The following is a 67,982-nucleotide window of genomic DNA, read 5'->3' as shown; positions in this document are numbered from 1 at the left end:
CACTGCACTTAATTCTGCCCAGATCAATACCTAATATGATACCGAATAAATAAAAGGCGCTCACAGCGGCCAGGGGACAGGGTTATTAAGCAGCTGGAGCTCTCACGGTGCATATCAATGCACCTGTCATTGTGGTTTGTAACAAAATTTATGACTGCGACCACGGCAGCAGTAAACGCTTCAGTAAGGAATGAAAAGAAAAACACTTCCCAAGGCCCGACACTTTTCAGAAGTGGAAAGCAGGCTCCGCGTAGGAGGCAGCGCAGCAAAAGAATTCCCTACTCCGCACTTTCCCCGTTCACACACCCTGCGTGCAAGCTGCGGGATTATATAAAGTGGCCGGCGCCCCGGCCTTGGCTAGCAGCTGTGCTCGGCGGCCCGAGTTGGAGAGAGAGGATCGCAAGCCCCATCCGAGGACCACAGACCTGCTGCCTGCCTGGTGCCTGGTCTCGGACTCTAGGAAGCTCCTTGGCTGCGCAGAGAGACCTGCTAGGTGTTCGGCTCGCCCTCCCGAGGCGGCCACGGGAAGGCCCCGGGGGAGAGGGAGGCTTGGGCTGGGAGGGAGGAGACAGCACCGGGTTGTGGCTAGCGTTGCTCTGGTGATAAGTAGCGGAGCGCTACCGTCAGTCGGTGCCACTCGTGAACGCCAGAACTGGGAGGCGATAGAGCGCTGCTTGTATCAGTTTCTCTTAAAATTCCCGGTCTAAACTCCACTCCCTACTTTGCCTAAGCCGGGACGGAAAGATGGCACTCCTTGCCCTCATGGCTTTGCTACTTCAGGTTTGGAAAAGCAGTCCTCAGCGGGTTTGCTGAGAAGAGAATTGGCTGCCCACATTCTCCTGACCCCTCAGCCTGAGCTCAGTCTTCTGCCCTCTGGGAAGCCCAGGACGCCCATTCTAAATCACTCCTGTTTAGCCCGAATAACTCAGTACTGTAACAAACTCTGCATTTAAGACAGCGGACGCAACCTATTAAAGGGCCATAAATTTGAAGGCCGCTGATGGGTTCTCATGTAACAGGCAGTGGCTCACACCGAGGTGATCCACTTCAAAGCCGTCCTTTGTCTCATGTTTTGATGTATGAATCTTGGGATGACTACCTTAAGTTGACGGGGAGAGGGCATGGAAAGGTAGTGAAATTTATTCATTTGTGCGTTTATTTATTTTTTTAAAAAAATCACTCCCACTCACCACAGTTTGGTATGTGTGTATTTTCTTGAATTTTATCTCTAACTCTTTTTTTTTTTTTTTTTTTTGTAGGCTCTTCGGTTTTCTTTGATATTCTGTGGAAGCAGAAGCAGATCTGGAACAAAACGGAAAACTCAGTACCAGCTGGTTCTGTCTTGCAGACATACCAGGAGAGCCTTTACCCCCTGTAAGGGTGTCACAATCAATGTGACTATTGTCTATGGTGGCTGCAGCCATTCCAGACGCTTTGGCCCCAGCAGAACGAAGACCCAGTCGAATCCAGGGGAGCTGGAGGGCAAAATCCTTGGCTGGATGGGGGAGGGGAAAGAGAACCTAGCCGGGAGGGAAAGACTAAGCGGGGTGAGCCAAGTGGGTCAGCCTGCTCAGAGAACACAGTGAATGAAGGGGGCGGGGGGAGCCTACAGGTTAGAGAAACGGGGAAGAAGGGGAGATATGCAGGCACACAGGGGTGGATGTTACCCTCAGGGCCCGAGTGAAGCGAAGCTAGGCGCTAGCTATATCCTGTTTTGCACATTATGTATCTGGCTCAGGTAGCTCTCCTGGGTGTGTCAGAGAATACCCACACCATTCTGGGCCTGAGCTGCTCACTTCTGTGTCGGGGACTAGGCTATAAACCACCTAAGAAATTAACAGCCTCCCCTACCTCCACCCCAAAACTACCAAGCCAAACCGTTCACCACTGCGGCTGCTCGGCAAGCGCTGGCCGCCCTCCCCCGCCCCCACCCCGGGTCAGGTGAAAGGAGGGAGACAGGAGATGCCGGCTCCTCTTGCCTCTGCCCTGTGCAATTTGTCGACTCAGTAGTTTGCAAACACTAAACTGAGGCCCCGGGAAAACCCACACACAAAGCGTTCTGGGCGCTTCTAAGGACTAGAGAGGATCGCCGTAAGCCTTTGAAGCGACCTTTGGCTCGTGCAGCAATAACTCACCCCTTAATGAACACCCAACGGAAGCGCCTCAGAGAGATCCCAGCCCAGTAGGACTCCTAACTTCGGGCCCCCGCCCCCCAACTTCAGCTTCTCAGACGACGTGTGTTGGGGGCCATGTAATTTGCCTGCTTTCAGCACCCCAACCTTCTTGGCTGGACCCCGAGGGTGGCGCAGCGGAGGTGCAGGGGTTATCAGGGTGCGCAAAGCCTTGGCCGCAGTCCACAGCCCACTTTATATAGTACAACCGCGTGGGCACACATTAACCCTCGCAGCTTGATTAATTTTACTTATTTTTTGGAAAGGGCTTCTTTAGAAGTAAGATGCCCTCCTGAGAAGATGACTCTCGCAACCCTATGGCATCTAGTTAAATTTTGTTTTCCAGGCTCTGAGGAACCCGGTAAGTTCACGCCTGGGCTTTTTCTATGGTGAGTGGTGCGCTCCGTGCACTGGACAACGGAGAGGCTTGGGAAGGGGAAAGGGGAAAGGATCCCAAGTTAGTTAGTTGAGTGACAAGCAAAACACCCTTTCTCCCAGATCTTTCTTCTGCTTCTCCTCTCTTCCCCTCCTTCAAGGCGTGCAGCCCTAGCCTAATTTGGGCATTTTGGGTGCCCCCAAATCGTTCGCTCTGCCTGAGTTCTAAGACCCTTTTCACAGCCTGAAACGTCAGAAGCAGAAGGGAGTTCTGTGGGCTAGCTGTCCGGGGAAGAGAAACTGGCTCCAGACAACCCGACCCCCATACCCCACCCACCAGCAGCACCCAGGGAAAACTTCCCGGACAGGGCCAAAGTGGAGCCTTGGTGGGGATTATTGAAAATTTCGGGGAAGTTATGAGTGCTCCATGGGGCCAAATGAAATGCTGCTCGCTGTAATTGGATTCAGCTGACTAAGTTGGCAGGCTCGCAGCTCCAAGGCAATGAGTAAAGAAAAATGTCCACCGACTTCAAATACTGATGGAGCTCAGTGTGGCTGACTGATAGATGAACTTTTCCTGCTCCTCATACTGGTCAGGACCTTGAAACTCAGTCTCTCTCCCACTGGGGCCTGTCCCAACTTAAATTTAGAGAGTGCTCCTCGATTTGAGGTCCCCCCCCTCGCCGCCTGCATGGTAGTCCAATATGATCTGGCCCACTCCTTCTCAGAGAGCGCCATACTCTTGCCTTGGTTGAGGGAAAAGTCCTGGGATATTTATCGTCTACACTTCTAGCCTGAAGCCATGAGGAACAAGTCAACAAAAGGATATGAGGAACGCAGGAACCAATATGATTTACCTTTCACCACTTACGGGTATTTGGGCAGAAGAACCTAGAAACATTAAACCTATTCTTCATCATTGTAGCAGTCAAAGTCTATGCTGATGAGAAACTGTGGAGAACCCTCTGGGGGGGTCTTTATAATTTGGGGGACATTTTAATTCCTATGGGGAAAAATAGGAAGCCAGCGGCAAGAGGTAAAGGCTAAGTGTAGGGGGTGGCTCCCAGAACAATGCGGGGAGCTGGCTGGCCACACAGTTTATTTTAAATACGTATAAATCAACCCGCCTGCACCTAGCCCAGCAGCCCAAGACACAGAATTAATATGACGTTCCATCTTTGGCAGTGACAATGGTTTTTTTTTTAAGTTTCTTTTTATTTATTCCATTTTCAGCCCGTTCTCATAACTACACATTTACCCTCAAAATACTAACTCCAGGCCCTAGTCTGTTCACCAAACCCACTTCTCAAACTGCTACACCCCCTCCCCAATGCTGCCGGCCACCCTGGTAAGGTAGTGTCCTCTTAACCTTTTGGTAGGCGGGGAATGTCCCCATAAAAGCGCACCTCGTTACGATTAATCACCGTCCTCGATGTATATGTAGAAGTGTATCTAGGTCTGCGGGCTGCCTCACCAATTGGCAATAATCAAGATCACAGATTACTCAAAATAAATCATATTTAGTATACGGCTCAGGGCAGCAAGCAGCCCTGTGCCCAAAGATTTCCATTTTGTCATGCAATTGCTTACCTGGGATCCCAATTTATCATAAACCTGGTGTCTTCGGTCTCAGAGTGGGCGCCAGTGGGGGGCAGAGCGAGCCTTCCCCCTTTGTCTGCAGACAACAGTGTCCCAACCCTGGTCTTGCGCGCTTGCAGACTCGGCCATATACCCGAGCAAACGGAATTCCCGGTAGAACGGAACTAGGCTGAGGTTCAACTACCAATAAACGCTGGAGGAACGAGTTCGCAGTCCCCAAGCTGGCTTCGCCTGCGCTGCTCGCTGGTCGGTTCACCCGCCCGCCGGTCCTCTCCGAGGCCCAGAACGGTGGCCAATGGCTCCCCCACCCACTCCTGGGTTCCTGCCCAGCCCTCCCAGGCCCCCCAGAGCTCGGGGTTTGTTTTGCTTTCGGAACGTGGTCCTTTCTGAATTTGGAGAGAGCCCCGGAAACCCCCCTCATAGTCGGGAAATACAGACGCTGCCTTCAAATGCGAGCATATTTGTTCACGTGACCCCGAGGGAAGATTGTACTGATTGAGGCTGAAACTTTCACGCCATCCAGCCCAAGAGCGCAGCCAGGCCTGGGGGCTGGGAGGAGGGGCGCAGAAAGCTTGGGACCGAGGTGCCTACCCCCGGAACAGACACTGGTGGGTGAGAAGGAGGAAAAGGCTCCATCCTTGCAGCGTGGAGTCAGCGCAGCCACAGCCTGGCCCACTGCAGTGGATGGAGGCTTCAGAGTCTCTCCGGGCAAAGACCTCTGACCCCGGCCCAGCCTTCCGCCAGACCTACCAGTGGATTGGACATTGTAATGGTTGCCTCTTAAAAGCCTTTCTGGAAAGGACTGTGGGACAGAAGCCCGGTGCTTCCCTAGCTCCTAGGCGCCCTATATTCCATATTTACATGCACCTAAACAAGATGCCATCTAGGCTGATACCTTGCTTTCCCCCTACACCCCGCCAGGCACTTAAGTTGTGTCACAGCACCCGCTTCTACCTTAAGTTGGGACCTACGGGTTCTCAACTCTGGCCTGTCACCCTGCCATCACTCCCACTCCTTGGGGGTGCTGGCTGGGGTTCGCAGGCTCAGCAAGCAAGTTGCCACTCCTGAGCCAGAAAAAAAAAATAGCCCAGCAGCAGTACACAACCCGGAGTGACCCTCCTTTCTTGGTACCCTGAGCACTCCACCCAAGCCCTTCTGGGTCCCAAGCGAGCCATTTAGGCGAGGAATCCCTGCCCACCTAGACCTGTGTGATTCCAGATCTGCTGGGGCCAAAGGGATGTTGCCGGCTTAGCAACAGCCAAGCAGCAGCTTCCCGCTTCCTGCGGTACCGCCAAGAAGTCAAGGGGGAACTTACTGAATCGCCTTACCTGGGATAAGGAGATTTCTATTTTAGAATTACTGTGTCAGAACAGGATATCACCACTCTGCAAGTGGCTAGACAGTATTTGCATAGGTATTCGGGCGTGTGGAAAGAAGAGTTAAGCGAATCTAGGCCAAGGCTCACTCCTAGGTTGTAGCGAGATCCTGCCTACCTCCGTCAGGCCATCCTCACCCTAGAATCTCATACTATGGGAGAATATGAATTTGGCTTTGTGCGTTTCTTAGCGGCTCTGCCGGGCAACTGATGCCCTGCTATGGTTTGTATGGGCCTCCTAAGAGAGAAAGTGTCTCAACGCCATAAATGAGCACGGGGGTGGGGGTGGGGGTGGAAGAAAAAGTGGTGCTGAATCCCCAAACTAGAGAAGCCGGCTGGTCCCAAAGACCGAGCTCTCAAACTTGACAGGGGACTCCTTTCTTTTGTTCACCTGTCCCAGCTAGACTCAGGCCCACTTAGGGTGCCAGTCTCAACAGACCATAGGCTGCCCCCACTCCACCCCCACGCAGAGGACGCTGACCGCCAAGTCTCCGGGCTTGTTGGGCTGAGCTCGCGGCCCCCGCGGCAAGTGTTAATCCCCAGCCAAAGAGGGGGGCTGCTTTGCGGGAATTTGTCTCCAGGAAAGGATCTAAGCCTTCTTCAATCGGAGCATATGTTCATAGAGCAATAAACCGGAAAGATTTACAGTCCTCGCCCGGCCCCCAGCAGCCTCACACCCTTTCAGGAATTACTTACGATGATTTATCACACCAACCCGGGCAATTGTCACACTGATAAAATAGCCTGGGCCTATGGCCGCCAAGCTGGGCCTTGGGAGGCTCTTGGCGGCCTAGACTCTAGCGAAGCTGAGGAGCCTTTTTGTGGGTTCCCTTCTGAGCCTACAGGGGGATGTTTGAGTGGATTGAAGTGGGTGGGGTGAGACGAAAGACGATTCTCATTGAGAAAAAAGCAAACAGAGAAAGCACCCGGAATCTGCGCGCAGGAGTCACTCGCTAAGCACATAAACATTTGTCATCTTTGAATAATTGAATTAATGTGTTATTGTTTGAATGTATAATTCATAACGGGGAAAACTTTGTTGCTGTACTGACGGAGAAATATACACACACCAAAAATTAAAACACACACACACACACACACACACACACACACACCGCTGCCGCCACACACAGCCAGTTCCCAGCTTGCTGAAATCCTCCTCAAAGTCAATGGAGGCATAGCACAACTGTTAGGAAGACGGAGCCTTCGGAAAAGACTGTCCATTGAGGCTCCCGGGACAGAGCTTGCAGCTCAAGGAAGAGAAGAGAGAAGATTTGTTGCTTGTCCCCACCCCAGGCCACGGGTATCTGGGCTGGAGTAGGAACGAAGCAAAGCCGAATTTAGGACCTCAAATCTTCTTGGAGTGAGGATTAAAAGAGGCTGAAACAGAAGCGAGAGACACTGTCACTTTTGTAGTTCGCTGCAGCCTCCCCTTTCTCTGAGGCTTCCCTGGGTTAACTCCGACTTGGGAGGTGGAGGACTTCTTTTCCTTTTGTTAGATATTCAAAAAACAAAACAAAACAAAACATTACAAATACAAAACTAAAAAGGAAGCAAGGAGAAACTGCTCGCTGGGGGGATGGGGATGAGAAGCTGAGCTTGGGGTGAGGAAGGCGGAGAGCAAGAGAGGTAGCTTGGAATCATTATCTGTTGGTTAAAACCTGCCTGGGGTAAAATTTCAACTCGATTTTATAGCCTTCTATTATGACGCAAAGAAAAATTTACGAGCCTCCCTTGAAAAGAGGGCCGGGGCCTTTTCTCGCTGGTTTAAGAATAGGCAGCAGATGCGGTGACAGCGACCATTGTTCCCGGTAGACACAGGCGACCGGGCAACCTCGGTCCGCGTGCGCCAGGAGTGTCCCTAGCCCGGCGGGATTTTTTTTTCTCCCAAACTCTTGTAGTCTGGAGAGCAGCCTGCGGCACCCTCACCCCCTCGCAAATCCCTCACATCTTTATCTACACCAGCCTCTATTCCTTTCTCTCCCACCCCCCCCTCTCTCTCTCTCACACACACACACACACACACACACCAACCACACTCGGCCGTCCGTAGTAATTTTTCATAAGTGCAAAGCTTCGCTGAACCAAAGGTCACCATCCAAGCCACTAACAACTTCTGGCCGACTCGCGGTTCCAAACCAGGGAAGCAAAAGCAACTATTTGTCAGCGGCTCTGACAGCTAAGTTCATTAAGGGTTGAAATCTGATGAAATAAAAGTCGCCCAAATATTTACCTGCGGGCTGCGCTCGGCGCCCGCCGCGGGGCCGGGTCTGCAGGCCTGGGGGGGCCCCCTTGGCGGGCCGTGTTCTCGGGATCCCTGCACTTTCCAAGTCGGAGAGAGCCCTTTGCGTGGCAGATTAATGACGACTCCGTGTTTCTTAAGGGACGTGCTGAATTAATTATTTCGCCAATCACGTGGTCGCGACTTGTAGAAATCTATTCTTATCATCTTCCTCGCACTTTGAAAATTCTCCGGGTTATGAGCGGCCCTCCCCTAGCTGCCGCGGAGCCCCTAGCCGCCCAGCCCGGCGTGGGGGGCAGGGAGGGCTCCCCAACATGGCGCCGTCTGCCGAGGGTCCGATATACCGTACTGTACTCAGCGGGCTTAGCTATGGACTCACTTCCTCCTCATCCCTGCCCCTGATTCAATACACACAGTGGTATTGATGTATTGGTGGGCACAGGAGGAGCCATTAACCAGAAGACGGGCAGAGGACAATCATAAAATGTGTCTGAATATTTAAACTTCTGTCTGCGCACTTATAAATACACATGTCCACGCATGTGGGGCTAGCCCTTCCATATATTAAGGACATATGTCCTATTTTATGCATTCCGCTCATTTCCTGTCACCACTAAGGCACCCCTATCTATTTTGGAACTCCTGTCTTGGCCTCCTCTTCAAAGCTGAGGCCAAGTTGTGGGAAAGCCCTCATGATAAAAATAGTGCCTGGTACTTTTTATAGTAGAGAGTGTTTATTGTTGTCTGCGGGGGCAAGAGGGATGCAGGGAAGGAGGGGGCAGGTGTTGGAAATCCCAGAGGGGATTAGTAGCCACAGAAAAGTAGGAACCCAAGATGGGAAGCCAGTCAGGTCAGCTTGGAGCAATGAGCAGCAGACAGCCTCAGATGGGCCCAGAAAACGTACTCTCACCTGGCCTCTGGAGAGTGGGAAGGGTTCTTATACAACAAAACTTCCTCTGAAGGGGGTCTAAGGACTGTCCAGGACAGAAAGCCAATTTGGAGCCCCCCTTCCCAGTGGCCCAAACAGTTGCTTCTCTTTCTTTCAACAAATAATGCCCTCCACCTTTCAACCTGGACTTCCGGTGCTCAAAAAATACAGTAGCCAAATTGAAGGCTGGAGGGGCAGTGTAGCTTGCTAAACCTTGAGTGACTTAACTTTCACACCACAGGCACCAAATAAATTGCTGTCTAATTTATTGCAGAAAACAATAAGATAAATTGTTTATAATAAATGTTAGCTTTTAGAAAACGAAGAGTCTCTAACAAGGCAGCAAACAGGAGGGAGATTTTGCTACACCTTTTATTATTTCAAATATAGATCAATGGATTACATCAAAACTACAGGCAACAATTAGTATAAATAATATTTTAATCAGTGGCAGCAAAGCATGGTCAGTTCTTTTTTAAAAAGCATCTTTTATGAGCAGACTCCAAGGGTCTGACTGACAATGCCATCTCACAACAAAAGGCTGTCATGGACAAAGTGAGATGGGGTGCACTGTCCTCAGCAAACATTGCACTCCTCAGCCCCAGTCACGACCCCAACACAGGTTCTGAAATACTCAAACAAATGCTTCTGGCTCATATTTGAGGAGAACAAACTGGAAATAAATAACAGCAAATGGGCACTCCACATCTTGCCTTCTCTAGAGCACGTTTCCAGATGGAGACTCATTTCCTTCCTTGTCCTGAGTGACTAGGGTGGGGGTGGGGAGGGGGGGTTGCCTCTTTCCTGGTCCACTCCGTGGAGCCCAAATGGGTACCAGGGTCCAAGTGGGACTTCAGGACTAGGTAACTGCTCTCTGGGTCATGTAAGCATCATTAGCATTTCAAAAGGCAACACCTCCCAGCTAAGGGGAAGAGCTGAAATTTATAAACAAAGAAGTTGCTTCTCCCCCCCCCCCCTTTAAGTTAGTTTCCAAACTAGTGGGGCTGTGTTTGAGGAGCTGGGGTTTTCTTCAGGAAAGCACACTCTTGCTTTTGGTTTTCCTTTGGGGCAGGAGGAAGGGAGGGACGTATTTGGTCTGAAGCTGGATGAATAACCAGAACTTCTGAGGAGAGAGGAAATCTATATAATAAGCTCCATAGTGGCTATACAGTTCAGTGTTGTGAAAATATGTGCCCCCCCTCCTCATGGTTCAATGTATGTTCAATTGGCTTTGAGGAAAGAATCTTAATAACTTTCCAACTGGCCTTTTTTCAACTGCTATATCCAAAGACTGTCTCCATGTTACAGGGAGAGGGGGGAAAAGAGAGAGAGAGAGAGAGAGAGAGAGAGAGAGAGAGAGAGAGAGAGAGAGAGAGAAGGGTAGTTAGAGTCCAAAAGGTTAAGGGTTTAGAGGTCAGTCCTCCGGGCTGAAATACAGCTAATCGAACAGAAAATTTGGCCTCTGGATGAACCTGATTCTGTAATTTAGCCGAACTTCAGTAAAATACCTTTTCAGCTTCTCAACGTGAGGGTGTCAGAAGGAAAAAAAAAAAGACGTCTTGACTATGTATGAACTCTGTGCTTTTTGTCACCGAAACAATGATGCAAATAATGCAGGAATATCCATCTTTAATATCCCGGCGTGGTGATATTCAAGTCTTGCCATGTGCAAGTCTGAGAGCCAGGCTCACCCCAAGGAGGAACAAAGAGCTTTCCCCAGGGTCTAATACAAAAGACCAAGGCTTGGAAGACACTTCTGAGAAGCAGAATCTCAGCCTAGAGACCGCAGAGAAGGCCTGCCCTCAGCTCTCAGGAGACACAGAAGCAAAGAGCAGGCCTTTTCCTCCTCCACCTTGGTCTACTTTAAAAACAACCACTGAAACTTTCTAAAGTGTTCTGAAATACTGAGAGAAATAACACCATATGGACCTCAGAGTTAAAATTTAAGTTTACCCCTCCTCTATTTCTTATGGGGGGGGGAGTGGTGGGGGGAGGGGTAATTGCAGTCAGTGGTTTCTGTCTGGAGTCCAAGCTTTAGGCTTCCAGCTTCCACCAAAGGCTTGTTTCATTTGTCTGTACAAACTCTGTCATTACCTTTGGCGCTTACCCTCCTTATGCTTAAGGGTTGGCATTTTAAGAAAATGAGATTTGAACTCTTCCCAGACAAGAAAGAAAAATAAATAAATAAATAAAACATTTCTTGTTGTTTGAGGTTGTTTTTAAGTCACTATCTTCAAGGTAAAGAAGTGGGCCTGAAAACTTTTAGATTTTTCCAATTTTATGCTTCTAATTAATGTCTTGAGAAACATTGAAAAACACTTGAAGGGAAATCCCTTTAAGATAAACTCTTACGGACCTCCAGATTCTATAGTTTCTTTTCAAAAATAAGACTTCCTGGCCTACTCACTTTGTCTCTGCTGCATAGCACCCACCCGGGGTTGGCCATACAGACACCGAGTCCTGGAAAATGCTGCTATGTGGGGTACTTGGAGCATTTGGAATCCAGTTGGAATAGAAATCTCAGACATTATTTGATGACCCAGGGCGTATAGGTTTTGTTTTCTTTCCCCAGAGGAAAATATTGGGCCATTTGTTTCTTTTTTCTCCCCCCCCCCTCTCTCTTTCTTTCAACCACCCGGAACTGCTTGTGAACACAGTGCTGAAGCAAGCACATGTGGAAACACATTTTCAAAAACTCAGTTTTCCTGAATCCTTGGCTTTCCTCTTGAAGGGTTAAGGGCCTCCTATACATATTTCCAGGGGCAGGGGGAGGGGGGTAGAAGGGAGGAGCTCAAAATCCAGCATAGGGCCAGAAATGAGTGCGCAGATTTCTGATTCAGTCCCTAAAGCTTAATCCTTTTTTACCATCCTACGGTTTTTGGCAAGCAGGTGTCAGTTATTTAGTGTTGTCCATTCCCCCAACAAATAAATATTTAAGCAAATATAATCTAAACATAAAATAACCCGTCTCCACCTTCTTCTTAGATTTATTTCATTGGGCATGGGCCACTGGGAGCTAGACATTTCTTTTTATCACAGCAGAAATTCTATAAATAATCCAGAAAGTTCTGATTCTGGCTCAGCTCTCCTGCCAGCACTGAAAGCTCCTAGCACTGGGTGCTGCTGGCCTTCTGCCTCAACTTCCCCAAGTTACTAAGCCACACAGCTCCCTGGGGGGGGGGGTGTTGCAGAATGCCCTGGTTCATACCCTGGGATAAAGCCTCCAACTTCATTTGCAAATTCAAAATCCAACAGCAGAGATTTTCATGAGTTTAATGACTCGCCAAGGTTTTATATTCTCAGTAGCTCCTGCCATATGATAATATACTTAAAAGAAGCCCGCCCACCCTCCCACCCCATCCCCACTTTAGGGAGGGGGCTGCCCTCGGGCAGGATGGTAACCTAGTCCGAGGCCCACCTGCACGTCTCAGGTCCACCCCCACAGTACCTTAGAGCCCAGTGAGGTGACAGCAGGCCCCGCCTGCACCCGCAGCTTCGCCTCAACCTGGAGTGCAGGGAAGGACCGGCCCAGGGTCCCCACTTCTATAAGGTCGTCAGGTCCGTGTGGTGGTCCTTGGTCATTGGCTGCAAATGCTGGCTGGAGGCAGCTGAAGAGGAGCAGGAAGATGAGGAAGATGAAGAAGACCTGCCCTTGGTGTTGGGCAGTTTGTGGTCTTTTTTCCACTTCATCCTCCTGTTCTGGAACCAGATCTTGATCTGGCGCTCAGACAGACACAGGGTGTGAGCGATTTCAATCCGTCGGCGCCTGGTCAGATACCTGTTAAAATGAAATTCCTTTTCCAGTTCTAGGACTTGCTGTCTGGTGTAGGCCGTTCGGGAACGCTTGGGCTCCCCGCCAGTATAGTTGGGGTTCACTGTGAGACAAAACAGACAGGACAGCCAGGTCAGAGCCCGGCCACTAGTTAGGCCCCTGGCTTGCATCTGCCCTCACTTCCTGGCGCGCCCCGCAGCCCTCAGCCCTTCCCAGTGCTCCAAGCTCGCCTGCTTCCTCATTCCCGCCCCCTCCCTAAGCATACACTCACTCCCACCCAACACCTTCCACGCACCCACTCCCCACGCTCACAGGTCCTCAGAGGTGCTCCCTTCTTCCTGGCCCACCGAGAGCTTGGGATCTCCAACATTTTGGAAATGCCCTTCTCGCGCTCTGCGTTCCCTCTGGTGTGGAAATTGAGTCCTCCCCCCACCCCACCCCCATCCCCACCCCCTTTTGCGCCCACAGCCAAGCAGCCAGCCACATGGTCCCGGCCTGCTCCCTCAGCTATAAAAATTTATGGAGAGAGTAATTGCAGCGCCCAAGAAAGCTTTACAAGCCCCCCACCTACTCACACCTCCTGGGGGGGGGCCCAGACCAAAAGATGCAAATAGGGGTGGGGGAGGACTGAGAGGTCGTTGCACCCGCTTCTTACCCGAATTCACATGCACCTTCTTCATCCAGGGGTAGACCACAGCGGGCTGCTTGAGTGCTGTCCCGGGGGGCGGCTGCTTGGGGCCGGTGGGCTGGCTGCAGGCCCGAGCGCCAGGCAGGGGCGCAGGCGGGGGCGCTGGACAAGGCTCTCCCGGGGCACCGTAATGACTTCCTGGGCCGCTTGGCTCCTGTCCGTGACCCCGCGCAGGCAGCGCTGAGCCAGGCCCGGGCCCACCGCCTCCGAAGGGTTGCTCACCGAAGTCGGGCCGTGGGTAGAGCCCCGAGGGCTGGAAGTCGGCGCCCTGCGCGCCGTTGCCGTAGTAGTCGGCTCCCTGTTCGCCTAGGTAGCCACCCTGCAAATATTCCTCGCACGGAGGAAACTTGGGGTCCACGTACTTAGAGTTCACCATATACGAACTCATGGCCATTAATTTCAGAAGGTAGAAAATACTAATTTTTCTCGTGTTGTCTTTTTTTCTCCTTCCATTGGGCCCTCCTACTTGCTGTCAACTGAATAAAGTTGGGCGGCCATGTGACCAGGCCAGCCAATAGGAAGGGAGTGAGTTTATCACCGGGTTGGTGAGCATCTCATAATTTTCACAAATTTAACTAAATAACATACGTGTAATCAAGTGACTTGCCATGCCACATTTGAGAGTCCCTGACAGATGTTAATATAATTCGGATTCTACCCCTAGCATCCCCGTTTCCAGAAAGTAATCTCAGCTTTTGTCTCCCACTGACTTTGCTAACCTCCCATGCCCCCCTCACTCATTATCGCCTGAAGCAGCCCCCAAATTGGGCACAGGAAGAGTGAATTCTGCTATTTGGGGTGCAAAATAAGGAAGAATGAGTGTGGGCAATGTGGCCTCTGAGTTGGCTAGAGTGTCCTAGGCGGGCAGCCTGCCTGGCCGACTGGCGGGAGTCCTGGACTCTGACATACAAAGACCTGTCACGGCTTTGTCTTCATCAGGGTCACCCAAAAGTTACCAGAATCTGGTGGACCTGAATTGAGTTAGGCAATGAGTAACCACTATGCTCTTCTGCCAATGTCCAGGCTGGAGTGTTTCTAGTTGAAGTTGGATCTTGCTGACATGGTAGGAGGCCCTTACAGTTCTGGGTCCGATAGCTGAGGGTTGGGTCAGGTTGGGATGGTGGTGAGGGGACCTTAACCTTGCCTGAATGTACCCCAACTGTCTTCAACGGCCTTCTTTCCAGTTAGTTTTCTTCCCACACAAAGGTCTTAAAGCCAGGTGAGCCCCATTTTGGGTACCTTTGTATCTCATGCTCCTGCAGGGCAGGGCTGCTGCTGGAGGTGACTGGTCTTTCACCTCACTTCCCAGTACCCTAAATTCCTGGACCTTTGGCCTTCCGCTTAAGCAACCATTTATGCACCTACTGGAACCTCTATTGATAAAGGTAGCAGTTTCTCCAGGAAAAGGCTGCACAATGTCACCAGGCAGAGTCGATCATCCTGGAGTCCAAGGTAATGAAAAAGAAAGAAAGAGGTGGCTGGCCGGCTCGGCACCCACTACCCTCAGTCTCTGGCCATGTCGGAGACACGTGAAGTTTTTGCATCGACCATATATTCCCCTAGAATCGAATCTGTGACTATGTGGGTACCACACAAATTCGGTTCTACAGGGTATATATAGACAACGTTACAACCTCGGGTCCTACACAGAGCAGACACTCAGATAGCTGCCAGATCTGATTCTTTCAGAACAGCCGCCAGGAGCTCCCCAAGATCCGCCTTTCAGAGAAGGTTCAGGTGGGCTCCTGACAATTTGCAGCAATGAATCCTCCTTATTCTCTTGCCAGGATCAGGGCTACTGAGCAGCTGAGCAACCAGCACCTTCTTCTTTAAAAAAGAAAAGAAAAGAAGAGGATTTTTCCCCACCTCAGAGATAACAGGCTCTGTTGCCCCCTCTTAAAATCCAAATCTCCCGCCCCCTTAGGAAGTGGTATTTCCCAACAAGAAACGAAGGCCTTCAGCGGTGGGAAGGGGGTTTTGAAAAAAGCAGAAGCGATATTCTCCACCACTTCCTGAGCCAGGTTAGTGGCCACGGCTAGTCCTCCCGGAATTCGAGCGTTTACCTTCCTGGGCCCTCAGCCCCGCTGGACTTTCGGATCCTGCTGCCGCTGCCGCTGCTGCTGCTGCTTCTGCAGGGAGGCACTGTTTGCGGCCACCAAGCCGCCCTGGGCTGAGACTGTCTGCTAATGGTGAAGGGCAGGGCGAGGGGTCATTCGAAATCATTTACAAACATATCACAAAGTTTCATTATTTTTGCTTTGCCGACAGCAGCACAGAAGAGTACAAAAGTTCACGAATTTCGCCCGCCCCAGCGCTTCTACTGTCCTGGGCTTGCCCCTCAATCCAGGGTACCACGAGCCCAGATGCACTCTGGGGCTGGGCGGATTTCAGGGACAGAGGGATGCCCTGGTCTGAGCCAAGCTTTTGGATGCCTGGGAACCGACTGAAAAGGTCCACATTTCTAAGTATTGCTTGGATCCCTTCCTCTATAACTCAAAAATCACTTTCAAGCCCCACACCTTGGTTTTGGTGGGGTGGGGCAGGGAGAGTCCTCTCACCAAATCTGGCATAATTGGGTGCCCACTTTTACTCTGCACTGTGCTTTCTCACCTCCCTCCTTCCACCTTTCACTTCCTTCCGCTACTTTGACAATTTTGCAGGCATTTCCCGGGTGCCAATTCTAAAAAGGTTTAGAATCTGTTTGTTTAAAGACTCTCCCCAGTTTTCCCTTTCATCCACAGGAGACCCACGGGACAGGCCTGACTGGGGACACTGGGCCTAGGCTTTATCCAGACAAATTGGGGGACTCTGAAGAGTTGAGTGGGGACCAAGATGAGCACACACATTTTCATATTTGTTAGACATTGTGACCTGCATTTCACCTTATTGCTCGACTTGTTCAGACAGGTCAAAGCCAACAAGTTATTGATGAACAAAAGTGTTAAATATTCACCTCCCGTTCAACTGCCCATACAAATGCTTTTGATCTCCCCGGCTTTTTGTGCTTCGTGCAGCTACAAGGCGCCAGATTCGGGTTTGCAAGCAAGCAGCCTCAGCAGAGATAAGCACCCATAGCCAAGGGTGTCAGGAAAGGAGGGCAAGAGAATGTTGTTGTTGTTGTTGTTGTTTTTTTCCATCATGGAGTCCAGAGCCAGGTTCGCACGTGCAGGGCCTGCTTTCATAGAGCGAACTATATAACCCAGGAAGATCTCCACTTCTCCTGTGAGATCAGCCTCACCAGGGGCATAGCAAAAGAAAAAAAAATCTGGCCCTGAGCCCAGCCTCAGCTTTCTCTGACCATGAAGAAAAGATATCTCACAAGACAGGGAGGATGCCTGGTCCCTGTGGTCTTTGCCAATCTACTCTTCCATTAAAATTAAACCACCTGGGGTTCGCAGTGAGTGACAAGGCCCTGCTATTTTCTTGCCTCCCCCTCTATAACTGCCATCCTCATGAGCAAGTCTTCCTGAAGATGTCATCATCAGCGTTCTCAGGTTCAAACTTCAGAGCCAGAGAACTGGAGCCCCTGCCCCTGAGCCACTCAATTCCATTGGACTCTTGGAGCAGAAATTCTTCAACCGCAGCTAAGGAGCAGAGGTGAAAGAGGGAGAAAGTGCTCTTCCTATTCAACCGCTACCCCAAATCTAGGACTCACACCAGTGGAGCTGGGACCCCAAAAGGGAGTCCACAGAAGTGGGTCAATTCAACACACCCAACACCATCAAGGGTTGTATGTTTGTTTCTGTTTGTAATACATCTATTTTTAAATTAACACACACAAAGAGAGAGAGAGAGAGAGAGAGAGAGAGGGAGAGAGGGAGGGAGAGAGAGAGAGAGAGAGAGAGAGAGAGAGAGAGAGAGAGAGAGAGAGAATGAGAGAGGGAGGGAGGGAGGGAGGGAGAGGAAGCTGAGTTAGGCTGGACTGCAGAGATGAACTCCGTTGCCTTGGCGTTTACTGTGTCAATTCTAGCAGTAGTGGGTGCTTGCCTCCTGTAGTTCGTTGATGCGATGGGTTGCTAATTAGTTGCAAGTCCGCTGCACCTGTATGAGCCTAGGGAGCTTGGAAAAGGCCTGTAAGGTCCTGGGAGGTCCAGGAAGGCAAGTGGCAGCTCCAGCAATGTGTTTACTTGTGCGGGTGACAGTGAACTAGGCCCCAGAAATGCTTCCTAAAGGTCAACCTGGAGCCTCCACTCCCCCACCCTCAAACGAGCGCAGGCCGTTCTGGCCTGGGGAGGCAGCACCACTCCGTCACCCTCCCATCCCGGCTCTCACGGACCTTCCCCCACCACCTCCCAGCATTAGCACTGCCCTTTCATTACTCCAAAGGGAAGGTACTTACTGAAGTTCTCCCTGGTTCTCCCCCGCGCTCCGAAACCTGTTGCAGTGAAAACGGGGTCACTCAAATTCCACAGGGTAATAAAGCATAAATAGATGGCATGCAGAAAAGTAACAAGGCCCCGACTTTCCCCTAATACTAGAGCTCCTTGCTTTGGGGAGACCGCCTTCGGGAACTGTGCAAAGTTCTCCCGCATCCTCAAAGGCAGAGCTGAGGAGTCTGAGAGTCCGTCCTGGCCACCTCCCCCACTTCACGCACCCTTGGGCGGAAACCCTACTGGTTATAAGGCCTGACTCTGGCGGGGGCCCCCGAGGCAGGCTTTCTCCAGTGGGGAAATGGGAAGTCAGAAAAAAATAGGCCTTTGTCCATTTCCTTCTGCTGCAGGCGGGTGGGTGCAGGTCCACTGGTGAGCCTGCAGACATCCTATCTGTCCGGACCCCAATTCCCTGTCCGCTCCCTCCGGGCAACAGTTTCAGTTCTCCTTTTCCAGTTTCAGGTTGATTTCCAATTCCCCTCCAAGCCTCCAAACCTGCCTCCTCATCTAAGAAGGACCAAGCACAGCTGGGACAACGCTTTTCCACATCCCCAGTTCAGAGCAGGGTCATTTCCTTCCAAGGGGAAAAAATGAGATTCCAAAGTGTAACTGGAAAGGAAAATCGATGCGTTTACAGGAAAATGATCTAGATCCTAAAGAAATGGTCTAGAATATGATCTAATTCTATGGGGTTGACACTCATCTTTTAACATTCCTCAGGAGAACCTACACACTGATCATACAGAACAGCGGTATCCTACACCCCCCCCCATGCCCCACCCCGGGCGTTGATGTCCATCTTCAAGTTTTTAGTTCTCTAGGAACAGAAGAGAAAAAAAATCCGCTTTGAGCATCTCAGAGGTGACTCATCTCCACAGCATCCTCACTTCCTCCCCGCCCCCACCCAACTCTGATTGCTTTCTTCTACTTTTGAAGCCACTGCCCCTCTGCTGGGTGGAGAATGGTGTAGGTCCTACTTTGCCGGTAGAAGCCCTCAATTCCCGGTTTTCCATGTATACAAAGAAAGGGGGAACCGTCAGAGTCCCATTCTACCTATTAACCGAGGTTCAAGCTAAAATTATAATTAACTTCGATAGGCTTTCCCCAGGAAGAGAAGGCTAGGCTCAGAAGCACCCCCACCCCACCCCCAAACTCTAGAGTTACTGCGGAAAAAGTAATAAGTGACTTACTGTTTTTCTTTTCTAGTGGGTAGGGTAGCTGGGAGTAGAGCCGTTGGTCTCCTCCTGAGCCCGGTGCTGGCTGGAGCCTCTCACTTTCCTATCGCTGCTCCAGGAACCGAGCATCTGCACTTGTATGCTCTTAACCTAATTTATGGTGGGAATTATATTTTGGCTTGTCAACTCTCAAGCCATAAAACAAAGTTTATTGGAATCACGTGCTTGTAAACGGCCACTCAGGTCCCTTCTCTGCAGAACCATAAATAACCTTTGGCTTTAAACTTTTATTCACTAAATAAAGGTTCACTGCAACTGTTCCCTTGGATTTAAATAGTTCCAAATATCCAGAATGCAGAGAGAGGTCATATTCATATCAATACCCTAGGCTTTTCAACTTGCATCTTTTCAGAGAAGACTGTTTAAATTGGGGGATAGTGCTATTTGGAAAAGGCTGGTTGGTGGGCATGTCTTATGACTCTGGCTGCATTCGCTGTGAGTACCATCAACTCCTTTATTTCAATCATTTTTTAGCATTCGGTGTGGTAAATAAGAAAAGTCAAAGGCCACTTCTTACTTGCTTATCAAAAAAGTTGAAAATTATTTGAGATTTTGCTAGAGTTTCAATAGAGAAAGAGTGGTTAGGGGAGAGGCCGGGTGGCCTTGGGGTGGGGAGGCAGCTGGAATTAACACTTAGTTTCCTCTGTATTGTTGTGGATGGGGCTTGGTTAAAAACTTGAAGATAGCCACATGCCTAGAGGTTTTTTTTATAATTTGCTTAGATCTGAAAGGGAAGCCTTTGCAAGTGACCAAACTGCTTAAAATAGCAAAACGTTTGGTGAAGTGAGAAAGTGCAGAATAGCCCCCATCGGACTCTGGCAAGTAAAGCTCTAAAGAAGGTTATAAAACAATAAAACAGCCCTGGTGTGAAGGGGCCAGGGTGTGAGGAAGCACAGGAGGCTCTTAAAGGACCTGAGCCCAGGAAGTCATATGTGCACAGTCCCACTGTGTGCTCAAACCATTTCACGCAGGGCTCAGGAGTCCCTGAAGGCCCACAGCTGAGTGGGCTCTCAGTGGCTCCTCCCCACTGCTGCCCCCTTCACAGGGAAAGACTAAGAAAGAAAGACGTGTAGGGTTATCTCTGTCTATGCTGTGGCCATCTCTGTTTGTGGCAAGTAGGAGAGACAGGAGTGGTGATGGCAGAAATTCCTCTACAGCTCCCAAGAAGAGGCATAAACAAGAGGAGAATTGGCCCCCAGTACCCTTCAGTGTCACCAAAAAGGTGCCACAAACCACATGAAAATGAGTTTTGTTTTTCTTGCTCTGATAAAATAATGGATGTGCTGCATAGATTTGTAAAGCATACACATATGATTTATAAATCAAATGCAGTTATAACATTTCTTATCAGAAAGCCACACAGTCCAGAAGAGAGATTCTTTGTATAAAGATCTCTTTGCATGCTAATTTCCAGCCATTATATGTGCATTTGCAAACCCACTTCCTGATTTGACTCTCATTAGCCAGAAAACAGGAGGTTGTTAGTCCAGACACTAGGACAACCATTTCTCTCCCCACCCCACCCCCATTTTTTTTTTTAAATCACATTAACCATGTAAGGAGACTTTGCTTTGTTTTACAACCAGCCACATATCCTTAAAGTGGAGACAACCCATTAAAAACTGGTTTTTGGTAGCAGTGGATGAGCAGCTTTGAAATGAATCCTTATTAAGACCGTGGAGGAGACAAATAACACTGTGGCAGTTGAGGAAAGCTCTCATTTGTAGCTTAAGATGACTCGAAGAGCAGTTGGTTTTCCAGGCCATCACGATGAGCCTTTTGTAAGGAGGTGAAAACAAGCCTCAAGAAGTGGCATGTCAAAGTGCTTGGTGTCTAGTTGGGGACCAGTAGATACTTTTTGGGTGAAAGGTGATGAAAAATGGCGTCTGAGACACACTTACAAGACACAGTCTTCTCTGCATACCTAACAGAGTAACAGGAAATGGGGCCATGTGTAAGAAAATGGAAGGAGGGGAGGAATACTTGAGGCAGACATCTTTGTTTTCTGATCTTAGAGCTGCCAGGCAAAAGGATGAAGGAGCAATTGTTTATCTCCTTCCCTTGTTATCCACCCCACTTCCAGTGTCCTAGGTTTTATGAATGAAAGAGAAAATGGGGATCTGGCAGAGAAAACATGAACATCAGTGGGGAAAGCACAGGTCTTCTGTGTGTTTCAGGCTCCCCGGAGCTTTTCCACCCCACCCCCTGTAATTAGAATCCCTTAGTAGAGACTTGGGAAGGCCCAAATTGTGAGCCCCAGCCCACATCCTGTCCTCCAAGGACTGTCCTCTTTGGTAGTAGTTGCAAGCAAACAAGGAAGAGGGAAAAGGGGGTGGCCCTCCTTTTAAAATCTGTGTGGAAGCCAGGTGGTAGTGGTGCACACCTTTAATCCCAGCACTTGGGAGGCAGAGGCAGGTGGATCTCTGTGAGTCAGAAGCCAGTCTGGTCTACAGAGTGAGTTCTAGGACAGCCAGGGCTACACAGACAATCCCTGTCTCGAAAAACAAAACAACAAGAAAACCCCAAGCAACAAACAAACAAAAAACCAACCAACCAACAACAACCAAAAACAAAACAAAACCAAAAAATAAAAACAAAAACACCCAAAACTCTACGGAATTAGTTTGCTAGTAAACCAGGAACCTGGGTATTGCCACTTCTCATGTAAACTAGAAGAAGCTAATCCTGAGAATTTCAGTAGGTTTCTATGATGTAGAGTCTCCTATAAGACTTCCCCAACCCAGATGCCAGAGCTGCTCCCAGGAAGAAGAAAGAGAGGAGGTCCCAGAAGACAGCATCAGCTATTTCAAGAACAATGCAGGTCACCCTTCAGCACACCCTAAAGGAAATCATGCTAATGTTGGTTCAATAAGAGGCTTGTTACCTAGAGAAGATGTTGAGCTATCAAACAGATGTTGGCACAACAAGTTGGGACAGAGGGGCAAAGCTTTGGGTGAATCCCTGACCAGAAACACAGGGTACAAAAAGCCTGCTCAGAACTGGTGCTTTAGGACACAGGCTCGGGTTAGAGGCAGAGAAAAACAGAACAGGGATTCCCAAGCAAGTGGGAAATGTGATCTTGACCACCTGGCCCTGTGCTACCCGAGTTGTTCTTGCCTCCACAATGGAGTGACTTATTAGTTTCGAGTCCTCTGAGAAGAAAAGAGGATGCTAAAGGAAAGGGCGCTCAGTAGAAGAAGATAAGAACCTCTCATCCTGTAAAAGGACCTTGAAGGCAGGATGTCTGACTTGGGGTCAGAGGCTAAAAGAGGCTTTAGTGGTTCCAAGAAAGGTATTTAAGTGCTAGAGAGCTAGGCTAGGCGGCTGGGAATTGGATGGCTTGTAGAGTTGCTCCCTTAGGCTACAGGCAAAACCTTCCAGGGCAGCCCCGCTGGAGGCAGAAGGTGGTCTGTCTCAGACTCTTTAGCTTGGGAAAGGGTGGTGGGGAAAGTCTGTAAGCAAGAGTCATGGAAGCCAGAGATGAAAGAGGTGGGGACCTAGTCTCAGGGAGCGCACGCACCTGTGGGTTATAGCCTGAATCGGGTGTTTATGGAAGTTCTTCATAAAAGAGAGGCGTTTCAGGGCTGGAAAAGTGGCTCAGTGCTTAAGAGCACTGTCTGCTCTTCCAAAGGCCCCGGGTTCAACTCCCAGCACCCACAGGGCAGCTAACAACTGTCTGTAACTCCAGTTCCAAGGGATCTGACACTAATGCACATAAAAAAAATGTATTAACTCAGAGAGGGGGGGGGCATTTCAGCCAGGCACAGTAGCACACACCTACAATCAGTGTGGGGCATTGGGACACAATGATTGAGAGTTTGTAACAAGTCTGAGCTTCCTAACAGGATCCTGTCTCCAGATTTTTGTTGGTTCGTTTTTCTGTTTGTTTCAAAGAAATGGGAAGGCCTTTGAAAACTTGAAGGATAAGTCCTTCCTAAAACACACCTTGCTATTACTCTGGCCCAAGTTGGGTCTCGGGTTTAGCTGTAGGTGCAGGTAGGTTAATCTAGGGGGAGGGTCCTGGCTCTTTTGCCTTCCTACTCCATTCTGTTAGTTTCCATTCCAGGAGCCTAGGTTGTCCTAGAGAACGGCCCATCTGGATAGGTATGACTGCCAGGAGAACAGAGTGGTGCTGGGATGGCCTGGAGGAGCTGACCCTGAGCTCAGGAGAGGCTGTAAGCCTTCCTGCGCAGCTCAAAATGTGCCAGCGGAGTGTGAGGGCACCTACCAAGGAGCTGACAGTTCTTCCCTTCTGGGTGGCACCCTGATGTGTGTAGGTCCTGGACTCTGAGGCCAAAGAGGCCATTGCTGTTGGGACCTGACCAATATTTATTTTATTCTACTGTTGTGTTGTGTTGAGACAGGGACTTGCTAAGTAGTCTAGGCTGGGTTTGAACTCCATATGAAGCCCGAACTGACCTCAAACTCAAATGTTGATTCTCCTGCCTCAGCTTCATGCATCATCATTTCCAATTCAGGTTTCTTTTATCCTCTATAGAATTTAAGGATTTAGTGAGCAAACCAGTTAGTCCCTTCTGCCAGTGAAAGCCACGGTCTTACTTATAAGAAAGCAGGGCCAATGATATTAAGGATCAAATGTTAAATGTTTATGTGCCAAATCACCATTTTAAGCACTTAGCTAGTAAGTATAGCCAACATAGCTAGTCTGTGCTCAATATGACAGTAACATGAAAGTAAAAATATCAAGACCCGTGTAGTGGGCTCAAGCCTGTTATCATGGTCCCCAAGAGAGTGGAACAGAAAGACTGCCTTAAGTCCAACGCCAGTCTAGTAACATAATAATAACTTGTCTTTTAAAAAAGGCAAAAACCCTTATCATTCCTACTTTTTGTTGTTGTTGTTTGTTTGTTTGTTTGTTTGTTTTGGGTTTATTTGGTTGTTTTGGGGTTTTTTTGTTTTGTTTTGTTTTTTTGGCTTTTTTTTTTTTTGGTTTTTCGAGACAGGGTTTCTCTGTGTAGCCTTGGCAGTCCTAGACTCACTTTGTAGACCAGGCTGGCCTCAAACTCACAGCGATCAGCGATCTGCCTGCTTCTGCCTCCTGAGTGCTGGGATTAAAGGCGTGCGCCTCCACATCAGGCTTATTCCTATTTTCAAAGAGGAAACACACTTAGATATTTTGTCTTGCTTGCCTAATGTCACAGAGCAACTAAGTGGTAGAGTATGGATTTGAATCCAATTAATCCTGAACTTAGCTTAGAATCAACCATCTTTGAACTCTCCAAGTCCAACATGAGGAATGCATAGACCCTGTAATTTCAACCATAAAATGGAAGAAATTACTCACCAATAGTGCACACATAACTTAAAACCAAAACAGACAGTCATGATTGTAGCTCCATGGGCTCTGGGCATGCCCAGTGTAGACATAGAGGAGAGACTCAGCATCAGGAGAACAAAACAGCTAAGCAGGAGCAATCCTTGACCTATGCCTCTCAAACCTAGGGACACATCCCTGTTGCCTTGGGGAGGGTGTTTTCAAGGTGCCTGGATACTGAGTCTTGACATTGGAATTCAGTGTGCTTGGGATGGAACCTAGAAACCTCATTTATCCAGACCTCTAGGCTCGGGCCTTTCTGGAGAACTGCCCTTGAGTAGTGAAGGGGGAGACCTTGCTAGGGGACAAGAGTACGGCTGAGAGAGTTGACGCACACAGCGGTGGTGGGGCAGCGATGTTGAGGACAGTCTTAGTTGTGCACATCAGCATGATTCTCAAGCTGTGGGATTTCCCCAGACTTGCATTGAGAGAGTGAAAAGGGTGTCCCAGGGCCCAGGCCCTGTTCTAAATAAGCGGAAGGGAGTCAGTTGTCTTGCCAGAAAGGGGTTCCACCCATTCTGTGCCTTCCCAAGTTGCCTATTCAGGGTACTAGGAATTTGGGGCAAGTGAAAGGCAGGAACTGGGGCTGTTCAGGGGTCTTGTGGTTTAAGAGCAGCTTGTACCACCACAAGATCCTGGTTGCCAGCTCCTAGAGGAGAGAGTGCACCCCTCACGCCCCCTCTGGGTAGGCGAGGGGAACAAAGTGGCCTTTCACCCCAGAATCAGTCTTCAGGCTCCGAGGACCTCGGAGCTGCCTCTGCTGCAGGCAGCCTGCAGATAAAGCGACCACCACCCGCCTTGTGTGAGCTGAGGTGGAGGGCGGGGTAGAGGAAGGCGTGGCCCTTGTGTCCTCCCCTTCCCCTCCCGCCCAGGGCATCTGCGGCATCAGCCAAGCCAGCAAGACGCTTGTCCTACAGCGCCTCCTCCTGGACAAAGCTCCAACCAGCCGAATAGGGACACCACCAGCCCTGGAAAGCCAAGACCAGGCACTTCCTTTCTGGGGTTGGGGGTGGTGTGGGGCGGGGGTGGGGGGTGGGGGGGGGCGGGGATCAGAAGTTGGTCCTGCCGCATCCACTGCAGAGGCAAAAGGCAGAGGCAAAAGGAGTCCAAAAGTCCTTGAGGCTAGCTCTCATAGCCCCACCTCTGGCTCAGACAACAAGCTTGTGACCCAGAAGTGTGCATCTCTTATTGATTAGGGGAGACAGGAAAATCCTCCAGTCTGCCTATTTATTTATTTATTTACTTGATTGCTTTCTGCTGGGCCTGAGTATTAGGCCGTGATGTGCTGGCGTAACGAGATCCGGGAAGAACGGCTGGCCCAAAGTTTGGCAGTTTGAACGGGTGCCAGGAAGAAAGGCCTTTCTCAGAGCAAGCAGCACCAGCCTGAAAAAAAAAATCTGCTTTTCTCAGAGAGTTTCTGTTTCTCTCCCTCCTTCCCTGCCTCCTTTTCTGTCTCTTTCTGTGTCTCTGTCTCTGTCTCTCTCTCTCTCTTTCTCTCTCTGGAAAAGAAAAAAAATTTACTACTAGCTTATATTTGCAACCTGTTTCCAACGTACAAACACACTGGGGTGGGGACGTCTAGATTGAAATTAATGTTGTCAAGAGTAAAGTTTTTGGCTATCTTTAGATGAAAGGCTGGAAGAAAAGATGAGCTGCAAATCCTCAGGGAGGGGTAAGAGATCTTGTTATCGCCCCCTCCCCCCATCTTTACAGTGCTGCTTTAATCTCTGGGCTGGGCTATTTCACTGCACATGCGCTGGACTTGCGCAGCCCCGCACTGCGGAGGTTCTCAGCAATGCCCGCCTCAAACACGGTGGCCTGGGCTCCACTACGCTACTACTCCAGCGCCTGGCTGTAGAGGAACTTGAAAATCCTATCTAAAAGAGGCAAGAAATGTAGTTTTCTTTTTCGGGAAAATCTGAATTAACGCCTCAACCAATCTTTCTAGTTTCTTAGTCTGGTTCTGTCAAATCAACAAAATCTCCATGTTGCTCATGAACACTCCTAAGTGCTGTCTTTCAGATCAGAATTTTCACATCTGGGGTACAGCTTCCCCTGGGTCGTCTACTAGTGGGGAAAGGGAAACATCACCCTGCGTTCAGAGAGCTTTCTTTCTTTCTTTTGTTTTTGTTTTTGTTTTTGCAAAACTACCAAGTCTAGGGGATACTTTCCTTTGAAACAATGGTATCTATTTTTATCATTTGCGAAAAAGTGCACCTAAATTGGAATTAAATCGGAATTCCGAGAGTTCTTGGTTGCCTCTCCACGGCTTCCTGTGCCCCCACATACCCTCACTGGGCCGCCGCACTGCGACAAGGCCGTAAATACCTCTAACAGCTGCCTGCCAGCCCAGGGTGAAATACTGTCTTTGTTCCAGTTTCCCCTGCCTCTCAGGCTCAGAAAACAGAATTCTGGCAAAATATACGTATTTGTAGAAAAATATGGAAGGAAAACGACGGTTGGTTTTTAACCCCTTTTCTTGGCTACATTTGTAATAGTGAACCTTGGTCTTTAATCCTGGCTTTCCCAGAGACTGCACCCTGAGCCCATGTCCACACCAGAAGACACCAAGGCCAGGACACTGGCTCCCAAGTCTATAAATAGAAGTTTACACCTGGGAGTTGTGCCCACAAACTTCCGAGCTTGTAGGCTCTGAATATTTTAAAATTTCGTTTCTTTTTCACTCTGTTTTCTTTCCATTTTTAATTTTAATTTTTTTTTTTTTGGTTAGGCTCACAGAGACAATGAAGGCAGTTATGGCAGTGCCAGTCTCTTAGCCTTTCCTTGCAGAGAAAATGTGTTGACTTGTCAAATATTTATTTCTCAAGATGCAACCAACCACTTCTTTCCAATAAGCTACCATGAAGCTTACAAAGACTCCCTGGGTCTCCATCTCTGTGCTTCCTCCATGTCATCAGAACCATTTCAGTCACTGTGGCAGGCTGGGCCAACCAAACCCAAGAAGAAGCTGCTGAAAGCCCAAACCTACCTTAGCCACCAGAACATCAAGTCCACTCCCAGCCCCACCCAGCCCCACCCAGCCTTAGCCCCACACAGCTTCAACAACCTCATGGGGACTGCTTTCCAGGAGAGACAGCTTCCGCACACCAATGATCTCAGTGTCATCCTTGGGTAAAGGGGGACTGCTTAGGAGATACAGAAACTCCAAATTAAAAAAAAAATCCCACTCCAGAGTCATCGAGCACTCAGATTTACCGACCCAGTTCAATTCGATTCTGCAGACATCAACTAGCCCTCCATTTTGAAACGAGAATGCATCCTTAATTACTAAAAATACTTTTAAAAACAACAATAGCAAACATACCACCTTTTGTTCACAAATATTTGTATACCCAACACTGTTATACTGCAATATTTGGGCAAACAATAAGGATTTGCGGGTAGGCACTTTGGGGACTACAGCCCCCACCACCATGTGCTGATCTTATGCGCAATGCGGCAGACTGTCTACGGTTCCAATGCTCCCCTTATGTGTTCCTGAAGGAACAGGAAATAGGGATTGCAAAATGCATTGTTAAACATCATCCAAAATGTTGGCGATGTGTGTGTGAAAACATTATGTTATGGAAAGTTTTTTTTTCTTTTTTTCTTTTCCTGTGTGTTTTGGTTCAGTAGTTTCAAAATAGGGGAAATATTGCTGTGTGGCTTTTTTTTTCCTAAGTAGGAAAAAAAATACTACAACGCCTTTGTAAAGCAAAATTATCTACTCTTTCACTACTCTGACAAATGAGAAACACACGAGATGTTTGAACATAGAAATGCCTTACATTTCTCAAATATCTATTGGGTTTACCCTAAAACCTGCTCCAGATTTACTGACATCACTTCCCATGACAAACATCCATTTTGTGACATAAAATAGTCCAAATTTACCTGACACATTATCGAATGTACGAGGAACCTAGCGTGGGTTATTACCAATTCCCCGCCCCCCAAGAATTAGAGAAACGTTGTAAAATAACCAAAATACTTCATACACTTCGTACACAAGGCCCAATAAACTATAAACCCTAAAAATTGGCCTCACTCATGAAACACATCCTGAGTACCAGAATCCGCCCCACCCCCCACCCACGTCCCAACCCTCGGAAAAACACCTGTTAACCTAAGGTAACCTTGGCCACCGAAGCTCAGCATTCTATACTATAGGAAAGCTTTATTGACTCCCCCACCCCCAACCAAGCAGAGATTTTCAGGAGCCTTCCAGGCTTCCCAAGGCAGATTCAGGAGTGGGGGAAGGGGGCTCCGGAATCGCGAGTTCCCAAGTCAAGGGATCTCTAGAGGCAAACCTTGGAGTCCCCTATGCACTTCTGAGCCCAACAAGACCTCACCTAGAGTCCCAAGGGACGTACATTAGGGATGGGGACCAGGGAGCAATCCCCAGGTTCTTAGGTAACGTAGGGAGCCGGGAAGGTGGCACCCATTGCCCGAGGCTCTGTCGCAGGCAGCTTAGGCTCAAGGAGGGCGGCTCTTACCCGGAGGGTGCCGAGCTTCAGGCGGGCGGCCCGGGCGGCGACTGGAATCCATCCGGCGCTGCCCGGCTGCTCCCACTCTCCGTGGCAGGTTTGGGCTCATGTTGATGGAGGGACCGGGTGGGAAGCGCACGGCCGGGGTCGCCTCGGGGAAGCAGGCGGTCGGCTCCCCGTAGGAGTGTGAGTCTGGCTGGGGGCTCGACGCCTCGGGCTCCTTCCGGGCTCCCTGCTGGCTCGGAGGCCGCCGAGCTAGCGACCTGGGGCGAGCTGCCGTGAAGTCACGGCGGGAGCCCAGGCCGCTGCGGACCCGCAATTCCGCAGCCGGCGACTGGAGCCCACCTCTGCAGAGACAAAGGTTAGGAAAAGAGGGGGTGAGGCTCTGGGAAAGCAGAATGCGGGGGCAAATTCGCCTGGGAAATCAGGAAAAGGGCCGTGAAGGCGAGCGGCGCCTGCACATGACCAGCCGCAGCCAATGACGACCGCAAATAGGTCATAAAAAGGTCTATTACCAAGTTGTAAATTTTCTTCAAACAAAAAGGAATTTACTGCAATTCCTTGCGGATTTTGCACATACAGCTCGCGAGCGCCATGTTTTTCCTCTCCTCTTTCTCTCATCACTCTCCTCTCTCCCTCTCTCCCCTTACTACCCCTCCTTTCTTTCTTTCTTTCTTTCTTTCTTTCTTTCTTTCTTTCTTTCTTCTTTCCTTTCCCCTTGTAGTCCCTTTTCCTCTCTCTCTGTTCTCTGTTCTCTCTCTCTCTCTCTCTCTCTCTCTCTCTCTCTCTCTCTCTCCTCCTCCTCCTCCTCCTCTTCTCTCCCTCCTGCCTCCTCTCTCTCTCTCATACACACACACCTTTTCTAGGAATTACTGGGCATTTTTGTTTTGTTTGGCTCAAAACCTCTGTACAATTGGCCGCCATGTGGGAGGAAAATGTGCGCAGGCGGTGTTCTGGAGATGTCATCCCCACAGCGCCTCCCCCAGTCCCACGTCTCCCCCCACGCTTGTCACTTAAGCTTCTCTCCTCCTCTCCCTCACAAAAACACTTGTCCAGAAGGAAAACCAGGCGCTCTCAGTTTTTATCAGGACAGCCATATCCAAATATCTTGCTCGGGAAACTGAGCTGCACAGGCCAAGAGAGCACACTCTCATCTCTCTCTTGGCTCCAGCCGAAATTGGGGTCCCTCCCTTCTCCTTCGGGTTTCTGTGGTGAGAAAGCAAGCACCCATCCCAAAGCCATAAATAGTTTTAGATACCTGTCTCCTTCTTCTAAATACCAGCTTGAGTAACCACGGTTGTTTGGTTGGTTGGTTGGTTGTTTATCTCTCACCACAAGAACAGGCACCCCCTCACCACCACCAAATCCCTCACTTTAGGTCTTAAGATAAATTCTTGCTTCTTGTGGAATTCAATTTTGATCCCCTGAGCTCTTCGTTCGACCATCCCAGCCCCTGCCCCCGACATTTGACCATTGAAATCTGCTCAGTGCAGCAGCTCTGGAGAGGAAAAGAACAATATAGGGATTTTTTTCTCCCTTTCAAAGGTTGGAGTCCTGTCTCCTTTGCATTGTCAGTCAGTGGAACTTCTCTGTCGAGCTCCTCTTGAACGTCAGCGTCCTGGCTGGCCTCCAGCATTCCCTCATGAACACTGCCAGGCAGTTTTCAGTGCCCGCCTGAAAGGGGTCATTACCCTGCCCTGCTCAGTCTTTTCAGAGCATTCTAGCAAGATGCTTCTAAGAATCTCCATTAAACGTTTAAGTTCTTTGCCAGAAACATCTTTACACCCTGTAAGTGAATAGTGGAAATAAGCTTATTTAAGTAGGAAATATAAAGCATCCTTCTGTACAGGCTATTTGTATCCCAAGAGAAATTCTGGTGACCTTGGATAATTTTAATTAAAGAGCTTCTGCCACCATCTGTCAACAAAATTCTTACTGCTTGAAAAGGCCAGTGGGTCCTAATTTTGCTATTCCATTAAAATGTTTTTCTCTCTTCCCCTTTCCACCTCTAGATATCCAAGGATTCAGCAAACGCCAAAAATAAGGAGGACAGACGCTGGATGTGAATTCTTATGTAGTGAATTAACGATGTTATTGCACAAGTAAATGGGCAAGCTGCTGTTCATTGCCTGGCTCAGAACATTTTACAGTGTTCTACACACAGGGAACTGGGTAAAGAGATTGTTCACCTGTAAAGCATTCTGCAAACTAATCTCAATCTGCCTCTGTGTCATCTCCCTTAACCCAGATAAAAGCAGAGATTGCCACCTGCCTTTTCAGCTTGGGGAATGAGGGCTGAAGAGAGACTGCACAGAAGAAGCAGCCATGTTGCACTGCTTGTCTGCTGTGCAGAGGCAAGCAGTGTGCTGTGGAACGCAAAATGGTATCCTTGAGCTGACTTCTCTCTAACAAGGAGTAAGAACCACACCCTCTTTTTGTGTTTCTGGCTCCTGCATTGTCTAGTCACTCAGATGGCTTTTCTTTTTTAGCCGGTGTTAACATGGAGGGTGGGGGTGTCTTGATTTTTCTCTAGTCATTTACAGACCTAAGTCTATTTTTAGGACAGAAAGCTCCACTTGGGTTTGCAAAAAGGTTCTCTGAAGATTTATGTAAATGTATGCATAGAAAAGAAAAGTTTGCTTCTTGATGCAATGCTTCACTGTTTACAAATCTGCAGCAATCAGAAAAGCATCCTGTGTGGTATCCTACTGAGATACAATCATGGGGGGGAGGGGGCATCTAACCACAGTGAAGGCGGGGAAGAGAGGGATGGGGCAGGATCTTTACTTGGAGACCTATATTCTTCCATAGCTGCAGAAGGAAATATCCATTTCTACATTTACTACTAACACTTCATGCTTAAATCTGCGTGTGTGCAAATGTATGATCTCAAAACATGCTATTGCAATATTCTATACACGAGCAAGGATTTACCAGTTTAGGGGCCAGTGTGAGCAAAGGTGCATGTCCAGAGCAGTATCCATTGCAGAATGTCAAAGACACCACGGCACATTTACCTGTTTTTAATCCTTGATTCTTATTCCCACTCGTGCACTTAACAGGTACTTTTCCTAATCGAATCTCCCCAAATACCATAGTTTGAAGAGTGATGTTTGGGGAAGCATTCTTGAGTTGGAGATAGCAATTTTTAAATTTATTTTAATTTTTAAATTTATTTTATTTTATGTGTATAAGTGTTTTTGCTAGCATGTACAATAGATTCGCTGGAGTTGGAGTTATGGGTGGTTGTGAGCCGCCACGTGGGTGCTGAGAATCAAACCCTGGTCTTCTGCAAGAGCAGCAAGTGTTCTTATCTGCTGGGTCATCTTTCCGGCCCCAGAGATAGCAAATTTTAAAGAGATCCTTAAGTCACAAGCAGTTGGAGTTCAGCCAGCTCTGGTCTTCAGGTAGTTTATGCCTAAGGCTGCTTCTCAACTAGGCTGTCTGCCTGAGGCATCCCTGCTCTCTTCCAGACAGTAAAGGAAGTCGTTGGTTGAGGCAATACACAAGGGCAAAAGCCCCCAAATCCAGCGCAGGCCTTTGCAGCTGTCTCCTCTGTACAAATGTTTAAGCCTTGGCCACTCCTGACTTAAGTTGTCTTTCCGGGCTTAGGTTAACAAATGCCACAGCGCCAGCCTCGTCCCTGGGTGGATAGAGAGCCAGGTGGTGACTTGCCTCTAACCCAGCCACTTCCATTCTTACTGCTATCACACAAGATGGCAGACAAACGGCCCACCAACCCGGCAGTGAACCTGGCCCAAAGCTAAAGACTCTTCTTATTGATGTAATAGAAACCATTCTGGAAATTAACAATAAAAGTAAATGTGGCTAGAGAAAGCAGCCGGTTCTCAGGTCCATTTTTTTTCCCATGAGAAATGATGCTTTACTTGAATTTCTTCTCCCCTTCCCTTTTTCTCCCCCTCCCCCATATAAAAGGGCAGCTGCAGGAGTAGCCCCACATGGGAAGTGGATATCCTGTTAATAATAGACGCCAAACCCTGCCTTCCACAAGGACTCTATGGAGTTAAGCTGTGGTACAGCCTAGGCTCCAGGCCATCAGGCCTAGGATGACTTGACTTGGATCCTTTTGAAGTTCAAAGCTGTCACAGTATCATGCCAGAATTATTTAATGAAAGAAGTGTGTATAGTCAACCCACTCTAGGAGGAGGCCCCCAGACCATCATTTGCTGCTGCTGCTGCTGCTGCTGCTGCTGCTGCTTGGGAAATATATAACCCACACCCGCTTATCAAATAGAAGGTTTGAGCAAGTCACTGCCTTCATGGGAGCCCTGGTCACTGTTTGTGACTGGGCAGTATGGTGGTTTCGGCGCTCAAAAATATTAGCTCTGCTATATGAGGAGGTACATTTCTTTATTAAGGAGCTATGCTCTGGAGCAGTTGTTTGCACTCGGAGTTTCTGCGTTTACACTCGGGGCTCCTGCACAACAGCATAGGATGGACGTACCAGCCAACATCTGAGATGAACACAGCAAGCTGCCTTAAAAGGAGCATGCAAGAGTGCTAAGATAATACAATAAATATGGCACCTACTTGCAAAAGCAGAAACACAGAGCATAGAGATGTAGAAATGCCAGGTGATTACAAGCGAGGGTTCAAAATGAAAGCAAGGCCACTTGCCAGAGTGAATAATTAGTGAAAATATTGCAATTAGTTTTCAAGTATTAATTACCTAGATTATTCAATTGCCATAATTTGTATGGACTACAAAAACACTAAAATCGACACTTAGTCGATTTTGACATTACCCTTAAAGTCCTGTCACTGGCACGGCACTCTCCCAAGTTTAAGCAAGCAGAGGACCTGGACAGTACATTGCACTTTTCAGCTAATGTGCTTTTCCAATATTTAGCCCAGACTCTTCCCTGACAGACATTTACGAAAAGCTAAAAGGAACCTGGAAGTAAACCAGAAGACACCTGAACCATCGTTATAAAAGCAGAAAGAAACAATATAAATAATTCATTTATCAAATAATAAAGTAAATATTCTGCAGGCATAATTTTAAAAATATTAATAGATTTCTTTTAATTTACTAATTTACTCACCATAAAGATTTAAAATGTTCAAGTGCACTTGTCTGATTAATAAAGCATTTTATAGTCAATCATTTAGTGCTGATCATTAGGAAGTTTACGTTGTTGAGGCAAATCACCAGCTCAGACGTTAAAAATTACCATTATAAAAATATAGCTACAAGGTCGGTATCAAATTACCCTTCTATAGGACAGCTCAAGGACTGGCACGATGCAATACTACAAACTTTTTTTTTAACACCCAAATCCCTTTCAAAGCGCAGAAACCTCAAGAGCAGTGACATTAAGGTAGCTTGAAACACAGGCAAAGTTCTTTCCCAAAAAAAGAAGAGGGGGGAGAAAAGGTGGCGTTCACCAGCATACACTGATCATTAGTCCTAACAGTCTGTGGTACAAATTTAAAGGTAGAAGTTAATTTGCGGGGCCTTCGGCTCCGTCTTCCTGCGGCTCTGGCGCTTCCTTTTTGGGTTCTCCGTCCTTCGCCTCTGGCCTGGACGCGGGAAACTTGTCTCTGTTGTTTTCTTTTTTCCATTTCATTCTCCTGTTCTGGAACCAGATTTTTACCTGTCTCTCCGTGAGCGCCAGGGTATGGGAGACCTCGATTCTTCTCTTCCTGGTCAGATAAGGGTTAAAAAGGAATTCCTTTTCCAATTCTAGGGTTTGGAAGCGACTGTAGGTTTGTCTTCCTCTTCGTCTACCTGGAGCTGCTGATTAAAAAAAACAACAACAAAAAAAAAGGAGGGGAAGGAAAATCAACGTTGTTTTTTGTTTTTAATGGTTGATGTCTCTGAATGCGGCTGGAGAGAGGTGAAATACACAGTGGTCTTTAATTCTGATACAGATATAGGGTGTGCAGGCAAGAGAAGCAGTGACAAGGTCTTCACAATTATTCTGTGCCTGTCATTTTATATATATTTTTAAAGTCTGTATTAATGTACGTACAAGAGCCACAGTGGCTACACAAGACGGAAACGGAGGGGGACAGGGAAAGGACAGGGGAGTTTTAAAGCTAGAACGTGAGATGAAAGCAGATTTCTCCCTTTCTCCCCTCCTTAAAAAAAAAAAAAAAGCGCATCCCAACCTTGTGGTCTCATCCAGGGAAACATTTGAGAAGGAGACGAGCTCTGATTTAAGTGGTCTGGGTCCTCGCCAATATTACCACTGGACGATTTACAGTCAGGATATTGTACCAGCTCGGCCTCTTGCTGGGTCGTAAAAATCGGCTGTCTCTGTAAGTTATCGTATCCGTAAAACTTCGCGGGCTCCCCGTGACAGGCAATCCCGCCGCAGGGGGGAGGCGGCGGCGGCGGAGGCGGAGGGTGCGGAGGAGGAGGTGGGGCGGCCTGGTAGGCAGCGACCGGGCTGCCGGCGCCGGCGTGGTAGTAGTCCTGGCCGGGGCCCGGGCCGCCCCCTCCGCCGCACCCGGGCGGCGGCGACGGGTGCGGGTGCGCGTGCGCCTGCGGGGTCGCGTGCGGGAAACCGGCGGCGCTGTTGCCATAGAGCTGCAGGGCGGCGGCGTGGCGGCCGCTGACCTCGGGCGCGAAATGACAGTCGTAGTAAGTGGGATTGATGGCCTCGCCCGCCGCTGCCGCCGCCGCCGCCGCCGCCGCTGCGGCCGCCGCCTTGTACTTGGAGTACAGCGGGTTCACGAAGTACGAGCTCATCGGGGCGGCGGCTACGGGCGGGCGGGCGGGCGGCGTGGAGCCGGTGTGGGGCGCGCCTGGGCTTGGCCGCGTTGCCGCGGGGGCCTCTGGGGCGGCTGCTCGAGCCGCGGGGGCCGCCGGGCCTCGTCGCCGCCCGCCCGCCCCGGCGCGCGCTTTCCCCTCTGGCCGGGCCGTCCGGCCGCTAGGCGCTCATGCCGGGCTCTCGGGCCTCCGTCTGGACCTCGCGCCGCCTCCCTCGCGGGCCGCACGGCCTCGCCCGCCCCCGCGCGCCGCCGCCGCCGCCGCCGATCGCCCTCCGGGCCTCTCCCGGCGCGCGCCTGCTGGGCCGCAATATAATCGCCGACGCCCGCGGGACCTGCCCCGCGGCCTCCAGTTTCCTCTCCCGCGCCGGGCAGCCCCTAGCGCACCGGGACGAGGAAAAGAGTGCGCGCGGCCCACGGGGAGACGCTTTAGGCTTTGGGTTCACGAGCCCCCCGCTCGGCAGGGAAACGAAAAAGAAAACACACCCTCTGCCCGGTGCCACCTCTCACCTCAGCCCTCCCCCCGCCGCCCCCTCCCAGCGCTGTCGCCGCCGCCGCCGAGGCTGCCGCCCCGGTGCGCGCCGGCGAGGCATTTTCGCACCCCGCCACTGCGAGGAGAGGGAGCGAGATGGGGGCGAGATAACCGCGCGGAGGGATCCGGCCGGTGGCGAAGCGGCCTCAGCACCGGACGGGACGCCTCACGCCGGCCCCGGGATGCCTCCGCCAGCCTTAAAGGGGGGCCCATAAAGCCGCACTGCCAAGGGCTCGTAGGGGGGCCCCCGGGCCCGCGGAGAAGGGGCGCGGCCGAACCTTAGCCTTGGGGCAGGCAGGGAGGTCACTCCCAGGAGGCTGCGGAGCAAACGATCTCTCCCCACCGCTCCTCTGGAACTGCCCAGTAGAGACTGGCCATGGCCTTTTTTTTTTTTTTTTTTCATTTTTGAACGTGGACGGACGAGGTTGAAGGATTGGTCCTTGCATTTGTTTGGGCCTACCTTAGTGGTTTTGATTAAAAGCTACAACCCAGCCTCCAAATCCTGGCCTTATCAAAGCAAATCAAAGTCCTGCTTTTTCCAGCCGAGCAGGCCTTGTGGAAATGAGATGTACATTTACCCTTGACGCACTGCATGCCTGGCTGAGGCTCCCAGGTTAATTGATATTAATGGAAATCATGCCCATGAATATAGTTTCCATCATTTCACCCTTGATAGACGTCAGTGTTGGGCACAAGGGGGTGGGGGGAGGCTAGAGAAGGGGGAAGGGACGTTAGCGTCGCCGAGGGCATGGAGAGAAGAGCGGGCAGAAACGTTCCCAGGGGGATGGAAGACTCAAGTCAGGGTGGGTGGCTTTTCCTAGAGCAGGGCGCCGGGCTCCGGGGTTCCAACCCAGGCACCCAAAGGACTTATTAGACTGTGGCCCCCAAGGAGGGGGGCCGGCATTCGAGTTCCCCAGCCTGCATTCGGATCCCGCCGGTTCCAGGCAGCCGCAGGCAGGCCCTCCCTGCGCTCGCCTTAACGACTTGAGCTCACACACCAAATCTGTGAAATAACTACCGAGACTGGATACAGGCCTTAGCTTCACCTCGGTTTTCCCGAGCGGCAATGAAAACAAGGTTCGCTAGCGCCTGGTTTGTGAGCGTTAAGGAAGGGACTCAGAGTCGTCTGCGGAAGTCTATGGTTCTTCTTGTTTTGGGGGTTGGGCAATGCCCTTACTGTGGCAGCCAGGCAAAGCTGCGCAGCTTTACACCTACAACCGCTTGCTCTTCCCCCCACATACTTTCATCTTTTTCTTTTTTCTTGTTTGAATGGGTAAATGTACATCTCATTTCCACAAGGCCTGCTAGGGTGGAAATATATATTCTCCTCTCTCTCTCTCTCTCTCTCTCTCTCTCTCTCTCTCTCTCTCTCTGTGTGTGTGTGTGTGTGTGTGTGTGTGTGTGTCCCCTCTCTTTCCTGTCTCCTTCCCTCCCCACCCCCCGCTTTAGGTACTGAACTCTTTATGATAATCCGGTGTCTGAAGGGCACCAGGTCCACTGATCTTGAGGCCAGACTTTGAAGATTCACCCCAGCTCACCAAAGGCTCTCCAGCTTACACTAAATCACGCCCTGCTGACTTTCCACTGCCAAATACAAATGCCTAAAAACCCAGATGGACTCAAAGATGCAGCAGGCCAGAGACTTTAACTACCTACCACTCATTGTGGGCTTGTTCAGCCCATGTGGACGGGATCAGTCCGACTGGACTGAATCTCGCTTTTTATAAATAAGGCATATTCACTAGTAATGCCCAACTCAATTATTTCTACAAGAAATGGCTGAAAGTGGTAGAAGTAAATAAATCACGGATGGATCTGGAGATGATAAAGGCGTGTGTTATTAAAATTTATATTAGAGAGTATGGGAGAATTGTTATTGGGGGTGGTCAAGGGCAAGGCTATTTTATTATTTTGTTTTGGGTTTTCTCCCAAGTATCCTTCAAATGCGAGGTGTAACAATTGATTCTGACTATTAAGGGTTTGAACTTCGGTCCTGCAAATATGCGATTAAAGGATTTTTCCCCCAATAAAGACTTGGAGCTAAATAAACTTGCCTTTTTTATTCCACTGTTTTGTGTGGGTGTTCATGGGAACTTGGGTATATTTGGACACTGAGTAAATTAATGAGTTTGGAAGTGGAATGGGTCAAAGAATCAAGCATCCCGATCTCGGTAACACAGGACACGTTTTAAAACTCTGTCTATACAAAAGGTGCTCCATGAACATGGCCCTCACGTCTATATATTCAGGCCTATTTTAATAACACTACAGCACATTTCCTCTGATGACAAAATAATCTGCTTTCCCCCCCAATTTTATTTAAGCATTACGTTTGTTAGCCAAAAAGAAGAAGAGCGCAGTTAACTTTGGAAATATCTGTGCTTTTACACATTTCTGTTTTGATGGAATGCATTAACTTAATGTTTCATAGTTTCTGCACAATGGTCCAGATTTTCTGAAATGCTGACTGAGCCAAAATTTTGTGCCTAGCAAGCACGCCTTGAGAATTTAATAGTTCACGTTGTTTATTTTTGTTAAATTTATCCTAATTTAAGATTAAAAGTAAGATTGTAAATATTTTTAATCAAAACCTTCCTCCACTGCAACGCGAGCTTTACACATCAGAAAGTGGAGCAACAGCGCTCTCTAGTGGCCAAATGCCGTCACACGCCAACCCAGTTTGATTTCCCTTTCATTTGCCTCAAACCAATTCTAATCTTAATTCTTTAGTTTGACTTGGGCTTGGACCGCTGACACTAATAAGGCTTCATCTCCTTGACTGTCAACAAGTCAAGTGCAGCAAACAGGGGCTCCTGAATGCAGAGGAAATTCTCATTTGTGTTCACAAGAGCTTGCAAGCAGTACGTTTGCCAAAAGCTTCCAGTAGGTCTTTTGCCAGACACCGCAAGTCACCCAGTCTGTAATCTCCCCAGCTGTGCTTTGTAGGCACAATTATAGGAAAAGCTGGGCTTAAGAACAACCAAAACTTTAAAAAATATTTATTGTTGAGACTTTTCCCCTCCAAAGAAACCAGGCACTTTGACGGTTAACTTTTTTTCTTGAAGCAAATGTTATTGTTTTTCTCTTAAAATCTGTTACTCTCGACATTAAATCATGAGTATTTGCTAATTCAACTTTCTAATTTTAATGTTCTGTGCCCATTAAGCAGGATAATTTGGGGCGGATTAAAATCAAATTAAAAGCTTTTTGCTGCATCTTGGGTGCCTGTCTGGAAAGTCCCTGTTGGGCTTATGTTTATTCAAATTTTCCAGACAATAAATGAGAAATTTTAAATTGTACAAGTGACAGACTGAACTGAATTGGATACGCGGTTAATTTATTTTTTAAAAATACAAATATTACCAAATCAGTTTGTTTCTTGCTAAATTAATTTCTGTTTCTGACTCCCCTTTTCAGAAATGTTTCCTGTGAGTTTAGCAGTAATGACTGTATCTGTAATAAGTGAACACATTGCCATATTTTTTTTGCTGGGAATTTGGAGTGGAGGACCAGTGAAGAGGCGTGTAACACCCCTTTTCTCCACAAGACATAATTATAGGAGATGCTGGCTTCAGTAAATGGTCCAAGATCACTAGCCACCCCTACCGCCTCCGTGCCCCATTTCAAGTAACAAGGTGGTGTCATTAATGTCTTATTTTTTCTTTTTAAAAGAACCAGATAGATCATGGCCACAGTCAAAATATTAAAGAGCCACCGGCCGTAGACCACCTCCAACGTCACGCCCCATTTTTAAAAATCAGGAATATATCACCTCTCATTTTTCTTTTCTGGATGATCATACCTCACTGGGGGGCGGGAGGCTTCCACGAACCTTCTTTCTTGGTCCAAGTCTTGTTTATATTTTATTGTCCAGATTTTAAGACCCAGTTTTGTCTGCATTTTTCCTTTCCTCCCACAAACATCAAAATGAGATGGTTTCAAAGCGAAGCGCCTGGCCTGTCGTAAACTCATTACCTCCAGACGTCTCGCCGGCTCGATGGCTTTATGACACCTTGGCTCTTCCTGTTTTCAAAGAGCTGTAGGTATCCGCCTGGCCTAAGGGGCGGGGGATGCAGCACCTTCGGCCGGATCTGGGCCTTGGCTCTCCCTCCCAGGCCCCATCTGCTTTTTCTTGGAGTCCCCCTCTTTCACCAGGATCCCCAAGATCTCTATCCTCGCCCCCGCCTTCCGCCCAACCCAGGCTGTCCGGCGCCGCCGCGGCCTCCTCTAGGGCCTGCAAAGCCAGTGATCCGCCTGAACCCTCACAATGACCTTCATTTTAGCCTCTCAATGCGGCCTCAGAGGGCCAAGCTGGGGGCAAAACACACACAGAAGCTGGTCCGAGGGGAGGGGGCGGCAGGATGAGGGCACGGGAGGAGTGCCTTGACCATTTTGATCCGCTAAGGTCACTTTGATGGGGAGGGGTAAAAGCTGACTGCCTAACCGCCTAGGACCTCCCGGAGCCAGCCAGCCTCGCAGGCCTGGGGGAGTTACTCCCGAGTGCAGGTTTACCTTTTCCCTTGTTTGGAGATGGGGGTGGGGGGTGGGGAGTTGGAGTCTGGATCTCCAGAAGTAAGCCAGCAGTGCGGTGTGTCAAAGCCTGAGCAGAAGGGTGCCTAGTTCCTGGCACCAGAGCCTCTGCAGAAAGGCTCACCTATGGCACCAGAGTTCATTGTGACCCTGGCAGCAGGAATGCCAAGAGATCTTCCAAAACTATGCCAGGTGGGAAGTTCCAAGGTGCCTCAGAGACGCTTCACGTCCTAGGCCTCGAACCTATAACAATGTTGTCCCTTCTTAGGATGGGACAGTCTGATGACCATGTTATTTTTGCAAAGATACAGAGAGCAGACAACACAACGTTCAGGGCCAGAGGCTGGGCTCCATTTGCTCAGATCAGCATTTATTTGTTGGAAGTGGTAACCTTTACAAATGGTCCTCAGGCAGGGATATGGAGGGTCACCACCCGAGGCCGCCCAAGGGAGCCCAGCCCTCCCCGGGAGAAAGCAGTTCCTCCTGAGCTCGGTGAACTAAGCCTTCCTCGCCCTCCCCGCCCCCAAGCCCCCCGCCGCGCCCCAGGGCCCAGGACTTCTTAGTAGGCCTCTCTGGAAATCAGCCCGTGGGCTCCCCGAAGACAGGGGATTTCCTGCGGTGAGCAGCTGGGTTGGGTTTGGTACGGGAGAGCATGGGGTGGGGTGGGGGTGTCCCACAGTTTCCCTCGGCTTTCAGAGTCTCGGAATTGGATAGTTGGCCCTGTTTGGGAGGCCGGATGGGGTAAGACTAAACTACAGCACTTTTCAGAGACATGAGGGGCATTTACACAGGAGAGGGCTTCATGAAGCCTGCGTGCACTCACAAAATATAGCACTTCCCAAGGAAACAACGGAGTAGGAAAGTGGGGGGGGGGGCGGATGGGATAAGACAAAAATCCAAAACCACTTGGTTTCTCCAGTACATATGCGAGCAAATACAGTGTCCCCCAGACAACGCACAGAGACCAACCACACAGTCACTTCTACGAAGAAGAAGAAGAAGAAGAAGAAGAAGAAGAAGAAGAAGAAGAAGAAGAAGAAGAAGAAGAAGAAGAAAGGTCCAAGTCGCTGCAGAGTTTCTGAATCAAGCACCCACAAAGAACGAAAACAAAAACAAAACACGCCGCCTTTGAGCGCTGCAGGCCAGGACCGCACTGGGTCAGTCTCCTTTGGGACATTTCTCCTTGGTCATCTTTTTCATTTTCATTCTACGGTTCTGGAACCAGATTTTGACTTGTCTCTCTGTAAGGTTCAGAATCCTAGCCACCTCGTAGCGCCGGTCCCGGGTGAGGTACATGTTGAAAAGGAATTCTTTCTCCAGCTCTAGCGTCTGGTATTTGGTGTAGGGACAGCGCTTTTTCCGGGTTGAGCGAGCATGGATCCAGTTCGCTGCGGGGTTGTCTAGGAAGAAGACAGGGAGGCGAGGGGCGGAGGGGAAACAGGGAGAGACGACAGGGTGGGGAAGAGAGGTCGTTAAATTAATTTCACCAAGGATGGACGCTTTTCACAACTTGGGGGAATTATCATAAAAAGCCTTAATGCCCGCGCTCTGTTTACCGTACAAACCGCGCGCCCAAGGTAGGTGGTTATGGGAAGTTTTTTATGGGTGCGTGTTGCTCGCCTAGGCTTGGGTTGGCGTCTAGACGTTTTTATAGGTTAGTAAAACTATCAGTTTTGCACATTCGAGCCTTACAGGTTTCAGCAATAAATCAGGGGGCAATTTCTTTTGCACTTACTTGGGTCAAGTTGCTGCTGCGGCGGCTGCGGCTGCTGCTTCTCCTCCTCCTTCAGCGGGCAGCCCGGGCTCGAGTGATCGCTGCAAGCTGAGGGCTCGGACGAGCCTCCCGCCCCTGGCCCGGTCCCGATTCCCACCCCGGGCCCGTTCCCTCCCGCCGCCGCCGCCGCCGCCGCCTTGTCCCGCAGGAACGAGTTGCACGGGAATTCTGGGCCGCCGCTCCCCTGGGACTCTCGGGCCACGGAGCACTCAGTCCGTTTGGAGGAGGAGGAGGACGAGGAGGTGGAGGAGGAGGTGGAGGCTGCGGCGGGAGCCGGGGCCGCTCCGGTTTCAGGCTTAATCCCGTAGTGGCGCCCGTTGGCTGGGCCGCTGGGGCTGGAAACGGGACCCGGGCCTCCGCCACCACCGCCACCACTGCCACCGCCGCCACTCGTGCCGCCGGAGAAGCCCGGCAGCGGCTCCATCCAGGAGCGCACGTAGCGGCCAGGCTCGGCGGAGGCCAGGGGCGGCGGGGACACGTACGGGTGGTACAGGCCGCTCATCGTCGCCGCCGCTGGGGGCTGGGCGGCCACCGCGGACCACGAGGCGGAGAACACGGACGATTTGGGGGCAAAACTACACGAGGCGAACTCGGCGGCGGTGGCCGGGCCATCAGCCACACCTGTGGGCCGGCCCTGGGTCCCTGGCCCTGGTGGCCCAAAGCGCGCTGCGAACACCTCGTCGCCCTCATGGCCTATGAGCGAGTCCACGTAGTAGTTGCTGAGGGTGCCACTGGACGACATGTTGAGGCGCCGCGCGCTCCCACCCAAGGTTACACTGCCCGCCGCCGAGCCGCTCCTCGCCGGCGCCCAAGCCGCCGACTAGTTCGCAGGCTGCAGCCACCACCATTGGTCGCGCGGCCCACGTGATCATATTTACCAATACCCGGAGTAAATCAGTCCGCTAAACTGGGGGCTGCTGTGATTTAAAAAAAAAAAAATCATCATCATCAGGAGCGTTGCAATTAGAGCTCTCGGGCCCAGGTCCACGAGCCAGCCAGCCCGGCCAAGCCCGGCTCAGCCCGCCCGGGTGGCAGCCGAGACCACAGGCCTAAATGCGGCCGCAGGAGGCGCTGGGGACTATTTGTTCATCTCTTCTTGCGGCTCTGGGTCCTGCCATCTCCTCCCGGGCTCTGGCTCTTGGACTCCTGGGCTCTGAGCCGCGGGTCGGGCTTCCAGGGCACAGACATAGGTGTTTATCTAAAGCCGGGAGCAGTTGGAGGCTCCCGGCCCAGTGCGGCCTCAGGCAGGCGGGCCTTTTAGGGCGGGCCCCCTGGCGCCCAAGGGGAGTTGTTCTTCCCTTGCCTCTTTTCTTACCTAAACCCACCCCTCCCCACACATACCCACACACGCTCTCTCACAGCTTGTCGTGTTGTTTAAAACAGGTGGAAGACCTCTGTAATGATATTATGCCTTTCAATAAAAATTTTATGAGGTGTATTTGATTATAGATTAATGTGTCCCTAATAAAACGGACGGATGGAGCAGCTAGGAGGGCCCCTCCTTCTACCACATTCACACACTCCCCGTGCAGCCACACGTATACCCTCGACGTTAGGCTAGGCACACGCCCCAGGTCCAAGGGGTGAGCTGGGGCAACCCAACCGGACTCCCGGGCCTGGTCCAGCTCAGCACGGCCTCTGCAAGGGCGGCCTCTCTCTGCCTTCGGATGGGTGGTGAGCACTGAAGTCTCAAGGAGCCAATAGATGCCTCCATCTTTTCCCCAGCCTTCTGGAATGGCCCTGGAAGAAAACATGCCACAAAGGGAAAAACCCAAACGCCAGGAGGCTGGTTCTCACTGGCCGCATTAGCCCTGCCTCAGTGAGGCCTCTGGGAAGCGCATCTCCAGGGGCAGGGCCTCTGCAAGCCTTTCACACTGAGAGGCCTGCAAACGGATTCTGAAGATGTCTTCAAAATCCAGATGAAAGGACAGGTCCTCGAGCCACTCCCTTTCCAATTTCCCCCTTTGCCTATCGAGGTAAGGCCCGGCAGCCTTGAATCTGAGAGAAATGCCCATTGTCACTCCCAAATCCATGGTACAAAGCCCGGCTGGGAGTCGAGACAAAAGCCGGGCGCCGGCGCCGGCGGCTGAGAGGGCATATTCCTTGCTCTACAAGTTGCCCAGTGCACCCTTGGAGGGCTCACAGCCCACCTCCAGCTCCGGAAAGAAAGGGGGCAAATGGCTACTTAGGACCTGATTGATTGCCTTTACCAATGGCTTTCTGATTTTGTTTCAGGGGCCTGGCCCTTGCCTGTAGCACAGGTTTCCCCCTATCAACAGCTAATGGCGCTCCCCACATCGCTGAGAGAAACGCAGAGGTTAAAATTGCTCTACTTCTTTTGCCCATTCAAGGTAAGTGAAGGGCAAATTTAGTCCAGTCCTCTCAAGCTAGTATTGAATCAGACACCTCCTCTCTCTACCAGCTCCAGGAAATATGTCCCTAAAGGGATCTGATTTGGAACTTGGGAGGATTTGCAGTTTGGGGGAGGAAGTTTAAAACAATAAATGCTACGCATCCCAAAGGTTGTCTGGAGGGCTGGGGGGCTCTGACGCTCAGAGAGCCTAAATGGGCTGTTCTTTGAGGAAGGGGGAAAGCCCGTTCTTAATTTTTTTTAAAAATCCTGTTTTGTGAAACTCTTTGGAGATGAGTTAAAACCACAGGCCGGACCAGGGGCAATGAGTTTACTCATCTATTCCCATGAGAACCTCTTCTCCTTTTCCTGACATTATTAGATGAATCTGGCCTCAATGGTACAGATTCTGCAGAGGCTGATTTGAATTTTCCAACCTATGTGTGTAGAAGGTCCATTGGACAGACTTGTTGGAAAAACATGTTCATTTGCAAATGCTTGCAGTAGTCACCTGGCTGCTCAGATACAATGGTTGCAATAAGCATTTTGTAATTAAACAGTGAGAGATGTGGCTGGGGAGAATATTTCCATTTTCCCCCTTTAAAAATGTATGTGGGCCTCTGAAAGGTGATGGCTGAATATTACTCCCTTTCAGGATGGAACCAATGTAAAGGAACATGGGAAAACTCACCCAACCTTGGCTTCGCTGGGCCTGGTTGTCTTGAGCTTGGGAGGATGGAAGGAGGAAAAGGGGGAGACACACTTGGATCCGGTGCCATGCTAAGCTGGTGCTTGCTCCTGCAATGGGGGCCAGGCTGGTCCCAGGTGGGCCATACTAGTTCCAACCTAGCCCCTGAAGATGGGTTCCCCAGCCAGAAGTCATCAAGAGCTCACTGAAAGCATTAAATATAACAGAGCCAAAACCAAAGGGAAGAAAGCACACAAATGGGGAGCTGAAAGAAAAAAAACCCAAACCAAACAAAACAAAAAAACAGCACAGGGCATAGGCTTACTTACCAGACTGGAGCTAGGGGAGACTCATCCCTCTGAGGATGCAACTATATTAACGGGCTTAGAGGGAGGGAGAAGGGAGACCATTCCTCCCAGTTATGAAGACTGAATTCCCAGGCTGAATCACCCCCCCCTTCATTGCCATATTCTAGCACCCTAGGTCCTCTCCAGCTTTCCCCCCTCCCGTCTCCTTTCTCCTGCCCCCTCCCCTACCTGGCTGCCCCAAACAAGCAGTTTAGGCCGAAGAGACCCTCCCCAAAGGCTTTGTCTCCACCATTACATATTTCCATTTCAGAAAGCAGAGGGAGCAAACTCATTTCCAGAGTTTATTGCATTATACATGCGACCAGAACATGCACAGAAAGCACAGGTTGCTCTTGTACTTCTACCAAACCACAGATGCACCACAAGGGGAAGGCTACAAGGCATACGTCATCAACACTCCATTTCACCAAGGACAATTGCTAAGTTCATTTGTGAAAAGATACATTGTAATGTGCTTTTAAAAGTCCCCCTCCCCCCAAAGCTTGTGGGTTTGCTTAATCTTTTGAAATATATATATATATATATAATTTAAAAAGTACTGGATGTTTTCAAAATGTCATGGGCTGATGGGTTAACCACAGAGAAAACTTTTATGTTAGGAAAAACATGGAAAAGTCACATCGCTGGTCGGATAGATGGGTGGATGAGTGGATGGCTACATGGATGTTCTAAAGTTCCAATAAGTTAAGACCTAAATGAAAATGCGCAGTAATAGTTACCCTGCATTACGATGAAAAAATAAATTACACGTGCTAAGTTTTTTTTAATATATATATATATATATATATAGTCATAAGGATTACAGATCACTTGCAGCACGGACAGAATGACCCCAAAGTCACATTCTAGCAGGAAAACAGAACAGAACAGAACAGAACAAAACAAAACAAAACAAAACAAAAAACAAAGAGCAATGAAGGTTTATGTTTCCGCCTCCCCAGTTCTCCAGCACTCGGGCCTGGAATACGGTGCCCCCCTTCTCGGATCCTGGCCTCACAGGGGCCTCAGACCTAAGAAAAGGTGAGGTTGGCGGTCAGTTCTCGGATTCGATTCTCTCGGCTCATCTTCTTGAGTTTCATTCGGCGGTTTTGAAACCAAATCTTGACCTGCCTGTCGGTGAGGTTAACGCTCTTACTGATCTCTAGGCGGCGCTCGCGGGTGAGGTACATATTGAACAAGAACTCTTTTTCTAATTCCAGCGTTTGGTGCTTAGTGTAAGGGCACCTCTTCTTTCTGCCACTCTTTGCAGTGAGCCAATTGCTGGTTGGAGTATCAGACTTGATTTCCTCTAACAAAATTAAAGGAAGAAGAAAAAAAAATCAAGAATGTTTTTTTTTCTCTCAGTCCATTCAAATATACCCTTGGCCATGACCCTGCTGACAGAAAGGCTGCTTTTGACAATGCTGGTATTAAACATTATTCACAAAGGTGAGGCATGGATAGGATTTTAAATTGATACCAATTTGGAACTAAATACTTAATACAATGGAAGGATAATCTTTATATTTCTTACCAGGGGGTCTCTGTTCTCTCTCTCTTTCCCCTCCCCCCTCTGCTACACAACTTTCTGATTTTGCACAAAACATGACTATAACATTAAACTTTACAGGATTTCCCCAGCAACATTCTAAGCGATCAGCCCATGACAAGACAGACTAGAAGTAGCCAGACCTTGGTCAGCCTCCCAATCTCACTGCTGCTCCAAGGCCCCAAGTCCGTGCTTCTTACCCACCTCCCCTAGGCAAACAGGGAGCCCCACAACCAGGTTTATAGGGACCCTCTCTCTCTCTCTTTCAAGCGATAAATGAGGAAGCAAGGATATCTTTCCCACAGTTGCCCCTGCCCCCCCCTCCGAATTTCCTCAATTTTCAAATGTTTCTTCGCTCTCACACAAAAGCCCTCTTCCAGATATGTAACTCTGTGGCCCACCGGTGGACACTGAGGGACAGAATGCAGAGGTGGAGTTATGAGAGGCTCAAGATTCCTTCTTAGAAGCCCGTATCTTGGGTTCTTTGCCTTACACCCGTCCTAAGTGGGCAATGCAGATACGTTCTCCCCCCCCCCTCCGCCTTTGCCCCCTTTGTAGAAGATTGCAAAGCCTGCGGCACTTTCCTCAGACAAAGCCAAGGTTACCTAGCTCAGCAAAGGCAAGAAGTCTTCTGCTTCCCCACCCAAGCACCAATCGGCCAAAACATTTCCTTTCCCTCTTAGATCGCAGGATGCGGGCTGCAAACCCTTGAACACAAACACAGTGTCTTTGGCCACCTTAAAATTATCCCTGAGTGCAAGGCAAAACTAGGGCTGCAAATCTGAGCTAAAGAAAAGGGGGCATTGGAGCCCTGTTTACAAGCGGCTGGTCTCCTTCTAGCTCTTTTGTTGCATTTCGGATCTGGCTCAGGACAGATAAGCCCGGCAAGCCTTTCCTCTACTCAGGCGCCATCAGCGTGGGGCCAGGTCTGGCCGGAAGGGCCAGAGCAGCGGGAGAGAAGCAGGGACCATCTCAAGGCTGAAATGTCCCCCTCTAAAAGCCGGGTGGAGCAGCACCTGCCGAGTTGGGCACTGGGCTCAGCTGCCTGGGCTCCGCTCTGGGCACCCGAGCGCTCCCTTTCCGAGGCTTTACCGGACTGCGCGCCCCGCTGGGGTGCCAACTCTGTTCATACCGACCTTTGCTTTCCTTCTCCTGCACTTCGGGACTGGACACGGAGACCTCAGCCAAGCAGCTCCTCTCTTCTGGAAGGCCGCCTTTGGCCTCAGGGCTCTCCACTTGGGAGATTTTGGTGGGCTCCTGGGCGCTCGCGGTTTCGTTCATCTTCTTTTCCATCTGAAGCTGGGCAGCCGAGAGCTGCGGCTTGGCCGCGCCACGAGGGTTGAGCTGGAGCATGACAGTGGAGCTGCCTTCGGGGCTGTTATTGTACTCTTGGGTTTTCCCGGTGGCGTAGGTCTGACTCAGTCTAAAATATCCAGGGACAGGAACCTCGGGATTCTCAACGGGACAGGACTCGGGTACCAGCCTCTGGTACGAAGGGACATCGGCAGAAATGAGTTTGTTGCGCTTATCAGAATACATGCAGCAATTGGATTCTTCTTTAATGTTGGCGGTGAATGAGCAAGTGGGGACTTGCTGTGTAACAGGTTGCTCTATTCGACAAGATCTGTTCGGGTCTGTCCAACTGTCTACTTGAGGTATATAAGGATGCACATTCATACCCATATTTTGGTGGTTCACTTCTCTTTTGGCCAGAGACGGGAGCAGTCCACAGGTTTGCATTCCATACGTCCCCATGTCTGCGCTAGGTGGTGGCATGTACATGCTGGCGCTGCTCGAATAAAAACTGTCACTCCTGCAGGCACTGATCAAGGAATCTACTAAAAAAGTATTAGCAGCAGGAGAGCTGTTGGGAAAGGACATTTTGGGGAGGAATTTGAAGAAGAGAGATTGTGTCCTTTGTAGGCTGACATCCCTAGGAAAACATTCCCGGTGTAATTGTGGATGCCTCTGCCGACCACATGACAACCAAGCCAATGAGATTTGAAAATGGCCTTGAGCCGCAGCCTCCTTGCAGGTCACGTGTTCCACAGCCCGGCCGGCCGGCCGCGTAAGCACGGACAACAGCGACATCTACTAAGCGCCGGTGAAAGTGCGCGCTGTAAGACAACCGGCCCAGAGGTCTGCTGCCGGCCAGCCGGTCTCCCAGGGCTTGTTTGGCCGGCCGGCCTGCCCCACTCGAGTCCCCCCCACCTGGCCACCGGGCCCCGCCGGCGCAAGAAAAGCCTTGATCAGAGGGGCCTCCGGGAGGACGCGCGCAGTGAGGGAAGTCAGAACGCCTTGGGGCCAGCTCATAGAAGCGTTTTCCTTGCACACACCCAGGCAAAACGCGCCCAAAAGGGCCGGTTCCGAGGAAGGGGTAGGGACGCGGGCTGGTTAATTTAGTACTGGGCAGCCGGGAAGGTGAGTCCGATTCCCTTGGTTCTGAAACATCCCTCCCTAAGGGTCCAAAGAAAAACAATCTCCAGTGCAAAGATATGACCAAGGTGTCGGGGGAAGCACTGGCGAATAGGGCCGAGAAGGTCGAGAGGCCACGCAGCTGGGCAGACTCCGAGTCTGGAGGATGGTTCTAGCCCATAGTTACTTTCTCCTTAAATCCTTTGGTCAGGACTAGGGGCTGGGGGTTCCCCAGCACTCACGAGCTCTTGGAGCCTTGACTCTCCGAGTAACCACACCCTGACCTTTGAGGGGCCAGCCGCTGGGAGCTTCCTAGCTTGGAAATAATCCTTCCTTCGCCAGCCAGTCCCTATCCGCGAAGCGTCCCTCAGGCTCCCAGAGACAGCTAAACCGAGATTTTCTTTCCCCCGATAACACAGAACAGAGAGGAAGGAAGGGGAAAAAATATCTTTTCAGAAGAAAGAGGGAAACTCTGACCCCGGACTGCACAAGTTTTAGAAAACCCGGCCAGAAAAAAAGGAGGGAGCAAAGCAAAGGTGTCATTTGGATCTTCTGCAAAGAAAAATGTTTTCCTTTTATGGATTTTGTAAAAGCATTGGTTTCTGACAAGAGCAAGGTACCAAAGGTTGTGGAATTTATTAATACATATTGAGAAGAATCAGTGCGATCAATAAAATTCTCATCTGCATTCTTGGGCTACTTGGTAATTTTCTTGCTTCTGAAGGTTTTTAAAGAGTTATACCCGCTGTTGCCACAAACGGGAAGATATTTTATTAGCAAATCAATCGAGACTTTGTAAAGGATAAGATTAATAGTTAAGATTTAGCATAATGGCATTCACTTTATGAATTATTGAAAATTATACTATTGATTTTTCCTCTTCGCTACTCACCAAGAAGGTCAATTTTTGTTTTAACACAAATTGTCAAATATTAAAAGCTATACTTTTGTCACAAGTTAAATTTCATAGTTTTGGACAATCCCTAAAAAATTTTTTTGTAAGATTTTGTTTGAGCAAGAGGAGGCATGAGCTGGGAGAGTCTTAGGCTTCCGGTTCCTCTGCTGAGGGAAAGTTTTATAAAGAGGATATGGTTTGGGGTTGTGGTCCAGCTAATTAAAGAACAACCACTGCCACCACCACCATGGAAACTCAAGAGTTTTATGAGAAACTTGAACAACTTCCTCCCTCCTTCTCTGGTTGCAGGCGGCGGCGGCGGCGGCGAGCCGCTCTGCGGAAGCCGGGGCCTTAGGACAGCAGCAGGGAGCTTTAACCTTGATTTCCAAAGACTCGCCTTGGACCGAGGGCCCTGCCAGTGTGTGAGAGCCCTCCTTCCGCCTTCCGGGACCCTTTCTAGGCAGCCAAGAAAGTAAAATGGACCCGGAAACTGTGACCGTGAACCAGTTCTCAGTCCGAAAAGACTTTTGTGTTCTCTTCTCTCACATCCACCCAGGACTGGCCTGGCCTTGGATTTCAGGCCCAGAGACTGAACTTGTAGGTGAATCTGTTTTCCACCTCAATAACGTTTCTGTGGGATTCGATGCTCCTTAAGGAGCCTCAGCATTCTGGGGGACCTAGTTGCTCCTTTACAAAAACACTTCACCCCACCCCCAAAGTCCTTTGTCCCCCCCCTCCCTCCCATAAAGGAATTTCTCCTGGCCTGGTGAAAACAGGAGTTGGACGTTATTTTCGGCCTTGGGACCAATTGGCTAGTCCCCTTTCAGTGCCCTCGCTCAAACAATAACCCCCTTAAAAAAAAAAAGCCCTCCACGGTGGTAATGAGACAGACCTTTAAAACCTTTACGCAGCTGTTCAAATACAACATCATTGTCAGGTTAAAGCCCCGGCGCCTCTAACAGCTCCCAGGCTGCTGCACCCCGGTGGCGAAGCCCGAGATTTAAACGTTACCTTTCCACAGGGGTGGCTATTTTTAAGCTGGGGCGGGGGTGTGGGGTGTTAAGTATGGCACAGAGAGGGGGAAAAAAAAAGCTTTTGCCCGGAGGTTGCTAAGATCCTGATCAAAACTAACAACCACTGATTAGCACCTTTAAAAAAAATCCCTTTTCGAACTGTAGCGATCAAATTCTGAGCTCTAGCTAAAAGTGCCCAGAACTGGACAGAGTGCCCGCTGCACTGCTCTCGGCAGTCAGTCGCCTTGACGCCAGCTTGGAGCTTTAGCATTGTGTTGCCTTGTACCTCGGCCAGGAGAGCTGCTCAGAATTTGACTGCCCAGTTTTCCTAATCCCAAGCAAGGCAAGGCTGTTCAATCTAATCAGGAATTTTATGCCCATCAAATGCCCTTTCATAATCTTTATTTATACACGAAGAAAACACCCAGTCTAAAAAAACAAGCAATTCCTTTCTGAGCTGGTAAGTCTTCAGTGAAGTAGGAGAGGCAAGGTCTGCCTTCTCTGTGTGTGGGTCTTTCCGTTTCAGTGTCCCATGGCTTCAAGCTCAAAGTCACCTCATATTGGATTAGGATTTAAATAAATCTTCACTCAATGGCAGAAAAAAAAACCCACAAGTATGTCCATTTTAAAATGGAATCTATTTTCACAATTTTCTTTTTTTCTCTCTCTTTTGACTGTCTGCCTTTAGATTGATTCCTCAGGGCCAAAGCTGTCAATATGTTAGATTTCTAGAATTTAAAACTTGAGGAAAATGAAAATACTATAAGGAAGGACAGAACATATTCCTTAAAAACCTTAGATCTGCCACAAAGCAAACAGCAATAGCGTTAAAGGCCAACTTTTATTTTGCTTAGAGTGTTTAAAAATGTAATGGCTAGTGCTTTTTAAAAAATTATCTTTAGATCATTTAGGGCAGTTAATATTAATAATAGGTCAATATTGCATCGTAAAGGAGATGGATAACCATATGGGTACCAGTACGCCTGTCTCACTGGCACAGTTCTTTCCAGAGAAAAATTTAAAAGGTCGCCTTAACAAGAAAGTAGCATTAATAATAATAACAATAACAATAATAATAATAATAATAATAATAATAATAATAATAAGGCTTGCATCTACACTTTCTTGTCTTCTTCGAGAGGGTGGAGTAGAGGCTCTGGGCCTGAGAAGACCTGAGGGCTCCTAGAGGTTCATGAATTAGAACCATGAGCTGGCTCTGGATTCTGTCACTCTTTGGACACAGAATGGATAGGGACAAATTAAAAGCTGCCTATCCAGGGCGCCCCTCTGGCTTGCACTGTGCACCTTGGCAGCAAGTGGGAAAGAAGGGGCAAATGGAAGAATACCACCGACTCGGGAAAGATCTTACAGAGATGAGCAAAAGGGATCAAGAAGCGCCGAGCCTCTTTCTACCACAGACACAAAAGCCTCCTATTTGGCGCATTTTCTACTTCAGAATCAGAGATCTTGGCGCCTCAGAATCGTCAGGCCGCTGCCAGAGCCCATGCACCCCAGCGAGTCCAAGAAGGGGAGAATTTCAACCCCTGAAGTTCCTTATCCCTTGTATCAGGCGAGCACCGCCGGAAGGAATGACACTGCAGACTGCTTAGCAGCCGTGGTCCTCCGGCGGCTACCAGCCAAGGCCAAGGGGCACCCCCTCACAACCAGACGAGCGGTCGATGGGGCCCGCCTACAAAGGAACACAACGACATTTGGGGAGAGAGGTAGACTGAAACCCGGGTTAGGCCCTAAGAAAGGTCACTTTACAAGAGCTTTGCCGAACAGGCGGCAAGACAGGCGGAGCCGGGTAACCGCGCGGGGAACACCCACGCCTCTTGCTGGCGCCTAGCCGGGGAGTCATGGCGCCCCAGCCTCCAAAGCCTAACCCAGCTCCTGGAAGCCAGGAGAACTAGTGGGCTATCAGCAGGCCTTAGAGCCTGAGGTCCAGAGAATGGAAGGAGGGAGACAGAAAGGTCAGTGCAAATCCCAGGGGTTGCAGGCTTTCCACACAGAACTTGGGGGTGAAAGGAAGAGAGAACCGCCATCCCCCCTTCGAGCATCCCAGGTCCGGAGCCCTGGCTTCACACTTTTGGACCACGGACAAAGATGTGGGCAGAGGGGCCCACAGACATTTCCCAGTGTCTAGGGCTTTGCAGGGGCCATGAATCACAGGACCGATTTTTAACTGTTTGTTGGAGCCAGTGCCCAAAGCAAAGTGCACACCTCAAGGTCAGCAGGCAGCTAGGAAAGGTGGCCAGGATTCCGTCAAGTACAATGCCCAGTTACTCGAATGCCTTCCCATTCACAACACTTTAAAACACAAACGTCCTCACAAAGAAGTCTATTATTTCCAGTGGCCGCATCAGTCCCGTCTGCCACTCGCACCCCCACCTTCTAGACCTCTTTGCCCCTGAGGTAGCCAAGGGTAGCACCAAGCCAAGCATGGACTAGAGTCCTTAGCCCAGAACGACGTCCGCGGTCCTCTCATGGAGTTCTTTTTCTTTTTTTTCTAAGTACACGCTCAGCTAAGTTGCCAACGCCCTAATCTGTTTTAAACAAAAGCCTTTTAATCATCTCAGCTATCTGAAAGCTCACAAGACCCGTGCGGTTTTGGGGAAGGACTTTCCGTTTGTCATCACGCTCCACACTCTAACATGAAAATAGATTTCCCCTAATTTAATTAATTCGCAGTGGCTACGACGTACAAACCACAGATATTTGTCTTTTAAAAATATCTCCTCAACACCATCAGGTTATATGCCAAGGTTTTTTTGTTTTTGTTTTTGTTTCTTTAGCAGCGGCTTTATCCGTAAGGAAACAACGATTAGGGGATCTCCTGTTTGAAAAGACCGATTGTTGCTGCTTCTTCTTCTTCCTTTCCCCCCTGTCTCACCACAACTTCTCACAATTCATGGCTGCTTAGAATGAGTAAATAGCAAACACCTTTACTGCTGCCTGTTTCTAACGGGCAGGCCAAGATCTCTTATTAGAATCTAGGATTGGAAAAAAATCAAGTACCGAAGCCTCTTGGCAAGTAAGGTTTCTGGAACATGAGCGCGCCCTCGTGTGGCAGTAGAGGTTCTTGCAAATGGAAAATAGTATTTCTCGCGTTTGCCTGGAGTATGCTGGCAGGTACAGAGCTTGTACATTTAGACGCAGTTAGAAGAAAAAGAAAGATAAAGAGAGAAAGAAACAAACCAGTTTTAATCTCCCCAAAAGATCATACTACTAGGGCAGTTACATGTAAACCAATGCCCAGAATTTCAAACAAAATAATCCCTTTCTGAGTGGGATAAGTTGATTGTCTGCCTTGTTTCTATTGTATACTTTAACTAAAGATTGAGAAATGCGTTTAAAAGCAATATAAGTATATTTTATTTTGTTCTATATCTTAGAAAGTGCCAGGGTTTATTTAGTAGGGTGGCAAACTGCTTTGAAATGCTAGAGATGGTGTAAGTTTGATCAGAACTTATTCTTTCAAATTCCTTTTTATAAAACTGCAGTTCTTTATTAGAGCAAAGGGAAAGACTATGATCCTCCCAAATTCTTAGCACTCTAGCTCTAGTGATAAGTAATAGGCATTTTAATATAATAAGTGTTTTTATTTTTTCTAAGAAGTCAATTGCTATTAAATTACTCAAATGTTTGGGGGAAATTAAGGTTATTGATCCTGAAATAAGGAATTTTCTTAGATTTATGGTGAACCCCCAGAATGATTCTGTATGGTCATAAATATGTGTATGAGTCTGGATGTGTGAGCCTGTATTATGAGAGTGGGTGGTGGTTGGAAATCACAGGAGAACTTTAAGGTGCCTAATTATTCAGAGAGGTTAAAGGTGATGACCTTGACATTTTGGAAGTTCAAAGGCATACACTTATGCACTTATGTTTTTCTTTACCCCCCAAAAGGTTCAGCAATTAAAAAAATACATATATATGGATATATATTTCAAAAAGCATACTTCCTCAGAAGAGGCATGAGGTACTGGGCGTCTTATGGATTTATATTTTGAGTTTGGGCTTCTGAGAGGTTAAGAGTCATGAGGTCTACTTCAGTCTGTTCAGATCAAGAGAAGCTTTTCTCACTTCTCCAGTTTATTGCACGTTGCGGAAATCTCTTTTGGGCCCACCAGAAGGTGTATAATATAACCCAATTAAGCTGTTTAGAACTTTGGCTTTTATGGTGTTGTCTAGACAGTTCAAGGTTTTGTAAACAGCCTGGTTTGGTCCTGTGACATAAAGTGCAGTACAACCCTGCCACATTCTTTAACTGAAAGCGATAACTGTGGCGAGAGAAGCCGTTCTGCAGCCCCCAGCCTTAGTCTAGTGAGAGGGGGAGGGGAGCTTACATTCCCTGATTCACGCTCACTGTGTCACCAGAAGGGTCCCAGGTCCCCTGTACCTATTAACTTCCCTTTAACAAATCCCCCCCCCTCACTCCCCACCTCGCTTGAGGATTTTCTTTTTCTTCTTTAAGGAACTCTGGCTCCTTGTCACCTTGTTAAGAGATAACTTGGATCTTCTAATTAATCTTAAAATTTGTTCTGTCTTTCCCAAAACTCCAAGTTCATTAGACTAAGGCTGGGGGTGGGGTGGGGTAAGAATTTGCTCCTTAGATTCCAACTGCTTCAGCCTCCTTGCCTGGAAAAAAGCACTGCTGACTGAAAGCATCAATTCAGAAGTGGAAGACTAACGTTGTTCCTAAAGCCAGTGTAGCCTAGAGAGAGCGTGTGAAGGACAAATTCCTATTCCAGAGAGATTAAAAAGTGCTCCAGTGGGCTTCCAGTTGCATGGGGGGTGGGGGGGGCACAGAGTTCTCGGCACTAAGACAACCTGATCAACACTAAACTTCTTCAAACAGTAAAATCCATGCAGCGTATTGAAGCTGTAATCTTCATTTTGCTAGAAACCATTTATTCACACACAAAAAGACAGTGACTCATGCCCAAAGGTACATTTCCCAGAGTTTAAATAATCTGTGTTCACTGAGGGGGAAGATAGGGATTTCTTAAACTCAAAACAAAACACCAGCTCCTTCTAGCCCCATGGCCTAACTCCCTACAGATCCCGCCGCCGTGTCCACGAGGACTCGGAGAGGGAGACAGGAAGAACAGCACATTGGCGGTAAAATTGGAAAGGGACGTTTGCATTTACCATTTTCCCCTTATTAGGATCCGCTGGGCCAAGTCCCCGACCTCGTCCTCAGGCTGCAGTGGTCGCTGGGAGGTCCCGAGTTGACCGCGAAAAGGAAGTTCCACAGAGAAGAGGCGTCAGTGAACCCAAGGACATTGGGCCTGCGGAGGGCAGGCTGGTGGGGAGGAGGGTGGGTGAATGGGGCTCTGGGGTGGGGGCGCATCCTGGAGCTCTCAAAATAAGGGGTTTCCAGTGAAATACTGCAGCCGGTCCCTGTTGAGTTTCTTTTCTTTCATCCTGCGATTCTGGAACCAGATTTTGACTTGCCGGTCAGTGAGGTTGAGCATCCGAGAGAGCTGGAGTCTTTTCTCTTTGTTTATGTATACATTAAAGAAAAACTCGCGTTCCAGTTCGCGGATCTGGTACTTGGTGTAGGGACAGCGCTTTTTCCGGGACCTCTGGGGGGCCACTGCAAGGCAAAGAGACCCAGGGGTGAGAGAGGCTGCTGTTTGTCGCCACCAGCTCTGGCCACTGAACTAGGGCCAGGCCTTGGCCGGGTTAGGGACGTCCCTTGCCGCCCGTTGAAAGGCTCTGCCTGCCTCGTGGGGGATGATATATGGGCGGGCACAGGAGAGTGCGGGCGTGGACATGTGTTCACGCCTGGACACACACACATACACACACACACTCAGTCACTCCACACACACTCCACACACGCACGCGCTCGCGCGCGCGCGCGGACACACACACACACACACACACACACACACACACACACACACACACACACCAGTTTGGCACTGAGGCAAGGCACACTCTGAACTGGAAGCCGAGGGGTGAGCGCGCCCACCAGGGCATCTGCTCAACTTTGAGCTGAGGGTCAGCCAGAGGCTTGGTTTAAGTCCAGTGCAAAGATCACCTACCCCCTGAAAGACAGGAGGCTCACGTGTTCCCACTCACTAAGAGGCTCCAAACACCCATCCCTTCTCTAAGGTCCTTACTCACCCACCCCCACCCAAATAGAGGGAAAGCTCTCCACAGCGGTTAATGTCCTCTTCGAAGTCTACCTTAAGCCCACCTAAATTGGTTTCCTATCATAAACACGCTTTACAACGACCCGGGAAATCTTATAGGATGTATAAACCCCTTCGAATGCTTATAAAGTAGCACATAAAACGGCGCAAGCAGAGGGAGGTCCCCGCTGCACCGCCCCCTCCTCTACCGCCCCGGGCCAGCCCCTCGGCCCTTGCCCTGCGCCTACCTGTGCCGCCGCTCTTCTCGGCCCCCGCCTCCCCCGGGGGGCCCTCGCCTTCGCCGCCGCCTTCTGCCGCCCCCTTGGGCTCCGGGCCGGGAGTCGCCTTGGCGCAGGGACTGCCCCCGCCGCCACCAGCCCCAGCCTTGGGGTCGCCCTTGTCAGCAGCGCCCTCGGGCTGCGGCGGCGCGGGCGCTGGCTGGGGCTGCGGGCCGGCGAAGGGGGGTCCGGGTGCCGCCTCGTAGAACTGATCAAACCCCTGGGGCAGGATGCCGTTGCGACCCACGGCGCTGTAGAAGTTGGAGGCGGCGGCCCCGGGACCGTGCGGCGGCCCGGGAGCTCCGCACACCGGCTCAGGAGCCTTGAAGAGCACGTCTGGCCGGCGGCCCGCGGGCGGGAGCAGATCTCGCTGCATGGCCGCTTCCTCGGCCGCCGCTGCCGCCGCCGCTGCCGCCGCCGCCGCGGCGTAGTAGGGTGCGTAGCCCCCGGAGCCGCCACCGCCCCCGCCGGGGCCGCCCCCTCCGCCGCCCCCCGCGCCGCCACCGCCGCCGCCACGGTAAGGCCACTTGGCGCGCTCCAGGCCGTAGTCACGAAAGGCCACCTCCCGCACGGGCTGGACGTGCGGTGCCAGGTTGGACGAATAGGGGAAAGTCATCTGGCAGGAGGAAGGCTGCGAAAGGAACGACGGCTTGCTGGCGAAGTCCGACGGGGCCACGTAGTAGGCGCAGCCCGGCAGGTACATGCTGGCTGCGCTCGGGCCGCACTCGTCAAAGTCGTTCATGGCTGCGCGGCGTGCACGCCGGCAAGCCTCGGGCCGCTCCCCGCGCCTCCAACCTGAGCCATCGATTGCACAAGAGGCTTGGGCCAGGATCAACTAAGCAAAAATCCCCACCGGGCGCTGACGTGCAATTCATCTTGATTGATTCTGGTGGTAATTATGTCACGTGACGCCATGGAGAGAAATGTCCTTATATCTATATCAGCGCTCTCCAACACGCCCCGGGACGGCTCCTGGCGCCGAGACGCGCGCACGCTGGGGGCGGATCGGCCTCCAGCTCCCGCCAGCTCTCCCAAGGCACTCCCTGACTAGGCTGCGCTGCAGGCCGGTCACCTGCGCGCCGCCGGCGGCTGCCACCGCTGGGCGCATCTGCTGCCACCGGACTGGGCCGCCCGCCCGCCCTAGCCCGCCCGCGCTGCTTTAAGTACCCGGACCTAGGCCGGAGGGGAGGAGGAGGGAGGGTGAAGGAGGGGGAGGAACGGGGGAAGGGAGAGCAGCGAAGAGCGATGGGGGGGCGGGTAGCCCCGGCCCTGGCACAGGGGACTAGGTGTGAGGGTGTGAGGTTCCCACCCCCACCTTTCCTGCAGCCGCTCCCTCCCCCGCGACACAGCCACCCTCTGTAGCTCACCGGCTGGGAGCTTGTTGCTTCTTGTTCACGGGGCGTAATTGCGACACTCTCCAGGGCGCAGGGAGCCCTGATTTACATATTTCTCTGAGGAGTGCGTTCCGGCTGGTAGCGATTTGGCTCTCTTGGGTTCTGACACCCAGGGACAAGAGTGTAGACCCTGGGAAAACGACTCCCAGGCGCTAGACTTGGCCTGGGCCTCGGTGCAGTCAGCTCTTTCTCTCCCAGGTTTTTCTGCTCCGTTCCTGTCTGCCCTTTCTTTTCTTACACTTCACTCCTCTCCTTTCTCTCTGCTGTCTTCCTCTCTTTCCCTTTTCTCGCCTCCACCCTGCTTCCTCTCCTTTTCTATCTTTCTTAGAATCTTCATTCTCTCTGTCTCTGTCTCTCTCTCGCTGTCTCTGCCTCTCTGCGCCTTCTCTCTCTCTCTCTCTCTCTCTCTCTCTCTCTCTCTCTCTCTCTCTCTCTCTCTCTCTCTCTCTCTCTCTGTCTCAGGTCTTTCCTCAAAGATCTTTGACGAACAAAAGGAAGTTAAGTCCTACCCTCACAGCACAAGCGTCCTACTTGCTGGCCACAGACAACCTCCTGTCCTGGTGCTTTGGCCTCCGTCACCCGCTTCTGTGCTCAGGTCCTTCAGAGCTTCCCGTGCGTTGCAGCCCCACTAAGGCCTGAGCAATCTTGTGCCATATCCCCAAGACTCCCCTGGAAACCTTGGCTTTGATGGTCATAACAACTCCTTGGGAGATCCATTGGTTCTCCGGGGCTCTCAGTAGCGTCTGCCTGCTGGCTGGAATCTATCTGCAGCACCTGGCTCAGGGGTAGACTTCTCAGCGCCTCGCCCCCCTCACCCCCCACGCCCCATCCGCTTGCTCCAAAGCCTTACTTTCTTCTGACTGCCGCAATCCTCCCGGGCCTGAAGTCCAGAAGAGGCCTGGGCTCCCACCTCCAGCTTACCAGGCCCTTAGTCTCTCCCTAAATCCAAATCCCAGAACCAAAGGCAGCAGCCTGCTTCTTTTCTCAGTATTCCTCTGCCCAGGAAACCCAGCCCAGAGGCCCAGGCTTCAACCCTAAGCCCTGGGTGGGCAGCTCTGGTTGTGTGCTGGTTCCCTCCCTTCCCCCAGGCCGCTGCAGTTGGGGTCCTGTGCCCTCTGCGCCCGGAGCCGACTGACAGAAAAGGCGGGTGGTCTGAGTTAATATCTATTTTCTAGCTGATGTTGCCCCTTCCTTTTTTTCTCTCCCCCCCTCCTTTCTCCATTTCACTCTTCCCTCCTCCCCCTCCCACGTCTGCTCCCCCCCCCAAACACTGCGCAAATAGGTCTGTGGAAGTGATCACTGGAGCTCACCAAGCTCTCTCTCTCTCTCTCTCTCTCTCTCTCTCTCTCTCTCTCTCTCTCTCTCTCTCGCTCTCGCTCTCGCTCTCTCTCTCTCGGGCTCTCTCTCTCTCTCACCTAGCTATCCATCCTCCCTGAAACTTCCACACCCCCCACTCAGATTCCTGCTGGCACCATTCTCCTAGCCCAGAACCCAGACACACACACAGTATTTTTATCTGCCTCCCTATTTCCATCCCACTCCCAAACCTCTCCCTTTCTGAATCCTGGTCGACGCCCCTGGATCTGTCTCCTAAAATGGCTCCCCAGACACTACACAGTGTTCCTAGGGTCGGTCAGAGCGGAAGGCAGCGGCGGGGGCCCCCAATCTTTGCATGTCTTGAGAATTGAAAATAAAATAAAATAAAACCCTCACCTTCCCGCACCCCACCCAGCGGGTTGTAAGACAGACCGTCGCCCCTAAAGTGAAGTCCGCTGGCCGCCAAGAAGGGAAATGGAAAGAGGAACCATTCAAGTTCAACGACATGGCGACGGCAGCTCCGGCGGGAGCCGCGCTTTGGTAGGGGAGGGTGCGCCATCTGCATCGGCGCGCTAGCGCATAGGGGAAGGGGCGATGCCCCCCCCTCCACTCCTTAGCATGCACAGTCTCCCACACACATCACCCAGAGCATTCACTCCTGGTCCAGCCCGCTTTGCTCTTTAGCCTCAGCGCTTTGCTTTGGCCCTCACCCCGAAAAACCGGGAAAAAGCAAAGCCTCTGGACCCGCGAATTCTGCTAGAGAACCTACCGTGACGACCCGGGCGTTGTGTCCTTGTCGTTGTTTCTGCCGTCCTACGCGAAACACACAGAGCACACCCGGCTTTCGGGGCTCGGCCAGCAGCTCCGAGAACGACAGCTTTCTGCGCAGCGCGTAGACGTGCTGCGGTAATTTTGAGCCACCCAAGATAAGACACTAACTTGACCTTAACTTTGTTCAGGGCGCCCCTGGTATCTGGAGAACGTGAACAGACACTGTCTGGCAGCTCTCGTAAAAGCTGGCTGGGGAAGGGATTCTGAGTCATTTCGTTTATTACCACTACAGTTCTGCAAGAAAGCTTTTCCTCCCTGCCAAACTTTAATTATTTATGCTCTTTTAGGAAACGAAAGAAGAAAAAGGCAGGGGCAGTTTGGGGGGGGGGAACACCCAGAGCCAGTCCCCTTCCCTGAAGAGCCTACGGAAAAGACTTCTTAAGTGGAAACAAACAAACAAAAAATGTGGGGAGATCACCTTTGTCCCAGGACTGTCGGGTGGTCGCTGCGAGGGCCCCCCCTCACCACTGAGGGGAGTGGATGCAGCTGGGAGAGGCCAGTGATGGGGCACCCCTCCCTCCCCCACCACCAGACATGAATATTTACAATGATTCTGGATTTCTCCCTCACTAGCTTGCAACCAGGAAGCCTCCCTAGCCTGCCTCCCAAGGGGAGAACCCTCGGGCCTTAAAAGCTTTCCCCCTTCGGCCTGCTGAGCTATCAACGGATTGAATAGCTGGGTGAACCGTTCTTTTTCGTTTTAAAATCCTCTTTCTTAGTCAAGAGGCCGCCGCGTGGACTGCAGTGTTTCAGAAGCATTTCTCTTTCTACGAGGGAATGTTGAGCAATTGGATTTCAGTATCATTTTTCTTTGGCATTTGTTTCTCATCCTGGTTCCTAATTTCTGTCAGGACTTTGGATAGGAAAAGAGGCACCGTGGTCTTTGAATTTGTGTGCATCAATAAAAGGGATGCTTTTTGAAAACACCGCTGGATGGACAGATAAGATGTTTATACTTAGGCTAATTTTGGGGGGCAGAGTGACTGGCCTCTAGGAATATTTTCCCCATCCCAGACTGCAGAGAAGAAACAGCATCATATCTGTCTAGAAAATTGTCCTGTATGTTTTGTTTTCGGGTCTGGGCCTGAGGAAGTCTGTTTTTTTCTCCCTCCTTAGCTCTCTGGACCCAAGGTCTCCATACGGCTTCTGCCTTTGATAAGCCTTTGTTCAGTTGTTTTCCGAGGAGAAAAGCCTCTCAATACAGCCTCGGACTCCAGAAATCTGACTCAGGACCACTCCCTTCCTGCCCAGCCAGATGGGGAAACATTCTATCCACAGGACCTTCACAAATCCCTCCTTCTAACCATCTAGTTGTTGTGTGCCATTTTTTAATTGAAAAAAAAAGTATACATAAATAATTTCTTTCCCAAAAAAGGAATTGGAACATTAAATATTTGATATTAGAGATCTATTGGTCTTGCTTATTATTTCCCTAGTGAGAAGCTCCTTTCTACCTCCATGAGTTAGGAGTCAGGGTTTTCAAAGGGGTTTAATATCAAGCAGGCCCTGGCTTTACCTGACTGAGCTCTAGACTCCAAAGGCATAGGGTGGAATTCCCAAGGGAGCCTGCTGAACCCTTGCTGCTGCTGCTGCTGCTGCCTACAGGCTGTTCCTAGGACTTAGCTTTGTCTTGAGAAGGCTGACCAAACCTTGGCAGAAAGATGTTTTGTTTTGAAATCCGAGGAGTCTCAAATCTTGACTCTCCCTCCCCCCCCAAAACCGGCAATCTTTAAAGTTTGAGAATTTAGGCAAGATGGAGAATTCTCAATCTACAGATGCAGCCTTAGCATGTTTGACATACATGTACATCTGCCTAAGGATTTTCCCCTTTGAATATTTCATAGGTATTCTGCCCATAGTTTTGGCCTGGTTTTGTTTGTTTGTGTGTGTGTGTGTGTGTGTGTGTATATATATATATATCTGTTTCCTGACTGCCTCGGAACCCATTTTCTCATGTAATGAACAGCAAAGACCAGAGGTAAAACCACAAGTGGAGAAAAACAAAAACGAATTTGATGGCCTGAAAAACATTACAAAAGAATTTAAAGCATCTTTAAAAATGAACACCAGCCCCCTAACAACTTGGCTGGGACCGGGATATTTATTTTCTCTATGCAGCTAATATATACAAGGAAATGTTATTTACAACATCAAAACACAATATGCCTGGCAACTGTTAGCACAGAAAATAATATTATTTAAAACACCAACCAAGATCAGGTCCTGGAGACTTTCACTTTAAAAAAGCCATTAGACTTTGGGAAGAAACCATAAGCCTTTGGGATGTGATGCATCTTGCTAGGGGCTAGGGGTGGGGCTTAAAGCTCAAAAGAAGAAGCAAAGATGTGTGTGTGTGTGTGTGTGTGTGTGTTATGTGTGTGTGTGTGTGTGTTATGTGTGTGTGTGTTATGTGTGTGTGTGTGTGTGTGTGTGTGTGTGTGTGTGTGTGTCTTGTATTCACTGAGAATAAGACTGGATGGATTCTGTAACAGAGCAACCCCATCTACCATTCAGAAAAGCTGGGCTCCTCAAGGTAAAACTGGCAGGGCTGGGGGTGGGGGGGTGGGGGTGAGGGTGGGGGGAACGGGGAGGAGGAGGGGTGGGGGGCGCTTAAAAGCTTTACAAGAGCTGGCCATAGGCATCTCTGAGAAAGAGCACAATGGCTAAGCTTTGATGGAATTGGTAAATGGGGGGGGGGGCAGAAGTTGTGGCTACTGTCTGCTCTCTCTCCAAGAGCAGCAAGGCCAGGCTGGGAACCCGAGAGGTCTTTCCCCCACCGGAGACTCCTCAAGGAGGCAGTGCTGTTGTTCTTACTGTTGCTGTCTCATCTTGTGGTGACCCACTAAGGTAATTCAAGAAAGAGAGACATGTGGACGCCTTCATCCATTCAAAAGGAAAGTCCTAGTGAGAGCATGCGTGCAGATCCCCCCTCTCAGACTTACTTACTCCTCTTTCTTCCCTGTGCAGTCAAGCCTCCAAATAGGTCAGCTGCTCCCTCCCCTCAGCACAGCTCAGCTCTAGGCATCCAGTTACAGAGTGCACGGCCTTAGCTCACAGGATAGGTGGGGTTGGGGCAGGGAAACTCTCCCAGTCTCGTCTGGAGACTATAATTTGCTCTGGAATCCTAGTTTCTCTCATCCTATCTTGGAGAAGGAGACCTTGCGACATATTTTACCCAGCAGGAGAGCTGAGGCTCCAAGGTATCCTTCCCTCCACCTCCATGAGGAGGAAGGTCTAGGGTAGCTTTTATCCTTCCAAAAATAGTCAGAGCAGATGGGGGTTGTGGTAGAATCGGGTTCTTTCCTGCCTCCAGAGTGGAGGGTCTGGCTTTGTCACAAAAGGTTTCTGCTGCCAAGAGGCCTGAGGCGTCCTCAGCCCTTTCCTCTGCAGCGGGGGTCTCCGAGCCTTTCTACAGGCACTTCTACTCGGAGCTCTAGCTAGGCTCCTGTTAAATGCAGAGAGAGAGAGCTAGTTAAAGAAAGACAAAGGAAACTAACAGCTTGGAAATGGAAAAATCCAAATACAACGATCCACCAATGAACCGCGGATGTAAACACCACAGACAAGAAGGGCAGGTGACCCCCAGACACCAGGCTAAATGCTTAAAGCCAGTGTTAGATTGCAGTTCCCAAACACCTCTTAGGAAGGGCTCAAAGAGAGCTGAAAGCCAACAGGCCCCACTGGCCTCATCTCCAAATCTCCTCCTGGCTCCTGGGCTGCAGACTGAGCCAGCCGGAGGGCACGCAGGACCAGAGGAGGAGCCTGAGGAAAGCCCCCAGCCCCAGCACCTCCTCCACAGCTAGGCCTCGGGTCCAAAAGGGCAGGCTTGGTATGGCTGCCGCATCCCCTGGGCAGCTAATAGAGTGCCAGTGCCTGCTCGCGCTGCACGACACGTTTTTTCTTCATACGCCGATTCTGGAACCAGATTTTGACCTGCTGGTCGCTGAGGTTCAGCCTGTTGGACAATTCCTTACGCTTCTGCCGGTTGATGAATTCATTGACCAGAAATTCGTTCTCCAGCTCAGCAATCTGCTGCTTCGTATAAGGTTTCCTCTTCTTGCGGGCCCTCCCTGGGGCCGCTCCCCACGGCAGGCCTGAAACAGAGCCCCCGACCCACGTCAGATCAACAGCACGCCCCACAGAGGCTCACTACTGTTGGCGATTCTCCTGCCTGTTCAGCTGTCCCTGGCATCCCACCTCCCGGGTCCCTGCCCAAACTGCCTTGGGGAGCATGGGCACCGTTTACCGTCGGGCAGCGAAGATCTCAAGCAAGAGGCTACCCCGGCCACTTGCACTGCCATGTTCAAGTTGAGCGGGCCTTTGGTGTCTTCCTTGAAGCTGGAGGCGCAGGGCGGGCCCTGGAGCAGGGTCGCAGAGCCCGCAGAGCCCCGGCCCACACCTGCGTAGTCGTACTTGGTGCCTTTGAGAGCCGAGTGAGCCAGACTAGCCTCGGGGGAGAAGGGCGGCCTAGTCCGGCTCCGTTCCTCAGATGAGGTGGCTGCATCAGGCGTATAGAACTTGACCTGTTCTTCGGGTCCGTCCTTGGCGCCTGGTGACTGCAAGCCAAGAGGCCCAGTACCGGTCAAGTAAGGCTGAGAGAAGCCTCCAAAGGCAGAGGCGGCGGCAGGCTGCGCAGGGGTGCACGAGGCGGGCGTAGTGGCCCAGGGCAGCGCGCTGCGAGGGTATGAGATGGGCGGAAGAGCGGCCAACTGGCTGCCATTGGGCCGCAGGTTGGAAAAGTAGAAAGAGTCCGGTGACTGCAAATTCAGAAGCGAGCCCACATAGCCAGCTCTGTAGAGACTGCGCTCACACATCTCCAACAAAGGGCCTCTCGGCTATGCTCGCAACAGTATTTAGTTACAACCCGGAATAAGAGGACCGGCTCAGAGGATTGGACGAAACTTTGCCTGCAGGTTCTTCAAAGCCGGTCATTTCAGCACCGCCTACATCCCCCCGACCCGTCCCCCTCCTCCTTTCAGGGTATTATGATAACACCCGCAACTTTCGACGGCGGCGATGGGTAAGGCTGCCAGCTGAGCCAAAGCACGTTGAGGGAAGGCAAAGCCCTTGTGAAGTTTCCAGGCCTGTGTCAGGAGCCGGTGACATTGAGATGAGGGGTGCCCGTTGCCCAAGTGTCTCTTGGGAGTTTCCCGTCTGAATTGGTTTTGCCAGGCCATATTTCGCAGGCTGCCCGAGCCAGGTTTGCTTCTACCAACTTTAAGTTGCAGTTCATACATTTTCCAGTAAGAGAAGCTCTGGGTTTGACTGGAGAAGATCTGGCGGTGCCATCCACTGCCCTTGGAGCTCTAAGAAGGCCTCTGCCCAAGACTCTTGGCTGCAAGGATCCATATGATCATGGAGTCACGGGCCACAGACAACACAATAGGTTGATCAAACAGCAGAGAAAGGCATCACAAACTGCTCAAGTGTGGCACCTCCCGGTGTTTGGTGTTTGTCCCCAGGGACTATGCTCATGGTGATCCAGGCCCTCAGATAATTCCACAATCTGAGGAGCCAATCTTGTGCAAAAGCTACGTTCCTTTTCTCTCCGGAGTCACCTTGGTCACTACTCCCTATAAGCCCAAACTCCTAGATGTCCCCCTGAATGTGGAGGGACAGAAAAGCCAGAGCTACCCGGCCCGAGGAAGAGCAGCCACACTGAGAGAACCAGCTAGCTGCTTTCCCTGTGTTGGTGTCTCCAGGCGCGCGCTGGTAGGCAGCTGCGGGTTCACTGGCTAGGCAAACAGGGAAGCCGGAAAGGTAGCTGTTCCTTGTGTGCAGTAGTATGCTTAGCCTCTGTGGCAGGGCCTTCTGGGTAGTCCAGTGGGAATGCGGCTTTTCTCAGCCAGGGACTGTGTTATGGGCGCCCGTGCTAACTTGCAGCAGGACCCACAGTCCCTGGGCCAAGCTGGAATTGGTTAGGCCTCCAGCTCTGGCAAGGAGACCACACAGGCGCCGCCGGAGGGCAAGGCTGACCACCTCGCTAGGACTTTATTGTGTGAGTTATGGCGACCAATTGGGCGGTTCTCAGGACGCAATCGGCCTCTTCCTCCTGTTCTGGGGCGGGAGTAAAGTGGGGGTGGGGGAAGTCTAGGGCTCCTCAGGGCGTTACTAGAGTTTCCTCTGTGCGAGGTATAGGAATAAGCACTTCACTCTCTGTTCTTTTCCTGGGAGGTGGGAGAACGCATAGGTTTCAACTTGGCTTTTTGAGGCCCAGAGGAATCACGCTTTAGGTATCTGATAGCTTTCATTTTGAAGAATTCTCCCTTTATTGGAGCATCCTCTGGCTGGATTTTTCAGTTTTAGGGGTCCCAGCACTCAACGTTCCTGCCTCATGCACAGTGATTCCTAGGTGGGCCTAAGGGTGCGTCCTTAGACTACTGCTGCCTTACAGTTCTGTTTGCCTCTCAAGACTAAATACATCAAAAGACTAAATGCGAACCCGAAAAGAGAAGAACAGTTTAATTTTTTCTTATTGCTCTTTTGGTTAACCGACCCACTTCATTCCCCCAAGTTTATAACTTTGGATGTCTGGTAGGACCCTTAGGGAAGAGCGGCACGGGGGTGGGGGTGGGGGAGGGCAGTTTGACTGGGAATGTGGCGCAGGA

At 50.3% G+C, this 67,982-nt stretch overlaps 6 protein-coding genes and 2 long non-coding RNA genes across 10 annotated transcripts; 1 reads left to right on the top strand and 7 right to left on the bottom strand.

The window, feature by feature from the left end:
* Nucleotides 1-12,233: 12,233 nt before the first annotated feature.
* On the bottom strand, nucleotides 12,234-17,525 carry HOXD4 (homeobox D4; the record flags this gene model as incomplete). Its single annotated transcript, XM_084797412.1, has 3 exons — nucleotides 17,490-17,525; nucleotides 13,118-15,333; nucleotides 12,234-12,565 (listed from the first exon to the last, which is right to left on the bottom strand). Exons 2-3 carry the CDS (start codon nucleotides 13,542-13,544, stop codon nucleotides 12,234-12,236), a joined length of 759 nt encoding a protein of 252 aa, XP_084653538.1. The 5' UTR covers nucleotides 13,545-15,333; nucleotides 17,490-17,525.
* A 7,789-nt stretch (nucleotides 17,526-25,314) lies between these two features.
* Nucleotides 25,315-29,082, bottom strand: LOC311606252. The gene is made up of 2 exons (XR_014782269.1): nucleotides 28,587-29,082; nucleotides 25,315-25,473 (listed from the first exon to the last, which is right to left on the bottom strand). It is a non-coding gene; the product is annotated as an uncharacterized lncRNA (long non-coding RNA).
* Nucleotides 28,809-32,406, top strand: LOC311606253. 2 transcript variants are annotated; one of them, XR_014782271.1, is made up of 4 exons: nucleotides 28,833-28,938; nucleotides 30,590-30,679; nucleotides 30,826-30,992; nucleotides 32,190-32,406. It is a non-coding gene; the product is annotated as an uncharacterized lncRNA (long non-coding RNA). The 2 variants fall into 2 exon arrangements; XR_014782270.1 differs by lacking the exon at nucleotides 30,590-30,679 and having other exon boundaries at nucleotides 28,809-28,938.
* A 523-nt stretch (nucleotides 32,407-32,929) lies between these two features.
* HOXD8 (homeobox D8) lies at nucleotides 32,930-35,297 on the bottom strand. Of its 2 annotated transcripts, none has more exons than XM_084798907.1 (2): nucleotides 34,713-35,297; nucleotides 32,930-34,338 (listed from the first exon to the last, which is right to left on the bottom strand). In XM_084798907.1, exons 1-2 carry the CDS (start codon nucleotides 35,293-35,295, stop codon nucleotides 34,043-34,045), a joined length of 879 nt encoding a protein of 292 aa, XP_084655033.1. In that variant the 5' UTR covers nucleotides 35,296-35,297; the 3' UTR covers nucleotides 32,930-34,042. The 2 variants fall into 2 exon arrangements, with proteins under 2 accessions (XP_084655033.1, XP_084655034.1); XM_084798908.1 differs by having other exon boundaries at nucleotides 32,930-34,335.
* Nucleotides 35,298-40,706: 5,409 nt separating this feature from the next.
* Nucleotides 40,707-45,003, bottom strand: HOXD9 (homeobox D9). Its single transcript, XM_084797998.1, has 2 exons — nucleotides 42,113-45,003; nucleotides 40,707-41,777 (listed from the first exon to the last, which is right to left on the bottom strand). Exons 1-2 carry the CDS (start codon nucleotides 42,891-42,893, stop codon nucleotides 41,536-41,538), a joined length of 1,023 nt encoding a protein of 340 aa, XP_084654124.1. The 5' UTR covers nucleotides 42,894-45,003; the 3' UTR covers nucleotides 40,707-41,535.
* Nucleotides 45,004-46,327: 1,324 nt separating this feature from the next.
* On the bottom strand, nucleotides 46,328-49,184 carry HOXD10 (homeobox D10). The gene is made up of 2 exons (XM_084797997.1): nucleotides 48,222-49,184; nucleotides 46,328-46,845 (listed from the first exon to the last, which is right to left on the bottom strand). The coding sequence occupies exons 1-2, from the start codon at nucleotides 49,174-49,176 to the stop codon at nucleotides 46,568-46,570; spliced, it is 1,233 nt and encodes a 410-aa protein (XP_084654123.1). The 5' UTR covers nucleotides 49,177-49,184; the 3' UTR covers nucleotides 46,328-46,567.
* A 7,117-nt stretch (nucleotides 49,185-56,301) lies between these two features.
* Nucleotides 56,302-60,435, bottom strand: HOXD11 (homeobox D11). The gene is made up of 2 exons (XM_084797999.1): nucleotides 57,803-60,435; nucleotides 56,302-57,010 (listed from the first exon to the last, which is right to left on the bottom strand). The coding sequence occupies exons 1-2, from the start codon at nucleotides 58,572-58,574 to the stop codon at nucleotides 56,775-56,777; spliced, it is 1,008 nt and encodes a 335-aa protein (XP_084654125.1). The 5' UTR covers nucleotides 58,575-60,435; the 3' UTR covers nucleotides 56,302-56,774.
* Nucleotides 60,436-65,229: 4,794 nt separating this feature from the next.
* On the bottom strand, nucleotides 65,230-66,306 carry HOXD12 (homeobox D12; the record flags this gene model as incomplete). The annotated part of the gene is made up of 2 exons (XM_084799054.1): nucleotides 65,621-66,306; nucleotides 65,230-65,468 (listed from the first exon to the last, which is right to left on the bottom strand). Exons 1-2 carry the CDS (start codon nucleotides 66,186-66,188, stop codon nucleotides 65,230-65,232), a joined length of 807 nt encoding a protein of 268 aa, XP_084655180.1. The 5' UTR covers nucleotides 66,189-66,306.
* Nucleotides 66,307-67,982: the final 1,676 nt, after the last annotated feature.

The sequence above is a fragment of the Acomys minous genome (genome assembly GCF_964271855.1).
Source record: "Acomys minous genome assembly, chromosome: 10".
NCBI classification, from domain to species: domain Eukaryota; kingdom Metazoa; phylum Chordata; class Mammalia; order Rodentia; family Muridae; genus Acomys; species Acomys minous.
The sequence above is the reverse complement of the archived record's forward strand: the minus strand, read 5'-3'. Positions and strand labels throughout refer to the sequence as shown.

What these genes read in the sequence shown, in the direction of transcription:
- HOXD8 (XM_084798907.1), bottom strand. Translation starts at nt 35,295, where the DNA reads ATGAGCTCGTACTTCGTGAACCCGCTGTACTCCAAGTACAAGGCGGCG. An exon ending in TCCCTGGATGAGACCACAAG is followed by an intron (nt 34,339 to 34,712) that starts GTTGGGATGCGC and finishes TTTTTTAATCAG; the next exon opens with CAGCTCCAGGTAGACGAAGA.
- HOXD9 (XM_084797998.1), bottom strand. Translation starts at nt 42,893, where the DNA reads ATGTCGTCCAGTGGCACCCTCAGCAACTACTACGTGGACTCGCTCATA. An exon ending in GCAGCAGCAACTTGACCCAA is followed by an intron (nt 41,778 to 42,112) that starts GTAAGTGCAAAA and finishes TCTTCTTCCTAG; the next exon opens with ACAACCCCGCAGCGAACTGG.
- HOXD10 (XM_084797997.1), bottom strand. Translation starts at nt 49,176, where the DNA reads ATGTCGCTGTTGTCCGTGCTTACGCGGCCGGCCGGCCGGGCTGTGGAA. An exon ending in GCAGGAGAAGGAAAGCAAAG is followed by an intron (nt 46,846 to 48,221) that starts GTCGGTATGAAC and finishes TAATTTTGTTAG; the next exon opens with AGGAAATCAAGTCTGATACT.
- HOXD11 (XM_084797999.1), bottom strand. Translation starts at nt 58,574, where the DNA reads ATGAACGACTTTGACGAGTGCGGCCCGAGCGCAGCCAGCATGTACCTG. An exon ending in CGAGAAGAGCGGCGGCACAG is followed by an intron (nt 57,011 to 57,802) that starts GTAGGCGCAGGG and finishes TTTGCCTTGCAG; the next exon opens with TGGCCCCCCAGAGGTCCCGG.